The sequence below is a fragment of the Urocitellus parryii genome, chromosome 1, assembly GCF_045843805.1.
Source record: "Urocitellus parryii isolate mUroPar1 chromosome 1, mUroPar1.hap1, whole genome shotgun sequence".
Lineage (NCBI taxonomy): Eukaryota > Metazoa > Chordata > Mammalia > Rodentia > Sciuridae > Urocitellus > Urocitellus parryii.
In genome coordinates this window covers 138,566,861-138,638,251 of record NC_135531.1, presented here as the reverse complement: position 1 = coordinate 138,638,251, position 71,391 = coordinate 138,566,861, and the positions used below count along the sequence as shown (strand labels likewise).

General features: G+C 50.2%; 1 protein-coding gene across 1 annotated transcript; it reads right to left on the bottom strand.

The window, feature by feature from the left end:
* Positions 1-24,193: 24,193 nt before the first annotated feature.
* LOC144255270 (transient receptor potential cation channel subfamily M member 8-like) lies at positions 24,194-57,774 on the bottom strand. The gene is given in 19 exon segments (XM_077799533.1): positions 24,194-24,435; positions 26,100-26,271; positions 27,233-27,374; positions 28,576-28,667; positions 33,172-33,388; positions 33,688-33,800; positions 34,496-34,641; positions 35,972-36,101; positions 37,720-37,815; positions 39,366-39,602; positions 39,604-39,657; positions 43,417-43,535; positions 44,915-45,017; positions 49,430-49,530; positions 49,533-49,623; positions 51,588-51,655; positions 52,624-52,798; positions 57,317-57,489; positions 57,744-57,774. Coding segments are annotated over 19 exon segments (2,502 nt in total).
* Between the last annotated feature and the right edge of the window lie 13,617 nt (positions 57,775-71,391).

Below are 71,391 nucleotides of genomic sequence, written 5' to 3'. Positions count from 1 at the left end.
CTACAGTTGAATCCAAGGCAGTGGATTCCTTCTGTGGCAGTAGCATCCAGAAAGAAGACCTCCATAGGATCTAAGGCTGGCGGCAGAGGTCAGAGGCAGCAATGGAGTTAGCAGTGCAAGTGGCGGTTGACTGACAGGAGACTTCCAGTTCAGCAGCAGCTACCTGGGAGGTAGCAAAGGAATTCACCTCCGAGGTACCTGAGGCCTTGTCCAGGGAAGAGACCTTCGGGAATGTCAGTGACTTCTGCGGTTCTCCAGAAAGAAGTTCTCCAGGTGATCTTAGGCTGGCGGCCGCTGAATCAGAGACAGCAATGGCGGTTGAGGTGCTGGCAGCGGTTGATTGACAGGAGACTTCTGGTTCAGCAGCACCTACCTGAGAGGTAGCAAAAGAATTCACCTCAGAGGTAACTGAGGCCTTGCCCAGAGGAGACAGCCAGTACGGCAGTGACTTCTGCAGCAGCCCAGAAAGAAGTCCTCCAGGTGATGTTAGGCTGGCAGCAGCGAAATCAGAGGCAGCAATGGAGTTAGCAGTGCAAGTGGCGGTTGACTGACAGGAGACTTCCGGTTCAGCAGCAGCTACCTCAGAGGTACAAAAGGAATTCACCTGCGAGGTACCTGAGGCCTTGCCGAGGGAAGAGACCTTCGGGAATGTCAGTGACTTCTGCGGTTCTCCAGAAAGAAGTACTCCAGGTGATCTAAGGCTGGCGGCAACGGAATCAGAGACAGCAATGGCGGTTGCTGTGGTGGTTGCAGTTGATTGACAGGAGACTTCTGGTTCAGCAGCAGCTACCTGGGAGGTAGCAAAGGAATTCACCTCAGAGGTAACTGAGGCCTTGCCCAGAGAGGAGACCTCCAGCAGGGCACTGACTTCTGCAGCAGCCCAGAAAGAATTCCTCCAGGAGATGTTAGGCTGGTACCAGCGGAATTCCAGGCAGCAATGGAGTTAGCAGTGCAAGTGGCGGTTGACTAACAGGAGACTTCCGATTCAGCAGCAGCTACCTCGGAGGTAGCAAAGGAATTCACCCCCGAAGTACCTGAGGCCTTGCACAGGGAAGAGACCTTCGGGAATGTCAGTGACTTCTGCAGTAGTCCAGAAAAAAGTCCTCCAGATGATCTTAGGCTGGAGGCAGCGGAATCAGAGACAGCAATGGCGGTTGCCTTGGCGGTTGATTGACAAGAGACTTCTGGTTCAGCAGCAACTACCTGTGAGGTAGCAAAGGAATTCACCTCCGAGGTACCTGAGGCCTTGCCCAGGGAAGAGACCTTCGGGAATGTCAGTGACTTCTGAGGTAGTCCAGAAAGAAGTCCTGCAGGTGATCTTAGGCTTGCGGCCACCGAATCACAGACAGCAATGGCAGTTGAGGTGCTGACAGCGGTTGATTGACAGGAGACTTCTGGTTCAGCAGCAGCTACCTGGGAGGTAGCAAAGGAATCCACCTCAGAGGTAACTGAGGCCTTGCCCAGAGAGGAGACCTCCAGCACTGCAGTGACTTCTGCAGCAGCCCAAAAAGTATTCCTGCAGGTGATGTTAGGCTGGCGGCAGCGGAATCAGAGGCAGCAATGGAGTTAGCAGTGCAAGTGGTGGTTCACTGACAGGAGACTCCTGGTTCAGCAGCAGCTACCTGGGAGGTAGCAAAGGAATTCACCTCCTAGGTACCTGAGGCCTTCCCAGGGATGAGACCTTACAGAACCTCAGTGACTTCTGTGATAGTCCTGAAAGAAGTCCTCCAGGTGATCTTAGGCTGGAGGCAGCAGAATCAGAGACAGCAGTGGCGGTTGAGGAGGTGGCAATGGTTGATTGACAGGAGACATCCAGTTCAGCAGCAGCTACCTCAGAGGTAGCAAAGGAATTCACCTCTGAGGTACCTGAGGCCTTGCCCAGGGAAGAGACCTTCGGGAATGTCAGTGACTTCTGCAGCAGCCCAAAAAGCAGTCCTGCAGGTGATCTTAGGCTGGCGGCTGCGGAATCTGAGACAGCAATGGCGGTTGTGGTTGATTGACAGGAGACTTCTGGTTCAGCAGCAGATACCTGGGACGTAGCAAAGGAATTCACCTCAGAGGTAACTGAGGCCTTGCCCAGAGACGAGACCTCCAGCAAGGCAGTGACTTCTGCAGCAGCCCAGAAAGAATTCCTCCAGGTGATGTTAGGCTGGGGGCAGCGGAATTCCAGGCAGCAATGGAGTTAGCAGTGCAAGTGGCGGTTGACTGACAGGAGACTTCCGGTTCAGCAGCAGCTACCTCGGAGGTAGCAAAGGAATTCACCCCCGAAGTACCTGAGGCCTTACACAGGGAAGAGACCTTCGGGAATGTCAGTGACTTCTGCAGTAGTCCAGAAAGAAGTCCTGCAGGTGATGTTAGGCTGGGGGCAGCGGAATTCAAGGCAGCAATGGCGGTTGCGGTGGTGGTTGCGGTGGAGGTTGCGGTAGATTGACAGGAGACTTCTGGTTCAGCAGCAGCTAACTGGGAGGTAGCAAAGGAATTCACCTCAGAGGTAACTGAGGCCTTACCCAGAGAGGAGACCTCCAGCATGGCAGTGACTTCTGCAGCAGCCCAAAAAGAATTCCTCCAGGTGATGTTAGGCTGGCGGCAGCGGAATCAGAGGCAGCAATGGAGATAGCAGTGCAAGTGGCGGTTCACTGACAGGAGACTTCCATTTCAGCAGCAGCTACCTCAGAGGTAGCAAAGGAATTCACCTGCGAGGTACCTGAGGCCTTGCCCAGGGAAGAGAACTTCCACAACGTCAGTGACTTCTGCAGTAGTCCAGAAAGAATTCCTGCAGGTGATCTTAGGCTGGCGGCCCCCGAATCAGAGACAGCAACTTCGGTTGAGGTGCTGGCAGCTGATGATTGACAGGAGACTTCTGGTTCAGCAGCAGCTACCTGGGAGGTAGCAAAGGAATTCACCTCAGAGGTAACTGAGGCCTTGCCCAGAGAGGAGACCTCCAGCACGGGAGTGACTTCTGCAGCAGCCCAGAAAGAATTCCTCCAGGTGATGTTAGGCTGGCAGCAGCGGAATCAGAGGCAGCAATGGAGTTAGCAGTGCAAGTGGCGGTTGACTGACAGGAGACTTCCAGTTCAGCAGCAGCTACCTCGGAGGTAGCAAAGGAATTCACCCCCGAAGTACCTGAGGCCTTGCACAGGGAAGAGACCTTCGGGAATGTCAGTGACTTCTGCGGTAGTCCAGAAAGAAGTCCTGCAGGTGATCTTAGGCTTCCGTCCAAGGAATCACAGACAGCAATGGCAGTTGAGGTGCTGGCAGAGGTTGATTGACAGGAGACTTCTGGGTCAGCAGCAGCTACCTGGGAGGTAGCAAAGGAATTCACCTCAGAGGTAACTGAGGCCTTGCCCAGAGAGGAGACCTCCAGCAGGGCAGTGACTTCTGCAGCAGCCCAGAAAGAATTCCTCCAGGTGATGTTAGGCTGGGGGCAGCGGAATTCCAGGCAGCAATGGAGTTAGCAGTGCAAGTGGCGGTTGACTGACAGGAGACTTCCAGTTCAGCAGCAGCTACCTTGGAGGTAGCAAAGGAATTAACCCCCGAAGTACCTGAGGCCTTGCACAGGGAAGAGACCTTCGGGAATGTCAGTGACTTCTGCAGTAGTCCAGAAAGAAGTCCTGCAGGTGATGTTATGCTGGGGGCAGCGGAATTCAAGGCAGCAATGGTGGTGGCGGTGGCTGTTGCGGTTGATTGACAGGAGACTTCTGGTTCAGCAGCAGCTACCTGGGAGGTTGCAAAGGAATTCACCTCAGATGTAACTGAGGCCTTACCGAGAGAGGAGACCTCCAGCATGGCAGTGACTTCTGCAGCAGCCCAAAAAAATTCCTCCAGGTGATGTTAGGCTGGCGGCAGCGGAATCAGAGGCAGCAATGGAGTTAGCAGTGCAAGTGGCGGTTCACTGACAGGAGACTTCCGTTTCAGCAGCAGCTACCTCAGAGGTAGCAAAGGAATTCACCTGCGAGGTACCTGAGGCCTTGCCCAGGGAAGAGACCTTCCGCAATGTCAGTGACTTCTGCGGTAGTCCAGAAAGAAGTCCTGCAGGTGATCTTAGGCTGGCGGCCCCCGAATCAGAGACAGCAATGGCGGTTGAGGTGCTGGCAGCTGATGATTGACAGGAGACTTCTGGTTCAGCAGCAGCTACCTGGGAGGTAGCAAAGGAATTCACCTCAGAGGTAACTGAGGCCTTGCCCAGAGAGGAGACCTCCAGCACGGCAGTGACTTCTGCAGCAGCCCAGAAAGAATTCCTCCAGGTGATGTTAGGCTGGCAGCAGTGGAATCAAAGGCAGCAATGGAGTTAACAGTGCAAGTGGTGGTTGACTGACAGGAGACTTCCGGTTCAGCAGCAACTACCTGGGAGGTAGCAAAGGAATTAACCTCAGAGGTAACTGAGGCCTTGCCCATAGAGGAGACCTCCAGCAGGGCAGTAACTTCTGCAGCAGCCCAGAAATAATTCCTCCAGGTGATGTTAGGCTGGGGGCAGCGGAATTCAAGGCAGCAATGGTGGATGCAGTGGCGGTTGCGGTTGATTGACAGGAGACTTCTCGTTCAGCAGCAGCTAACTGGGAGGTAGCAAAGGAATTCACCTCAGAGGTAACTGAGGCCTTACCCAGAGAGGAGACCTCCAGCATGGCAGTGACTTCTGCAGCAGCCCAAAAAGTATTCCTCCAGGTGATGTTAGGCTGGCGGCAGCGGAATCAGAGGCAGCAATGGAGTTAGCAGTGCAAGTGGCGGTTCACTGACAGGAGACTTCCGTTTCAGCAGCAGCTACCTCAGTGGTAGCAAAGGAATTCACCTGCGAGACACCTGAGGCCTTGCCCAGGGAAGAGACCTTCGGCAACGTCAGTGACTTCTGCAGTAGTCCAGAAAGAAGTCCTGCAGGTGATCTTAGGCTGGCGGCCACCGAATCACAGACAGCAATGGCAGTTGAGGTGCTGGCAGCGGTTGATTGACAGGAGACTTCTGGTTCAGCAGCAGCTACCTGGGACGAAGCAAAGAAATTCACCTCTGAGGTACCTGAGGCCTTGCCCAGGGAAGAAACCTTCGAGAATGTCAGTGACTTCTGCAGCAGCCCAAAAAGAAGTCCTGCAGGTGATCTTAGGCTGGCGGCTGCGGAATCAGAGACAGCAATGGCGGTTGTGGTGGCGGTTGTGGTTGATTGACAGGAGACTTCTGGTTTAGCAGCAGCTACCTGGGAGGTAGCAAAGGAATTCACCTCAGAGGTAACTGAGGCCTTGCCCAGAGAGGAGATCTCCAGCAAGGCAGTGACTTCTGCAGCAGCCCAGAAAGAATTCCTCCAGGTGATGTTAGGCTGGGGGCAGCGGAATTCGAGGCAGCAATGGAGTTGGCAGTGCAAGTGGCGGTTGACTCACAGGAGACTTCCGGTTCAGCAGCAGCTACCTGGGAGGTAGCAAAGGAATTCACCTGCGAGGTACCTGAGGCCTTGACCGGGTAAGACACCTTCGGCAACATCAGTGACTTCTGCGGTAGTCCAGAGAGAAGTCCTGCAGGTGATGTTAGGCTGGGGGCAGCGGAATTCAAGGCAGCAATGGCGGTGGCGGTGGCGGTTGCGGTTGATTGACAGGAGACTTCTGGTTCAGCAGCAGCTAAATGGGAGGTAGCAAAGGAATTCACCTCAGAGGTAACTGAGGCCTTACCCAGAGAGGAGATCTCTAGCAAGGCAGTGACTTCTGCAACAGCCCAGAAAGAATTCCTCCAGGTGATGTTAGGCTGGGGGCAGTGGAATTCCAGGCAGCAATGGAGTTAGCAGTGCAAGTGGCGGTTGACTGACAGGAGACTTCCGGTTCAGCAGCAGCTACCTGGGAGGTAGCAAAGGAATTCACCCCCGAAGTACCTGAGGCCTTGCACAGGGAAGAGACCTTCGGGAATGTCAGTGACTTCTGCAGTAGTCCAGAAAGAAGTCCTGCAGGTGATGTTAGGCTGGGGGCAGCGGAATTCAAGGCAGCAATGGCGGTGGCGGTGGCGGTTGCGGTTGATTGACAGGAGACTTCTGGTTCAGCAGCAGCTAAATGGGAGGTAGCAAAGGAATTCACCTCAGAGGTAACTGAGGCCTTACCCAGAGAGGAGACCTCCAGCATGGCAGTGACTTCTGCAGCAGCCCAAAAAGAATTCCTCCAGGTGATGTTAGGCTGGCGGCAGCGGAATCAGAGGCAGCAATGGAGATAGCAGTGCAAGTGGCGGTTCACTGACAGGAGACTTCCGTTTCAGCAGCAGCTACCTCAGAGGTAGCAAAGGAATTCACCTGCGAGGTACCTGAGGCCTTGACCGGGTAAGACACCTTCGGCAACGTCAGTGACTTCTGCGGTAGTCCAGAAAGAAGTCCTGCAGGTGATCTTAGGCTGGTGGCCCCCGAATCAGAGACAGCAATGGCGGTTGAGGTGCTGGCAGCTGATGTTTGACAGGAGACTTCTGGTTCAGCAGCAGCTACCTGGGAGGTAGCAAAGGAATTCACCTCAGAGGTAACTGAGGCCTTGCCCAGAGAGGAGACCTCCAGCAGGGCAGTGACTTCTGCAGCAGCCCAGAAAGAATTCCTCCAGGTGATGTTAGGCTGGGGGCAGCGGAATTCGAGGCAGCAATGGAGTTAGCAGTGCAAGTGGCAGTTGACTCACAGGAGACTTCCGGTTCAGCAGCAGCTACCTCGGAGGTAGCAAAGGAATTCACCCCGAAGCACCTGAGGCCTTGCACAGGGAAGAGACCTTCGGGAATGTCAGTGACTTCTGCAGCAGCCCAGAAAGAATTCCAACAGGTGATGTTAGGCTGGGGGCAGCGGAATCAGAGGCAGCAATGGAGTTAACAGTGCAAGTGGCAGTTCACTGACAGGAGACTTCCGTTTCAGCAGCAGCTACCTCAGAGTTAGCAAAGGAATTCACCTGCGAGATACCTGAGGCCTTGCCCAGGGAAGAGACCTTCGGGAATGTCAGTGACTTCTGTAGCAGCCCAAAAAGAAGTCCTGCAGGTGATCTTAGGCTGGCAGCTGCGGAATCAGAGACAGCAATAGCGGTTGTGGTGGCGGTTATGGTTGATTGACAGGAGACTTCTGGTTCAGCAGCAGCTAACTGGGAGGTAGCAAAGGAATTCACCTCAGAGGTAACTGAGGCCTTACCCAGAGAGGAGACCTCCAGCATGGCAGTGACTTCTGCAGCAGCCCAAAAAGTATTCCTCCAGGTGATGTTAGGCTGGCTGCAGCGGAATCAGAGGCAGCAATGGAGTTAGCAGTGCAAGTGGCGGTTCACTGACAGGAGACTTCCGTTTCAGCAGCAGCTACCTCAGAGGTAGCAAAGGAATTCACCTGCGAGACACCTGAGGCCTTGCCCAGTGAAGAGACCTTCGGCAACCTCAATGACTTCTGCACTAGTCCAGAAAGAAGTCCTGCAGGTGATCTTAGGCTGGCGGCCACCGAATCAGAGACAGCAATGGCAGTTGAGGTGCTGGCAGCGGTTGATTGACAGGAGACTTCTGGTTCAGCAGCAGCTACCTGGGAGGTAGCAAAGGAATTCACCTCAGAGGTAACTGAGGCCTTGCCCAGAGAGGAGACCTCCAGCATGGCAGTGACTTCTGCAGCAGCCCAAAAGTATTCCTCCAGGTGATGTTAGGCTGGCGGCAGCGGAATCAGAGGCAGCAATGGAGGTAGCAGTGCAAGTGGCGGTTCACTGACAGGAGACTTCCGTTTCAGCAGCAGCTACCTCAGAGGTAACAAAGGAATTCACCTGCAAGATACCTGAGGCCTTGCCCAGGGAAGAGACCTTCGGCAACGTCAGTGACTTCTGCAGTAGTCCAGAAAGAAGTCCTGCAGGTGATCTTAGGCTGGCGGCCACCGAATCACAGACAGCAATGGCAGTTGAGGTGCTGGCAGCGGTTGATTGACAGGAGACTTCTGGTTCAGCAGCAGCTACCTGGGAGGTAGCAAAGGAATTCACCTCCTAGGTACCTGAGGCCTTCCCAGGGATGAGACCTTCCGGAACCTCAGTGACTTCTGTGGTAGTCCTGAAAGAAGTCCTCCAGGTGATCTTAGGCTGGAGGCAGCAGAATCAGAGACAGCAGTGGCGGTTGAGGTGCTGGCAATGGTTGATTGACAGGAGACATCCAGTTCAGCAGCAGCTACCTCAGAGGTAGCAAAGGAATTCACCTCTGAGGTACCTGAGGCCTTGCCCAGGGAAGAGACCTTCCGGAATGTCAGTGACTTCTGCAGCAGCCCAAAAAGAAGTCCTGCAGGTGATCTTAGGCTGGCAGCTGCGGAATCAGAGACAGCAATAGCGGTTGTGGTGGCGGTTGTGGTTGATTGACAGGAGACTTCTGGTTCAGCAGCAGATACCTGGGACGTAGCAAAGGAATTCACCTCAGAGGTAACTGAGGCCTTGCCCATAGAGGAGACCTCCAGCAGGGCAGTAACTTCTGCAGCAGCCCAGAAAGAATTCCTCCAGGTGATGTTAGGCTGGGGGCAGCGGAATTCAAGGCAGCAATGGTGGATGCGGTGGCGGTTGCGGTTGATTGACAGGAGACTTCTCGTTCAGCAGCAGCTAACTGGGAGGTAGCAAAGGAATTCACCTCAGAGGTAACTGAGGCCTTACCCAGAGAGGAGACCTCCAGCATGGCAGTGACTTCTGCAGCAGCCCAAAAAGAATTCCTCCAGGTGATGTTAGGCTGGCGGCAGCGGAATTTGAGGCAGCAATGGAGTTAGCAGTGCAAGTGGCGGTTGACTGACAGGAGACTTCTGGTTCAGCAGCAGCTACCTCGGAGGTAGCAAAGGAATTCACCCCCGAAGTACCTGAGGCCTTGCCCAGGGAAGAGACCTTCGGGAATGTCAGTGACTTCTGCAGTAGTCCAGAAAGAAGTCCTCCAGGTGATGTTAGGCTGGGGGCAGCGGAATTCAAGGCGGCAATGGCGGTTGCGGTGATGGTTGCGGTGGCAGTTGCGGTTGATTGACAGGAGACTTCTGGTTCAGCAGCAGCTAACTGGGAGGTAGCAAAGGAATTCACCTCAGAGGTAACTGAGGCCTTACCCAGACAGGAGACCTCCAGCATGTCAGTGACTTCTGCAGCAGCCCAAAAAGAATTCCTCCAGGTGATGTTAGGCTGGCGGCAGCGGAATTCGAGGCAGCAATGGAGTTAGCAGTGCAAGTGGCGGTTGACTGACAGGAGACTTCCAGTTCAGCAGCAGCTACCTGGGAGGTAGCAAAGGAATTCACCCCGAAGTACCTGAGGCCTTACACAGGGAATAGACCTTCGGGAATGTCAGTGACTTCTGCAGTATTCCAGAAAGAAGTCCTCCAGGTGATCTTAGGCTGGTGGCAGCGAAATCAGAGACAGCAATGGCGGTTGCCGTGGCGGTTGATTGACAGGAGACTTCTGGTTCAGCAGCAGCTACCTGGGAGGTAGCAAAGGAATTCACCTCCAAGGTACCTGAGGCCTGGCCCAGGGAAGAGACCTTCGGGAATGTCAGTGACTTCTGCGGTAGTCCAGAAAGAAGTCCTGCAGGTGATCTTAGGCTTGCGTCCAAGGAATCACAGACAGCAATGGCAGTTGAGGTGCTGGCAGCGGTTGATTGACAGGAGACTTCTGGTTCAGCAGCAGCTACCTGGGAGGTAGCAAAGGAATTCACCTCAGAGGTAACTGAGGCCTTGCCCAGAGAGGAGACCTCCAGCAGGGCAGTGACTTCTGCAGCAGCCCAGAAAGAATTCCTCCAGGTGATGTTAGGCTGGAGGCAACGGAATCAGAGGCAGCAATGGAGTTAGCAGTGCAAGTGGCTGTTGACTGACAGGAGACTTCCGGTTCAGCAGCAGCTACCTGGGAGGTAGCAAAGGAATTTACACCCGAAGTACCTGAGGCCTTGCCCAGGGAAGAGACCTTCGGGAATGTCAGTGACTTCTGCAGTAGTCCAGAAAGAAGTCCTCCAGGTGATGTTAGGCTGGGGGCAGCAGAATTCAAGGCAGCAATGGCGGTTGCGGTGGCGGTTGCGGTTGATTGACAGGAGACTTCTGGTTCAGCAGCAGCTAACTGGGAGGTAGCAAAGGAATTCACCTCAGAGGTAACTGAGGCCTTACCCAGAGAGGAGACCTCCAGCATGGCAGTGACTCCTGCAGCAGCCCAAAAATAATTCCTCCAGGTGATGTTAGGCTGGCAGCAGCAGAATCAGAGGCAGCAATGGAGTTAGCAGTGCAAGTGGCGGTTCACTGACAGGAGACTTCCATTTCAGCAGCAGCTACCTCAGAGGTAGCAAAGGAATTCACCTGCGAGGTACCTGAGGCCTTGCCCAGGGAAGAGATCTTTGGCAACATCAGTGACTTCTCTGGTAGTCCAGAAAGAAGTCCTCCAGGTGATCTTAGGCTGGCAGCCCGCGAATCAGAGACGGCAATGGCGGTTGAGGTGCTGGCAGCTGATGTTTGACAGGAGACTTCTGGTTCAGCAGCAGCTACCTGGGAGGTAGCAAAGGAATTCACCTCAGAGGTAACTGAGGCCTTGCTCAGAGAGGAGACCTCCATCAGGGCAGTGACTTCTGCAGCAGCCCAGAAAGAATTCCTCCAGGTGATGTTAGGCTGGCAGCAGTGGAATCAGAGGCAGCAATGGGGTTAACAGTGCAAGTGGCGGTTGACTGACAGGAGACATCCGGTTCAGCAGCAGCTACCTGGGAGGTAGCAAAGGAATTCACCCCGAAGTACCTGAGGCCTTACACAGGGAAGAGACCTTCGGGAATGTCAGTGACTTCTGCAGTAGTCCAGAAAGAAGTCCTCCAGGTGATCTTAGGCTTGCGGCAGACGAATCAGAGACAGCAATGGCGGTTGCCATGGCGGTTGATTGACAGGAGACTTCTGGTTCAGCAGCAGCTACCTGGGAGGTAGCAAAGGAATTCACCTCCAGGGTACCTGAGGCCTGGCCCAGGGAGGAGACCTTCGGGAATGTCAGTGACTTCTGTGGTAGTCCAGAAAGAAGTCCTGCAGGTGATCTTAGGCTTGCATCCAAGGTATCACAGACAGCAATGGCAGTTGAGGTGCTGGCAGAGGTTGATTGACAGGAGACTTCTGGTTCAGCAGCAGCTACCTGGGAGGTAGCAAAGGAATTCACCTCAGAGGTAACTGAGGCCTTGCCCAGAGAGGAGACCTCCAGCATGGCAGTGACTTCTGCAGCAGCCCAAAAAGAATTCCTCCAGGTGATGTTAGGCTGGCAGCAGCGGAATCAGAGGCAACTATGGAGTTAGCAGTGCAAGTGGTGGTTGACTGACAGGAGACTTCCCTTTCAGCAGCATCTACCTGGGAGGTAGCAAAGGAATTCACCCCCGAAGTACCTGAGGCCTTGCACAGGGAAGAGACCTTCGGGAATGTCAGTGACTTCTGTGGTAGTCCAGAAAAAAGTCCTGCAGTTGATCTTAGGCTTGCGGCCACCGAATCACAGACAGCAATGGCAGTTGAGGTGCTGGCAGCGGTTGATTGACAGGAGACTTCTGGTTCAGCAGCAGCTACCTGGGAGGTAGCAAAGGAATTCACCTCTTAGTTAACTGAGGCCTTGCCCAGAGAGGAGACCTCCAGCACGGCAGTGACTTCTGCAGCAGCCCAGAAAGAATTCCTCCAGGTGATGTTAGGCTGGCAGCAGCGGAATCAGAAGCAGCAATGGAGTTAGCAGTGCAAGTGGTGGTTGACTGACAGGAGACTTCCGGTTCAGCAGCCACTACCTCAGAGATATCAAAGGAATTCACCTGCGAGGTACCTGAGGCCTTGCCCAGGGAAGAGACCTTTGGCAAAGTCAGTGACTTCTGCGGTAGTCCAGAAAGAAGTCCTGCAGGTGATCTTAGGCTGGCGGCCCCCGAATCAGAGACAGCAATGGCGGTTGAGGTGCTGGCAGCTGATGTTTAACAGGAGACTTCTGGTTCAGCAGTAGCTACCTGGGAGGTAGCAAAGGAATTCACCTCAGAGGTACCTAAGGCCTTGCCCAGGGAAGAGACCTTCGGGAATGTCAGTGACTTCTGTGGTAGTCCAGAAAAAAGTCCTGCAGTTGATCTTAGGCTTGCGGCCACCGAATCACAGACAGCAATGGCAGTTGAGGTGCTGGCAGCGGTTGATTGACAGGAGACTTCTGGTTCAGCAGCAGCTACCTGGGAGGTAGCAAAGGAATTCACCTCTTAGTTAACTGAGGCCTTGCCCAGAGAGGAGACCTCCAGCACGGCAGTGACTTCTGCAGCAGCCCAGAAAGAATTCCTCCAGGTGATGTTAGGCTGGCAGCAGCGGAATCAGAAGCAGCAATGGAGTTAGCAGTGCAAGTGGTGGTTGACTGACAGGAGACTTCCGGTTCAGCAGCCACTACCTCAGAGATATCAAAGGAATTCACCTCCGAGGTAACTGAGTCCTTGCCCAGAGAGGAGACCTCCTGCAAGGCAGTGACTTCTGTGGCAGCCCAGAAAGAATTCCTCCAGGTGATGTTAGGCTGGGGGCAGCGGAATCAGAAGCAGCAATGGAGTTAGCAGTGCAAGTGGTGGTTGACTGACAGGAGACTTCCGGTTCAGCAGCCACTGCCTTGGAGGTATCAAAGGAATTCACCTCCGAGGTACCTGAGGCCTTCCCAGGGATGAGACCTTCGGGAACCTCAGTGACTTCTGTGGTAGTCCTGAAAGAAGTCCTCCAGGTGATCTTAGGCTGGAGGCTGCAGAATCAGAGGCAGCAGTGGCGGTTGAGGTGGTGGCAATGGTTGATTGACAGGAGACTTCCAGTTCAGCAGCAGCTACCTCAGAGGTAGCAAAGGAATTCACCTCTGAGGTACCTGAGGCCTTCCCCAGGGAAGAGACCTTCGGGAATGTCAGTGACTTCTGCAGCAACCCAAAAAGCAGTCCTGCAGGTGATCTTATGCTGGCGGCTGGGGAATCAGAGACAGCAATGGCGGTTGTGGTGGTGGTTGTGGTTGATTGACAGGAGACTTCTGGTTCAGCAGCAGCTACCTGGGAGGTAGCAAAGGAATTCACCTCAGAGGTAACTGAGGCCTTGCCCAGAGGGGAGACCTCCAGCAAGGCAGTGACTTCTGCAGCAGCCCAGAAAGAATTCCTCCAGGTGATGTTAGGCTGGGGGCAGCGGAATTCGAGGCAGCAATGGAATTAGCAGTGCAAGTGGTGGTTCACTGACAGGAGACTTCCGGTTCAGCAGCAGCTACCTCGGAGGTAGCAAAGGAATTCACCCCCGAAGTACCTGAGGCCTTGCACAGGGAAGAGACCTTGGGCATTGTCAGTGACTTCTGCAGTAGTCCAGAAAGAAGTCCTGCAGGTGATCTTAGGCTTGTGGCCACCGAATCAGAGACAGCAATGGCAGTTGAGGTGCTGGCAGTGGTTGATTGACAGGAGACTTCTGGTTCAGCAGCAGCTACCTGGGAGGTAGCAAAGGAATTCACCTCAGAGGTAACTGAGGCCTTGCCCAGAGAGGAGACCTCCAGCACTGCAGTGACTTCTGCAGCAGCCCAAAGAGAATTCCTCCAGGTGATGTTAGGCTGGCAGCAGCGGAATCAGAGGCAACTATGGAGTTAGCAGTGCAAGTGGTGGTTGACTGACAGGAGACTTCCCTTTCAGCAGCATCTACCTGGGAGGTAGCAAAGGAATTCACCCCCGAAGTACCTGAGGCCTTGCACAGGGAAGAGACCTTCGGGAATGTCAGTGACTTCTGCAGTAGTCCAGAAAGAAGTCCTCCAGTTGATCTTTGGCTGCGGCCCCCGAATCAGAGACAGCAATGGCGGTTGCGGTGGCGGTTGCGGTTGATTGACAGGAGACTTCTGGTTGAGCAGCAGCTACCTGGGAGGTAGCAAAGGAATTCACCTCAGAGGTAACTGAGGCCTTGCCCAGAGAGGAGACCTCCAGCTTGGCAATGACTTCTGCAGAAGCCCCGAATGAATTCCTCCAGTGATGTTAGGCTGGCAGCAGCGGAATCAGAGGCATCAATGGAGTTCGCAGTGCAAGTTGCGGTTGACTGACAGGAGACTTCCGGTTCAGCAGCTGCTACCTGGGAGGTAGCAAAGGAATTCACCTCAGAGGTAACTGAGGTCTTGCCCAGAGAGGAGACCTCCAGCATGGCAGTGACTTCTGCAGCAGCCCAAAAAGAATTCCTCCAGGTGATGTTAGGCTGGTGGCACCAGAATCAGAGACAGCAATGGCTGTTGTGGTTCGGGCAGCGGTTGATTGACAGGAGACTTCAGTTTCAGCAGCAGTTACCTGGGAGGTAGCAAAGGAATTCACTTCAGAGGTAATTGAGGCCTCGCCCAGAGAGGAGACCTCTGGGAATGTCAGTGACTTCTGTGGTGACCCAGAAAAAAGATGTCCAGGTGGTCTCAGGCTGGCAGCTGCATAATCAGAGGCCACAATGAGGAGCGCAGGGGTTGATAGACAGGAGACTTCAGGTTCAGCGGCTAATTTTTAATTTTTCTTAATTAATTACATTTTCTATACTTTGTGTAGTTTGTTTTTTTATTTAAATATGTCTTAAATGATTTATATAATTTATTGTAGATAGAATACATATTTGCCGTTCTTATAATAAATTTAGATTTTTTTGTTAAATGTACTACTATTTAATTTCAATGATTTTTTAAAAACTACGACAAATTCTAAACCTGTTTTTGTTTTTTAGTGTATTCCAGTGATAAATAATGGTGGGATCATGGTTAACATTTTCATAAATACACGTAGTTTTCTTCATTTCAATACTCAGTACTCCCTCTTTTCATGCTTTCTTCTGTCCCCTTAGTCCCAAGGCACCCTGGAGCCCAACTCCCATCAGCGAGGGAGTGAATGCATGGGTCCATAGCTGCTGGAAGAGGTACCTGGATCTCATTAAACCATTCCAAGCCTAGACCTGCTCTTTTTGTTCCTCTCTGCTCCTCCTCTTTTGCTAGAGTGTAGCTGGCAATGGACTGGAAGCCATAGCTGCAGTTAACTGGAGGATTGATCCTCTGTGAATGGAGGCAATGAGCAGAGCAGCGATGTAGGAATGGTAGAAACTTTAGAATCAGCTTTGGTTCCAAACTTGACTTGGCTGCCCCTCACTGTGTGACCTTGATCCCATTATATTTTTGCTGAATTGAATTCTCTCATCCTAAAAACCTAGCAAAAGCAAACCTCAGGGGTTCTGGTAAGGATTCAATGAGGTAGCACGTAAAATACCTATTATGAGCCTAATAGGTTTCAATAGGATGTGTTTTCTGACTAGGTTTGAGTTAGAAAATGAACATCAAAGAAACTAGGAGATCTCTGCTTTGTCATTGGTATAAATTTGTTCCTAATGAATCATTCTGATGAGTATAAATTCCACCAGCCAGCTATCTGTTCTTCAAATGCTTCCCTGAAGGACTCTGCTGTCAATGTATTCATTGGTAGAGAACATAGTTTTATTCATTCAACACGTATTTTCTGAGCATAGGCTATGTCATAGGACTATACCTACTTGATTTATAACACTATGATGCCCCTGCAAGATAGCTGTGATTATCATTTGACAAATGAGTCAAGTGGGTTCAGTATTCTTCCATGATCACATGGAAGATGGATAGTGATTTGAACTTAGCCTCTCTGATTCCAGGATTTCTTTCTCCCCAGCTGCCTCTGTTTTTAATAATGGCAGTGCTTCAGGCAGGTCAAATTCATCAACACAGTCTCAGTTCCAGATGTCCAGTCTCCTGAGCTTCCATGGAAGTAGAGAGTTTGTGGGGTATGATATTGGTGTCTTATGGCTGAAAAGCCCAGCTAGATCCAGGGCTCCCATGGTGTCACCCTGTCCCTAGTATCCCCACCTGTAGATTTTGTCCTTCTATGGTGAGTAGGCTCTTCACACATGGTGGATAAATGGTCTCCATTCTTTGACTTATATGTTTATAGCTTTCCAATGTATTAGCTTGGGGAAAGGGCCTCGTCTCCAGAGGTTCTACCAATGTCCTGGACATATGTTCATGGCTCTCATTGTCCTAACTTGGGCCTTATGTCCATTTCTCAGATAACTCCTGGGGCTGGAATATGAAATATACTGATTCCAAGTTGAGCTTGGGTGATGTGACCTCAATGACTCAGTGTAGAAAGGGAGGTTTCCTCAGATGAAAATCAGGGTGCACTTGCTAGCACAAGAGGAAGTCGATGTAGGTGAAGGAAACGTATCGCTCTCCACCTTACAGGGCTGGATTGATTACATCTCAAGGTTGGGTCAGATGACGACAGGTGTGCTAAGCTGTCGCAGATTTCAGCAACACAAGCAGAGAGCAGGGATACCCAGGGCCTACAGTTCCCATTGTACAAGGAATGCAGAGTATCCAGGGGAAAGACTCTATAAGCTTTGACGTTCCCCCTATTTATTATTTCTAACTCTCCCTAGGTAATGCTAATATGCCATCAGACAAGTGAATCGAGGGAAGTGATTGTAAATATTGACACCCCTATTTAGCTGCACTTCTCCATACTAGCTGATCAGCTGCCTAAAGTCTCCCCAAAGAGACCCTGGGGTTGTCACATATGTGCCAAGTCCAGTCAACTCTAACCCCTTGTGGGTACCTGTTTCTTGAGAGGTCATTGGAGGAGATGCTGGACCATTGCCCCTGCTGGGTATGCTCTGAGACATGCCACCTTGTTAAGGGTCACCTCTTGGCACTCTTGGTGTCTCCTGGATCTGGTTGCTCTCCTCAGTTCTCACTACCTCAGCCATGCTGGGTTCCAGGCAGAAACAGAAGGTATGCCACTTTCCTGGCACTGTGCAGCAGAACTTTCCAAGGCAATGGAAGTGTTCTTTATCTGTGCTGTCCAGTGTGGAAGCCAGTCATTGTGGCTACTGATCATTTTAAATGTGGACATTACAACCTAATAACTGGATTCTCTAATTTTATTAAATTCCAATGCAAAATTAACCACATGTGGTTACTGGCTGCCATATTGCCATATTGGATAGCATAGCTCTGTAGGACTCAGCCTTCTTCATCTGAGAGCTAGACCTAGGGTCCTGATGCCCGCTGTCCTCTTCAACTCTTGTCTCCCATCCCTATTCCTCCTTCAGATAATGTGCCCCTCATGACTTTCTAGCAAACCATCTTCTTTATCTGTATCCAATTCATACAAATTGGTGCTGAAGGCCAATAAACCAGACAACTCTCTACTCTATTTCAAACTAATCAGATTGGATCACTTAGCTTTTTTCACAACTACAAAGCATTTTACTATCTGTGGCAAGTGCCTCTTAACCATGGTGAGATCTTTAAGGGTAAGGAGTTTGTGTTTATTGAACACCTACTATGTGAAAGCTCCTATACCTGGCCTATAAAATGGTCACTTGACTGATCTTCCCACCAACCTTATGTGGTAGATTTCTTTAGGTGGACGACAGACAGTTCTGTGCTCTGTCATAGCACAGCACACTGAATCCAAGAATCAGCCTTGCACTTCTTCCAAATGTAGGTCAGGCTGCTTGGAAGCTAATACCAAGCTGTGCTACCCACCTTCTCTGGTTCTGATGCCCACAAAGGACACCGTGTACTGCTGCTGCTGCTGCTGCAGTAAGACAGATCCATGGCACCTCCCAAGTTAATGACATCCAGCCTAAGAACTTTCTAGAAATCACAGTTTCAGACTTTGTGCCAAACAACTGGCCCAAGTTATTGTCCCTAAAAACATCTTGAAATTTGACCTATCTTATCCAGAATGGATCATACTGACTGCCCAAATACCAATGCACATGAAAAAGGTCTGCATCTGCTTCGATGGGTCAGATGCTGTCTGCAGAGGTTTTATCTGAAAGAAATTCACGAGTCTGGCTGAAGGGAGGCATGTTTCTGCAGCTTCCAGTAGGGCCCTGGCCTCTCTGGCAGGTGGGCCTCCCTCCCTTTCTTAGGGCTCAGAATAGAGCTGTACCAGGAAGGGCCACACAGGAAGAGACAGTGCTGTGGCTTACCTGGTCACTGGGGGTCGGTTAAAACATCGGGCACCTTCTAGATCTGCAGGAGGAGGGGTTGGAAACTGTAACCAGGTTCCAGTCTAGCCCCTCACTTGTTTTTTTTTTTATCATCCTTGAGTTAAGAATGGCCAAGAGGAGTAGAGGGACCAAATGGGTACAAGTTCACGGGGCACTGCTTCTTTGGGTGCTTGGAATAAAGCAGAGACCCCAGCTGCCCAGACAGAGCAGGTCTGCACCCCTGACCCAGGGCCTGAAAATCATGGCTTTGTGTTTATTTCATTCTCCATTTGAAAGAGCACCTCAGGGGAACGTGTAGATTCCAGGACCAGCACCCTTTCCCCACATAAATGGTAACAACCTGCTTCCCACTGGGCAAGAGTGAGCTAGCAGAGGCCTGGATGTCAATCCCAAGAGCGTCTCTTCTCAAACCTCAGGGGCCCTAGTTGGCCATGCGGAAGCTGGCCTAGACACTGAGGTCCACCTTCCCTGTATGAAGGCAGCTTCCACAGCCCCCAGTCAGTTCCAGCTGGAGCCACATAGAACAGGGTCCCCCTGGGGTGGCTGATAGTTGGGCACTGCTTTGCTAAAGTACTTTATATATTGTTTAGCCATTATGTCATACCTGTAGAGGACAAAGGGTACTCACAGAGAAGGGCTTTCTGGTGCCAGCACGTGCACACCACACCCCAGGGCCACACACGTGTAAGAGTGGCCTAGGGACCAGCCACGCCCAGGGTCTCACCACCCTACGGATGGTTCCCGTCTCCCCTCCAACCGCTGACCCCAGCCTGCCATTTTCCCTTCAATGCCACATGTCCATGGTGCCTGTGACCTTGAGCGTCCTGCCCCTGGTAACCCTTCTGTTGGCTGGAGGTGAGCAGAGATGACCAAAGTCAACCGCTGAGACCAGCTGAGCAGCCCCAGCTGAGCAGGGCAGGAAGAGGAAGCGAAACCCCACAGAAGGCCAAATTTTTAGAAATCCACTGAGCCTGGAAATGTCCCTAACAGATAACAGACATTTAGAATTCAGAGAGCCTTGTGCACAACGAAACCCAGAAGTATGTTAAAAGAATAATATGCAGTGACCACAGGGTGGAAAGATGACTAAATATTCATAACAGTTCTATGATTTATCATTTGTATAATACATCATAATACTAGACCAAAAGGAAAATATGATCCCAATGCTGCTAGAAAGTCTTCTGGCCATGCCTATCCTTTTCTGATTAGGAAAAAGAGAAGAAGAAAGGAGCTTAATAAATAGGGAATAAGAAGAAACTTCCAGAATGTGATAAAAAGAAAAGAAAAAAGAGACAGTTCAGGAAGAAGACTTGTTCTAAAAGAAATAAGCAAAACGTTAATAGCCTTCCTACGCATCAGAAAGTAGCCACTGGAAAAAACATAATAGCAATTCTGTTCACAACCATAAAGGGCTGGAAATAAATTAACAAAACTCTGCCAGACCCACAAGAAATCCAGGTGACTTTACTGAGAACTGTATATAGTTGAATACACAGAGATCAACTATTTTCTCTAGATAGTAAGGCCGACTTCTCCTAAATAATTATAAAAAGTCAGCATCATCACAGTAAAATTCACAAGATTTTTTTTTTTCCTTTTGGAAGGAAAAAGAAAAGATTTGCAAGATGGGCTTTGAGCTTCTCCACACAATTAAATACACAAGAACAGCCAGGAAAGCTTGGAATAGGAATAATGAGAACTTGTACAACAGATGTTAAAATGATTTAAAAAATTAACATTTCAGTAATGAAAGCCATTTGGTAGTAAAACCAAAATAGAAAGTCTGATTACACCAGAATGCAAAGTCTGTGCAAATTTCACAAAGAAAGAGTAGATGCTAATCCCATGGCAGGACCTCAGGATAACCCTAAGCACAAGAAGCGGGTCAGCTGGACGTGGCTTAGTGGACACCCCTCCCAGCTCCCGGCTGATCCCAACCTTCCTGGGCAGCCCAGCCGCCATGTCTATCCAGTACTGCCCCACGCCTGGGGGCCACCTATGTGCCCTCCAGCTGTGTGGGGGGCAGTTGACACATCCGGTTCCCTCTCATTCCCAATAACAGTGTGTTTCAAAATAACCAGAAGAGAGGAATCTGTTTTACCAACATCAAGAAGTGGTAAAAGCCTGAGAAACTGGATATGCTAATTATCCTGATTGATCACTACATACCATGTACACGTAGTGAAACGTCACACTGTGCCCACAAACGTGCACAATTATCACATGGGGATTGGGAAAAAAGAAGACGCCATCTTTTCTGAAACTTAAAGGCAACTGAGCAGCAGTCAGGGAAAATGGTGAAGATGTCCTAGTTTCACCATTTTTGAAATGAAGTGACTTAATACGAGGGATAGGCAAGGGTGTGGGTGGATCTGAAGTGGGTTAGGTAAGATCTGAGAGGATTTGGCTGATAAGAGGAAATAAGTGTGATTATCCCAAGATGAGAGGGGAGGGGCCGGCAGGAAGCCAGCAGCCCCAGCAGGGAGTGGCACCAATAATGTCAACTCACTGGCTTTTAAGTGATAATTCAACTTAGTCCATAGTGTTGCTATCACAACCAAGATGGCGCCACGCACCTGTGTGGAGGCCCAGGAAATCTCCTTCACCTGCAGGAAATGCCTGGGTCTTTAAAAGAACCTTCTGCATCCACTGCCCACCTCTCCACCTCCTCCCAGCCTCACGCATCGCCCCTGCTTCTCCAGCCCCCACGCCTCTCTGGGCTCCGGGTACCAGGACCTCTGAGCACGGCTCCTCCACTTGGTCACTGCTGACACCAGCTCACTGCCAATATTCCGTCTCACGTCACGACTCCCTCCCCTGTAAACAGCTTTTCCATGATGATCAGATTACATCACAACGTATCATAACGATATCTGTGATATCATATTATATAATATCATGTCATAAGGTCACATGTTGTTGAAGTAGCAGCAAGCCTTTAGTCTACACGGGGGATTATTTTCTTCCTCCTGCTTTTCTGCATGTTGATAATAAGCATATATTGTTCCTAAGATTTGTAAGTAATCATTCTCGGAAATAAGTCTAGACCCCATGGTTGATGGGTCCTGGCCAGAGCCGCAGTGGGTGAGTTCCCCTTCAGGACAGTGCTTCAAGGGCCACTCCAAGTTCATTTTGCGCCTCTGAGAAGCCACCACACAGGGCCTGGGACAGAGCATTTTAAAGTAAAATAATCACAGATGTTTGCGACCATTTCCTTTGCCACTGAATACCATCCCGAGAGCCCTGCAGCCTGCCTGTGTGACTCAAAGGTGTGTGTACAGTGCCTTCATAAGGTGGCCTTTGGGCACGATGGAGTTTTTAAAGGAGAGTTTTGATGTGACACCAGTCGGGGGTCATGGTCAGGGACAGCTCATACAGTAAGCCCTGAGCAACATTAAAAGTGACCAGAAACAGTGCTCTGAGGACCTAGCCCAGGGACCACAATGGCCCCTCCAGCTGCTCTCAAGCCAGGGAGTAACACAGGAAAAGGCCCTGGGGTAAGCCAGGCTCATCCGGGCTTCCAGGAAGGGGTCCCGGGCTCTCACTCTGAAGCACCAGAGGGGCGAGAACCACTAGGGCACGGCTGGGGGCTCACAGAAGGAGACGAGTCCAGCCAGACCCCGGGGGTTGGCCCAGATGTGAGCTGCAGATTGACCTCCTTACCCACCCCTGTCAGTTTGGGCTCTCGTCCCTTTGAACTCCAAATCCTACCATCCATGATCATGATGTAGATAATGGATTACAAACACGGCAAGGCCCTCGTAAACGGCTTTTGTGAACAATTTGCAACACAGACTCTGAGACCAACTGAGCTGGTGCAACTCACGGGTCACAGTCTCGTGTTTAATTTCTGCAGATATATTCACTTCCAGTTTTTGCTGCACTTTCCAGGGTAAGCTCAATGGAATCTGTTGTCACTGTAGAACACCAAGCCCCCCTCCACCGCCCTCTTCCTCAGGTTTGGGACCCCCTCTTCTTCCCTTGCTTGTGATACATCTCTATCTGTCACCCGCCACGTCTCTGCCGGCTGGGACGGTGGGCCCCTTGGACACGTAGACATCATTTGGACACTGTGACACTGTCTGGCTGGCTGAGGGAGAAGCTTATGGATTCCTGAGTCCCTCCCTAGTCACGGTGGGAGGGAAAGGGTGGCACAGTCCCTCTGGGAGAACTTGGGACACCAGTGGCCACATGGCCTCCGTATCTCCTGCTCTGCTGCTCACCACGAGGCTCCTCAGCAGTGACACACCAGGAAGCAGCCTCGTGACCACTGGCTGATTAGTGAACAGGACGCGCAAAGGACACTGTCCTCCTCCTTCACCAACCCAGGAGGTCCCAGGGCTGAGATCAAGGCGCAGTCTCCACCCTCGGAGCCTCCTGTGCAGAAGAAACGTGCTTCGTGGTCTAAGGACCCCCTCCACAAAGGAAAGAGGTCGTCAGGGAGGCTGAGCTCACGAAGGGAGAGAAAGGAGAGGACAGAGCCGGGAGTCCAGAAGCAGGACCTGCCTGCACAAAAGCATCGTGCCGAGCAGGTGGCCCTGCTTAGGGAGGAACAGGGGGGCTTCCTGGGGGACAGACCAGACATCAGGGGGACCTGACAGTGTGTTCCAGGGTCAAGTCACACAGCCCTGGGGAAGATGAGGAGACTGGAATTAAAATAAAATCCTTTGAGGGTTCTAAGCAGAGCAAGGGATGCACTAGACCATGGAAGACCAGAAGGCCACTCCGTGTGATGTCCCCAGAGGCACATGTCCCACGTAGATGTGCCTGCCTCTGACAAACAAAGCAGGTGACCCTCCTGTGTAGTCTGTACTTCTCACAGCCTCAGGCTTCTGTGTAGCAACTGACTGTCCTCGTTCTCTTCCTAAATTAAAAGGCAATATGTGGTTGTAACAAGTGAAATGTATAACTGAAGTTTTAAGATATTAGTGTTAGTGATTAGAAAATAAGAGTACACCCTAAAACTAGTCTGCAATTTGTTTTTTATATTAAAAATGCCATCCTTCAATAAACACAGATCTTACTTTATCTTTTTAAGGATTGTATAATATTCTATAGTACAGATAAAAGACGCTTTATTCAATCATTCCTCTACCGACAGGTATTAAAAATGACCCAGGAAACACCTTTGTATGCGCGTCTGTCAGATTCCCAGGTGTGAGAAGGTTTGATTAAAGCCTGTGTGTTTTTCCTTTTAGTAGCTCTGATCAGATTACTTTCCAAAGACTTGGTGGCTGTTTGTGCCCCAGCAGCAATGTCACTTCCCAGCCTCGTCTGTGACACCACAGGCTCCCTTCAACTTCTGCCCATCCGATGGTGCAAGACCAGCATCTGTCTTAATCTGAACTTTCCCTCCCAGCGGGTAGAGCTCCTTTTCACATGTGTTTAGCTACCTGAATCTCCTCCTCTGAACGCACGGTCATTGTCTCTAGCAGTTTTTCTCTGGGATCATCTTTTTATACATTCAGGAGTTCTTCCTTTATTAGGAATTAAAAGCCTTTGTTCACCATATGCATCAAAAACATTTCCCCAGTCTTTACCACTGCATTTCAGCTCTCTTTTATCTTAAAAAAAATTTTTGTTTTATGAAACTAACTGTGTTTACTTAGTTTGTCATTCATAGCTTCTGGATTTCTGGTTTTGACTGAAGGGTTCTGATCCACATCAAGCTGTAATAAATGATTTGTTAGATTTGTGTATCTGTTTGTGAACATCTGAACTGGTGTGGCTGAAATACCGTCTACCCTAAAGGACAAGTCCCCCCACTGGCACCACCACAGGGGACCCTGAAACCCTCTGGGAAGATGAAGTGTGAACGCACAACTGCGTTTTCTCGGTGTATGAAGGAGAACTGCCTAAGCCAATACAGATAAGGTCAGGTCCTGGCAGGTCCCGCTCAGCCTCGTCAGTCATGCGTCCCAGAGAAGACGCTCTCCGGGCTCCACTCCCTGAACTCCCATTTAAACGGAACCGTTTAAAGCAGCAACTGAGCTCCTGGAAACGCTGAAATCTACACCAGCGAGTCCCATAGAGCACAAGCAACCTCCGAGCGGAGCAGAGCTGCCCCAGGGTCACCGTTGTGCCGGCATCCGGGCGCCTGGGGACACTGCTCATGGGTGCTGAAACCCCAGCCTTCATTTGCCACAGGTGGCTGGAGGTGCTCACCACTGGTGTCAACTTAAGGCTCAGCTCCTAACTGTGCTTTAAGTCCCTTTAAGGCCCCAGCCCTGAAGACCCTGCTCTCAGCCCCTCCAGGGAGGCCCTTGGCTGCTGCGCTCACGGCCCTCCCGGCCTGCCCGGCGTGGGGTGGACCCCTGTGAACACATAACGGGGCACATACCCGAACATGGCGACCAGCAGGTTGACGAGCAGGATGTTGGTGGACAGCATGTAGATGCACACCAGGGAGATGGTGACCCACTCAGGGAAGCGGGACAGGCTGTGCTCGTCCAGCTCCACGCACAGCGGCTTGGACTCGGTGCCGGTGAAGGTGCAGTGGGCGAAGTCGTAGGTGGTACCTGAGGGGGTGGAACCAAAGGCCCAGTGATGCCCCTCTAGAGGGCCCAGGGCCCTGGCACACCGGGGAACCAGGTCACGGATATCCAAGCAAGGGACACACCTCAGAGTCACCTGTCCCTCCACTCCGTGCTTCCTGAGCTACCTCCCTGCTCCTTAGGGACTTCACTGAGGTCAAGATCAAGCAAGGGCACATGTCCCATGGCCTCCACGGGTCAGTGGGTACCCAGGCACAGAGCTTAGAGGTCCAGCCTGTGAGACACGCACAAGGGCTCTGAGGCCACAGGCGGGGGCAGTCCACCCAGAGGGAAGGGTCTCTGAGCTGAGAGCAGAAGGCTGGGCAGGAGCTGGCCACGGGGGCGAATGGGAGGAGCAGGTGCCCAGGGCGTCTCTACAGAGCCAAGGCCTACGGCGTGGACATCACTGAAGACATCATCCCTCCCAGAACGAGAGATCTAGATGCCCAGCGACCGGACACACTTTTTTTCTTTTTTAAATTTTTACACTAAAACTGCGGGAAGCCATCAGACTGTTTTAAGCAGGGGACAACACATCAGACTCTCCTCATCTGGCTGCAGTGTGGATGGGGGGAGCCAGAGAGGGAGCTGGGAGGTTGGGAGGAGGGTGCAGGCAGACAGAATGGGATGCTTAGGGTGGGCTGGGGGCGGGGACGCAGCAGGATGTCAAAGTATCTCAGAGACAAAGTCCACACAGCCAGCTGAGGACGTGGATGTTGGGGTGGACTCAGAAGAGGATCAAGAATGACATCGAGGCTCTGGGGTGCACAGCCGAGCTCATGGTGGGGAGACTGAGACAGAAAGATGGAGTCGCCCCCAAAAGGGCACACAGCACACTAAAAGCCGAGATTGCTGCCCCGCTGGCCACCGTGTATGCTCCCAAGTGGGACCAAAACACCAACACGGAGGACCCTCCCGAGGACAAACGCAATGGCTTATGGGAAACAGCAAGAACGGGGAGCAGACGGGATAAAAATGACGAAGAGGAGGAAGGACCCTGTTTCTAACGTCCTGGAAGAGGATCCAGCACAGGGCGCCGGAGAGACTGAAGAAGAGAGAGCCACAGGACACTGAGAGGTGCCACCAATCAGGGCAGGCGCTGGCTCCAGGAGGCCGTCGGCATCATCTATGGCAGGCAGACAGGAAACGACGGCCGGGCTGATGTCAGCACCATAAAGATGCTTTGCACAGTTCCCTGCCAGCACCAGCACACGCCCTGCTCTGCTCGCCTGCGCTGGGTATGGGCGAATTAAGCCACGGGGCCACCACGGCTGCCTCCCCAAACCAGCTGGCACTGGGCTGATGTAAAAGTTTAGATTCCGGTTCAGAGCAAATTTCTCCACGATGCTCTTTTTGAAACAAATAGGTGCCCCATTACCCTGTTGTAGGAAAGCACAGCTCGTGAGCGGGGTGCCTCCAGCCACCACGTTACTCTGAAATCATTCTTCAAAAGGTTTGAAAAGTGAAATGCTGGGGACAAGGGAGAATCCTGCTTAGGAGTAAAGACAAGGTTTGAGAATTGTTTCTTCAGTCCGTGGCTCCGGCCCCCGCTCAGTGAACACATGGAACTGCGGTCAGGGTCAGCCCCGGAGGCTGCCTTCTGCTGGCCCCCTCCCAGCCCCATCTCCACCTGAGCCATGTCGGCTTACCATCCACGTCGCTGGGCACCTGGCAGAACATGGCCAGGTAGGGCTCGTAGATGACGGAGCGGAAGATCCACCTCCAGTGCTGCTCGTTTAGCCTCAGGATCCCTTGCCTGGCCACCCCGAAGGCCACCATCCACATGGCAAAGAGGAACAGGAAGAAGAAGACATCGACCAACTGCCAAGGAAGAACATCAGAACAGAGTTGGGAGCGTGCCCACTGGCAGTGGGGCCCGCAGCCTGGCTGTTCTCAGTTAGCCCTGGTCCCAGGGCCCTGAAACTCTAGGTTACCTGTGCTCACTTGCTAATTTTTAAAAAATGGCCAGCATCACCTTTGGGTCTGGGGACAACGCTTTTCCAGAATTAAACCTGAAGGATGCATGTGCGTCCACCAGTCTCCAAACCAGCTCGGCACCCGCCACTGAGTGACAGCCCAGCTCAAGAACATACAAAGACCTATGGGGAGGACCTCTTTGTGTCTAGACCTCACGTACTTGCATTCTTTAAACCCCTAAATTATTTCTGTAGGTTTCTTTTCCTTGGGAAACAAAATCAGTTCTTATTAGACAAGAATGGACAATTTGATTTTTTTAAAGTTTTTGCACACACAGCATGACTTCATAGTGACTCCCTGCCTCAGATATGCTTTGAACGAAAACCACAAGCTCAGCCTCGGTGTTGGAAAGGAACGTCCAGATGAGCTCATCCAGGCCCATCTCGCTGCAAGACAGACAGTGGAGGTCTGAGCCACATGGAGAATCGGCCTAGGGAGCCACCGCCATGTGTGATTTCCCCTCTGGTGCCATGTGAGCCTGGGGGGTCCTCCCTGCATGTGTCCCAGGGTCCGAGGTCAGGTTCCAATCCTCCCCTCCCTGCCCACACTCTTAGCAAATTGTTCAGACTCCACTGGAAGCACACTGTAAAGTGTGCATCTGAACACGGGTGTTTATTTCCTACTCCCAACCATCTCTCCTGAAAGTTCAACCTGGGGGACGCCCTTCATGAGGACACGTGGAAGAAAGCAACCGTCACTGATTGAGAAATGCAACCATCACATTAGGGGAGAAAGCCTCCTGTCAATCATTAGTGGAACTGAACGGAGCAAGAGAACCATGGCGAGAGGGACTCTTGGTTTTTACCATCCTCTGCAACATTATGATCTTGGGTCCTAAATTTCTGCTGACAGTGAAAATGTGGATCAACCTTAGGGTGAATATAATGTAATCCAGGCAGAAAATGACCCAGCCGGAGTACAGCGAACTTTTATTAGAGGGGTGCAGCCTGTGGAGAGAAGGAGAACAGATGTGTGGGACGTGGACAAAGCATCGCACCGTCGAGTTTTTAAAGTAACCAGAGTCAGGGAGCGGCTGAGAGCCAGGAGCTGAGCGTGTGGAACAGGACAGGAGCACCACCACTGCCCTCTGCCACGTGGGCGCCAAAGAAGGCCCCAAGAGCTCTGGAGGCTCCTGGCTCCCTGTCCCTCATCCTCACGTCCTCCTGCCATCTTTGCTGGATCACAGGGAGGTGTCCAAGATGATGCCAACCCCACCCCAACCCCTGGACTTGGCTCTGCCAACTTCCCTCAAAAACTCACCGCGGTCTCCCTGACACTGATTAGCTAAGCCCTGCTACCAGAGGACACCCCTGTCAATTCTGAGATTCTCAACCCCAGCAGGAAGGATGAGGAAGAAATGGCGTGCTCACCCCTTCGCCGTGGAGGGCAAGCACGCCACCTTCACAGGGGCAAAAGGGAGCAGGTGGGCTCCTCTGCAAAGCGGCGCCCTGTGTGCCTGTCCATGACGCAGCCTCCCCTTTGGCCTGGAGGGACGTGGGCAACGGACCTCGCCTGGGGCTTCCCAACCCTTCCTCAGGGAGGGCGGCTGGTGCTTTGCCCTCAGGGGCAGCGTTGGATTTGTCTGCTGACACACTCTGGCTCCAGGATTGAGGATTGTGCTGGTAGCTGAAGGATAGCTCCGTGGCCGGTTTTCAGGTTAAGGTCACACATGTCTTAGGTTACACACCCCAAATGAACCAGTAGTAGCCTAAGGTATCGGCATCCTCCTCACTCTTTACTCTCCTCGGTGTGGAGTTCCCTCTCCCCAAAGCCTAGAAGGCCAAAAGGAAAGATCACAGACCCCCTGGAGGGAAGAGAGGAAACGCTGACCAGGCTGACCAGGCTGACCAAGCTAACCAAGCTGACCAGGCTGACCAGGCTGACCAGGCTAACCAGGCTGACCAAGCTAACCAAGCTGACCAGGCTGACCAGGCTGACCAGGCTAACCAAGCTAACCAAGCTAACCAAGCTGACCAGGCTGACCAAGCTGCCCAGGCTGACCAGGCTGACCAGGGTGCCCAAGCCGACGTGGGCCTTTCCCAGTCAACTCCAAGCAACAGCCCCCATGGGCTCAGAGGGTCCAAGAGTTTTTCTCCACTTTGGTGCCCACAACATCAAAAATTAGGGAAAGCAATGAGGATAACTCACTGAAACACAATCCCCGCTATGAAGTAGAACAGCCCCAGCGTGTCCATGACATTCCACAGGTCGGTAAAATAATTCACCCAGTTCATGTACCACTGCAGCCCAGGGGAAGAGAGAGGTGTCAGCAGCCTGGGACCACCGTGTGCTTCCCATCCTCCCCAGGTCCGCTCTGTGCCAAGAGAGCCCTAACATGCCCTGCCACCTGGGGGACCCGAGGCTGGGCTGGGCGCCAGCGGCTCTGCTATTCATGTGTTGCTGGTCTGTCAGGAGGAAGGTCTCCTGGTCCTCCTTCAAGATGAAGCCGCAGAGGGCGAGCACCACCTGCCAGGGCACCTGGGAAGCACGGGGCCACCTTGCACGGTGAGTAGCACAGTTACACACCTCACAGTTACAGAGGGGCCATCCCTGCTGGGCTCGTTGTCTGCTTCTGTATCCATGTAAGATTTGTGTGGCACATGACAGTAAAAGGCCTTAACTAAAGGATATCCAGGAGGAGACGCCTCTCTAGCCACTGTAGACTGGAGTTGGGGAGTCCAAGGGGGGTCCTCTAACTTGTCATCTGTCCTCCTACTCCAAGTATGTTTCCTGAGGGCCCACAGGATTGCAAACCCTGGGCCAGCCTCCTGGGACACAGAGAGATCAGTGGGTGCAATACCGATCCTCAAGGAGTCCACTGTTCCATGGAAAGACAGGTGTAAACCATGTTAAAACCAAATGTGAAGAGGATGGGAGAGAAGGCAGAAGTTCACCGAGGAGTAAGCTCAGATAAGGGCCACCATATTCCCTGTGCACACCAAGAAAGCCATGGCAAAGAGGGCCCGGAAGGGCGAGGCCCACTCATCTCTCCTTCTGAGATGGCCAGTACTCGGGTCCTGCTTCCTACCCTGACCCAGACACCGAGGCCTGGAGGCTAAGGTGCCGCCCTGAGCAAGGCCTCCCTGTTCTCAATCTCCAGGCCCCTCAAGCTCCCACCGGGAGGAGTCAAGACGCACAGCCCACTTCCCAGGCACCTCCTTCCCCACGAGTGAGTGGAAAGAGCAGCTGAGTGGGCAACAGAGGAGGCTGCTGGGAACCAGTACCAGTGGGAGGCCACGGCTGGAGCAGCCCTGGATGGACCGCATGCTGGGAACTGACCGCTGGGGAGGTGGCAGGGGTGTCCACCTGGCTGGGCAGCATGATTCCAACTGCCATTTGCTTTTCCTGTGCCTGGTGAGACAAGGGTCTGCCCTGGCACTGGTCTGCCCCTGCCCTCCGGGACCCAGGCAGATACCAGCAGCCTACACAGCCTACACGACCTTGCCCAGGTCACCTTCAGAAGTCACCCTGGCCTTCATGCAGACACCTTAGGTCAGTTCCAGGGCTCCAGGAACCAGTGCTGGGAGAAAGCTCTTTTTATTTCTTCTTCTTCTTCATCATCATCATCATCATCATCAATGAGAGGAGGCCTCTTCTCTGAGTGTAAGGGCAGAGGCAGACTGAATTTGTAAACTATCAGCACCATGTTGCAGGTTCTCTCAGGATCTGGGGACACGGTGGGCCTCGAGATTGAATGGTGCTCTCTGTGAAGGTGCAGGCGACTTGCCCCATCTTAAGCAAACACTCATGGTGCCTGCTTAGCAGAGCCCAGGTGATTTAGCAACTGTGCCGTGCTATTGACTGTCCTGGTTAAAAACCCCAAGTCAGCACATCAGTATCTGCCTCCAGGCCGAGGTCACCTGGAGACGCTACAGAGCAAGGCTCTTTGACTCCCAGACACAATTTAAATCAGGTGGCCTCTATTTCGGGGTTGTTTCCTCTCACAAATGTGAATCAGTTTAATGAAGACCACACCCGGCCAGCAGAGCCACTTCCTGGGGGAAAACTAATCCCTTAGGAGTCCAAAGGCACCGGCTGCAGACAAGAAGGGAAACAGCGACCCCAAGTGGCAGGTTCTTTAACAACAAGCCCCTCACAGCTACAGTCTGAGGACTCCCTGGATCCAAGGCCAAGCAGCCGCCACGGGCAGGACCACTGAGTTAACACAGGTCAGTGTTGGACCAGGAACACTGACTGGACACCCTCGGTACCACCTACCAAGCACCCCCATTCTGGACGCAGAGGGTAGGGGCTCTCCGGCCTTGCAGGCCTCCCTTCCTCCAGCAGCCCCAGGGAAGACTCTAGCCCACTTTCCCTTCTGATGTTCCTACCCACCTGCCCTCTGTCCACTCACACTCCATGTCCCTGCCCTGAGCCCTCCTTGCTCCCAGCCTAACCTTTCCCAGGCCTTCTCCAAGCAGGATAGCTGCCTGGGTCTCCCCACACAGGCCAAACAGGTGACTTAGTGGCTAAATGCGCACATGATGCTTGAATGGAGATGTCTGTGATGGCAGCAGTTCCCCTGGGCCAACCTGTCCTATGGTGCTGGCCCCCACTCAGCTCTCCTCAAGAGCTCCTGGAAGTGACCCACCAGTCACCCTAAGGGGAAAGCTCCACGGGCCAAAGGTATTTGTCTGGTTCATTCTGTATCTTCAGGGTCTCGGGCAGGGCCTGGCACGCAGTAGGTGTTCACTGAATACTTGGTGAAAGACAGAACACATGGAAAGGGACTGGGCTTCCAGAGTTAGGCCCATCTCCCTGCGGTCCCAGCCAGGCCGGGCTCTTCCTTCCATGGCAAACAGAAACACGCCCTTTTCTCAGCTTCATGGTTCCTGTAGATGCCTAAGGACCCGCCTGGCAGCTTCTGTGTCCTAATGGGACGGGAGCAGGGTCAGGGATGAGACTGGTGGGGCAACGTGTGAGAAGATGAGGGTGGCGGAAGCAGGAGAGCATTTCTTACTGTTTACCAACATTCCAAGATGAGGCACCAAGGTCCCCTCCGCTTGGAAGGCTGCCCTGAACACCTTGATGCCAGGGAGCACCTCCGGGTGCCTTGCTCCCTCCCCGTCCTCACGACTCACTTCCCACTTCCCTTTGCTGCTACCACACAGTAAGTCAGAGTAGAACTAGGTACAAGGCTGGCCGCTGCAGAGCGAATGGACCATGTGATGGGCTGAATCATGTACCCCAAATGGAAGTCCCACCCTCTGCACCTCGGAGCAGGACCTCGTCTGGACAGGTCATGGTGATGTGACTGAGTGAGTCAGGAGGGAGTCGAGTGAAGCAGAACGGTCCCCACCCAAAGTGACCGCTGTCCTTCGGAAATGGGGAAATCAGAACACAGACAGGCTCCTAGGGAAGACACCACATGGATGTGACACAGGGTCACAGTGTTGCTTCAACAGGCCCAGGGACATCAATGATGGCCCAAAACTACAGAAGCCGGGAAAAGGAGCCAGCCCCGCCCACACCTGACCTCAGACTCCAGGCTCCAGAACTGTGAGCAATGAGCCCGTGCCACTGAAGCCACCAAGCCATGGTGTTTTGTCACCACAGCCTTACAAACCATCACAAAGCATGACCTGGACAGGGCCGTGGCCTCAGGAGGCAGAGCATGGGGCTCCCATGGGGCTGTCGTGAAATCGGGAAAACGCTCTGCACCCCTGCAGGACCTGGGAGAGCTGCAGGAGACAGCCCGCCCGGCAATCGGCCCCGTCCAGCACTGATGGTCACTCAGCCCTTCCTCTTCACCTCCACCCAAACCTCCCACCTCAGGGAACAGGAAGACAGGAGCAGGGCACTGGCCCAGGACCTCCCACTCCTCCCACCTGGCAGACATAATGGATCAAGATGCTCCCAGCTGAGAAGACACTCTCAGACTCTTCCCACCCCAGGGGTCCTGGAAACCACACACCCACACAGGGAAAGGCTGTCAGGGCCCTGTGACGAACAGGACAGCATCTTCTATCACTGGGCCTACTACTCCCCAAACTGCAAGCACCCCGTACGTTCTAAGGACCCTGCACACACTGCGGAGCCCACACATTTTGAGGCTTGGGCTCAGAAGGGACCACAGCAGTGGCAGCAACAGCAGTTCCTAACAAGCTGTGAGCCCCGATCTGAAGGGTTCCTCAGACAGCTTTTCCTACAGGTTCAGGGACAGCCCCACTCTTCACCATCAAATGATTTCTTTGAGAATTACTAACTAAGCACCTGTGACAGGTGAGGCCAGGGCTCAAGTTTTGGATTCAACAATGGAGAGGGGAAGCCCAAAACAGCAGATGCCCAAAAACCAAGAAAAACCCAATCATCATTTCACACCGACTCCCTGAATCCCACAGGGAACCCCGCTTTTGTTCTGACACAGGGCATCACGATGCCCTTAGCTGCTGGAAAGTCCCCCCAGATGCCCTGCCACCTGCTACACTGACCCTCTCAGGGCGACAGTCACGGTAGGAACACGGATGACTCCTGATAATGGCAGGGGCTGCAGACCAAGGTCTCTGTCCCTTGAACACCACCCACCCCTGACTGACCCATCGTCATCAATTAGCCGCAGGCAGAGGGCAGAACACGGGGCTGGAAGATCCCCCCAGGTTGCCAGCAGTTTGCAAATGCACCCCAGGTTCACGAGCAACCAGCCAGCAGGGACACTGATGTCCTGACTTCGAGCCCCAGCTCCGTAGCGGCTCCCCCTCTGCTGGGCACTAGGAGGACGTGGCCCGAGCCCCCAAGCCCTCCTACCTGCCTCACTTCATCACAGAACAGGACGAAGACCAGCGCGTACAGGACCAGCTCAGGGGTGTGCCGCACCGCGTGGAAGTCCATGAGCAGCACATAGGCAAAGACCAGGAGGAAGGCGATGGAGAAGACCACGTTCCAGGAGAAGACCACGAACGGGGAGGTGAAGAAGGCCACTTAGTGCCACAGGAGCTGCTTGTGCTTGTCCATGGGCTTCTTCCTGAAGGAGAGGCCAGACGTCATGGTCCAGGCACGCGGTGGAGCGGTCAGGTCCAGCCCTCACGACACACACACATCCAGGAAGGGACCACACAGGGCTCCAGGACTGAGCCCGCCAGACAACTCCGCCTAGATAACTGACCCCACCACCCGCCCTCTGAAGCCAGACCCAGGAAAAGCCTCCCTGCAGTGAACCATCCCTTATCCAAGAGCATGCAGGTGTGGACGTGCATACACACTTCACACTTGCACACGTACACACACACACACACACACACACGGGGGTGCCCCAGCTCCTACCTGAACGACACGAAGCCACAGCCCACCAAGGGAATGAGATACAGACACAGAATGATCTTCCAATTCTTGGTGTCCCGGAAGATCTCTCCATACCATTGCTTGGAAAGAAAATTCTACAAGGACACAAGACAACACAGATTTGATTCACGCAGGTGACCTCTCTCCCAGCCCCCATGCCTCCCCAAAACAGATCTAAGTTAGTATTCTTATAAGCTGCCTGGGCTCGTGAGGGCTGTGAGAGAACAACTTAAAATCCTGTTTGATTTTAGGTTTTCTTCTAAGCTGGGTATGTGAGCTTTCAAACAGCCACGTGAGTGCGAGTTCAATACACCGATGGATCTTTGACCAGCTGATTCTCACTATGTAAGTCCACACCAGTATCCTTCTGACTCTCTTCTCTAATGATCACAAATTCGCGGGGCATGGCCAACCCTGTCTGTAGGCCCCAGGGATCCCTTTCCAGACACAGGCAGGTGTCAGTCTTGCAGGAAAACTAAAAGGAAATCAGGAAGGACGAGACCAAGGTCAATGACAATTCAAGCTAAAATGCTCCCAAAACTTTGCCCAGACTGTACCAGCCCCTGGAGGTGGGGCAGGGCTGTTTCTCCAAGGTGGAAATTAGAAAGAGCTGGGGTAGGAGAGAGGGTGAACCTGACCACAGCCAAGGGACCCACAGCTCTCAGAAAAGAGCCCGACAGTGGGAGGAGCTTGTGGGGGATGCGGTTAATTTTCAATATTTTTAAAGCTGCTAATAGCATCTGATGTCAAGGCCTATTTCTGGGCACCTAGTTCTGTGGCTGGTGTTTACCTGCACCCCAGGTTGGGCGATGAAATGCTGGTCTGTGGCCTCCACTGCCAGCTCCAAACAGTTGCTTCCGCCCCAAGCTTCGCAGGAGTAGACCAGCAGCTGCTCTGCCAAGTCCTCATCACTGCTGTAGCACTCCGTGAAGAGCTCTGCACCATCACCAGAGACGGAAGCCAGAGTCAGGGCTGGCACCTCGGGAAGCAGCTGGCCCCCAGCCGACCCCCAATCCAAGGACAGCGTGGGCACGAGAATCTCATAAAAGGCACAGATAAGCCATCACAACACAGTCACTACCCAGCACAGAGCTTTTTAAGACGCACCACACCCTGCAGGGCCAGTGTGATAGTGGGTGTCAGTCAGAGCTCAGGGGATCAGACACAGGAGCCTCCCACGTTGGTGGGCTTTGGTCTCGGTCCAGGCAGAAGGACAGGAGACTCTCTGCCTCCCCTTAGCTAGCACAGACTCTCCATCCCCTGGGCTTCTGTGCTTTCTTGGTAAGATTTCTTCACAGATAAGTCACAGCATATAAACCATAGAAGGTGGAAGAAACACTGACTTGGAGCATTCAGGTGTGCTCAGTGACAGAGACCACTGTACAGAACCTCAGAGGAAATGTTTTAAAGTAAAAATAGAAACCATGGCCACCTGAGGTCACCTGGAAATTAATATATTGAAAGAAATGGCTGCACACCTCTTTTCCAACACCAAGAAGCTGAACACATTGTTACGTTAGATTAGACAGTAGACAAAGGTGTCATGCAGATGTCACCCTGCAAACTTAAAGCTGCAGAGGAACAAGGGAGACACTGAGCAGACCCAGAGCTCTCTGCTGTTGGATAACAGTTGCTCCCAACTCTCCCATTCGCACGTGGTCCTGTCCTCTGCAAAAAGGGCACTGACCAGCTTTAATTAAGGATTGGATAGCAAAGAGCAGCCAGATGACCAGTCCCGAGGCATCCAGGAGAGGACGGCTCAGGAATGCCTGCTATCCCAGGCCGTGGCTGATCTCCCCCAGCTTCTGGAGCTCCAAGGCTCCTACCTTCAGGGACCTACTCGCCAGCCATCACTGGAGTCGCCCTATGGGACACTGAGGCCTAGAAACCCAACTGCTGCCTTTGCCATTAAAACCAACTCTGCATCAGACCCAGGGACCTGAAGTCTTCTGAGAGCAATTATGTATACACGAAATGCAGACTCACTTGTTCACAGTGTCTTAACTATGTCCAAAAAACACCCTGAAACCTCCTGAGGTGTTGAGCTACTTAGGCCTGAGCCAGGTAGCTCTGCAATGACAGTACTCAAGATTTTCACATTCACTCTGGGAAAAGTCCCAAGTGCCTGGAGCAGGAAGCCTGTACACAGCGTGGGGGTCTGCATGGGTCTGCAGCCTTCCGTGAGGCCAGCAGGGGGAGCCCAGACACTCCAGTCTGAGCCTTGGTCCACCTGCAACTCCCCTGGAGTCCCTCTGCTGTGACTTACCCACTGCGTGGGTCTTGTACTCATTTGCCAGGTCCTCTGATTCTCCAGCGGCATTGATGTCATTCTTCACTTTGGCCAGAGTCTTCAGAAGCTTGCTGGCTCCCAGGGCTGCCAGAGTACAGCCCCTGGTCTTTTCAAGGGGTGGAGAAACTTAGGTTAACTCAGAATCCCTTGAAGCGGTTGAGTGGACACTAATGGTGAACAAGGATGAACTCAGAGCATGAGCAGGAAGGGGCAAAGTACCAACTATGTGTAACATTTCAAAGTAGAATTTGTAATGAGCACAAGAGTCTTGGACCTGAATATGTTCAGTCCTAAACAGGGCTACCTCGAACCTGAAGCTACTCACATGAAGAAGCAGCGCAGGAAAAGAAAAACATCAAGATAAATGCCCCAAGAAATTGCCAGTAAGAGGGGATGGAAGCCAGTCCTCTATTACAGCTTTGTCGGCTGCACAAAGAGCTCCCAGATGGGGACAAGTGGGTAAGGACATAAAGGACCTGAACTATGTAACCAGAGGCTATATGTGTGAATTCAGCACTCCACACCCAACCTGATGCTCTCAAAGTGGAGAAGCTAGTGTTACGTGCTAAATCACACATAAAGTTTTCAATAATTTTTCTAAAGCAGACTTTTTACAAGCCCTATTTCCTGTTCATAAGGCAATAAAGCCAAAAATTAACTTTTTAGACTAAATTTCAATTCCTTACCAACTGAGGAAATAATCACACATCCACACATACTGAGAATCAGGTGCCCACTAGGTGCCCCCCAAGGCAAGCCCACTCTCCAGGGACCACCCTCCTGAACACACCTCCATCAACATGCAGCACAGCCATGACACACAGCCATGACCACCTGGCATCTGCAGTGTGGAAGCAGTGACAGAGAATGGGAGAGCAGTGTCTGAGACTGGGGTCTCTGATGACTTAATGACTGTCGCATGCTTGGTGCCTGGGAAAGTTTCTGTGCAAAAGGGCAGCATGTCTAGTTGCTATGGTGACACCCTCCATAAGAAGGCTCTGTGCTAGAGTCTTATCAGCCTCAACCTTGCTCTCAGGCACACAGCTCCTGGGAATAGAGGAACTCTCTTGCTACACAGCCACAATGTGTCACCAAGTTCCTGAACCTGCCTGCCTAACGTAACTTTAAAAATGGACTTTCTTTTTAAAAAATATTTATTTTTTAGTTGTAAATGGACACAATATCTTTATTTTATTTTAAGTGGTGCTGAGGATCGAACCCAGGGCCTCACACGTGCTAGGTGAGCCCTCTACCACTGAGCCACAACCCCAGCCCCTGAACAATGGACTTTCTTGAGAGCTGCACAAAGCTCCTAACATTGCACATTGTAACTGTAGAATATAATAGCAGAATAAGCTTCATAATGTTGCTAACTCTGTACCTTTCATGAATACAGAGAATAATGCTTGTACAGTCTTTAATCTGATAATGAGGCACATATAAATAAAGATGGCTGGTGTAATTCTTAGACCTGCTTCTCCATCAGAGAGTAGAGCTCCACCTGATCCCAGCCATTATCTTCAAAATCTGAGTCCGTAAAGTGAGTTTTTATTTTCCTAATCCCCATCGTCTCTCACCGGAATCTGCTAATTTGGCCTCACTAGTCGCAGAACTGTGGCCATTTTTTTTTTTTTTTGGTGATGTTTTAGAGTACACATGAGATTTGAGGTCAGAATTGTTACAACCAAGCATGCCTTTGGTGTAAACTCAAGCTGGACATTTACCTGTTCCCAAAAGACTTTGGAGAGCTCCTTCTTGTTCCGCAGAATGGCCCAGATGAAGAGAGCTTGCAGGGAGTGCCGGGTAATGAAAGACACATCCTGGGAGGGGGCAGAGCACAGGGTCAGCTGTGCAGAGGCAAATCACTTCAGGTGCCCAGGAAAAGGTGGTCAGGAAGCCCAGGGGAGCGCCCTGTGCTGGAGGCTCTGTGGCTGGGCCATTGGAACAGCAGAGTGACGCGATTTCCATCTCTGCCACCCTCCAGGGGGTGTAATTTGATGTGAAATCTTTCATCTATCATAAAATATAAAGTACAACTAGAAGAAAAGGTATCAAGAGTGAAAAAAAAAGTGCTAAGAGCAATTTAAAAACTAAAAGACCTCTGACAAGCCAGAGAGAAAGCAATTCCTTCTCATCATATAACTCTGTTTCTCATCTAGGGGGAAAAAATTGTTCAGATTAAATTCTAACATTCCTGTGGTTAAAGTTCAACTATCAGAACATAAAATGTGCTTCTTTCTTTGGATTCTTATTCAAAGATTCGACTCCTAATACATCAATTAGAATCCCAGCTGGTCTTCAAGATTCAAGACCTGTCCTGATAGAAAACAGGATATATTCAAGACCTGTCCTGATAGAAAACATGTATATATTCCCTTTCGACTTCTTTTCGTGTTTCACCAAAGTCTTAAATGCATAATGTGTAGTTAGGGGTTGTGTTGCAAAAAAAAAAAAAAAAAAAATCACATAAACAGTGTCCAAAAGAAGCTCTCTGGACACTTCGACTTCCTGAGAACACCTAGCTTCTTCAGATTTTTAACTCACACACACTTAAAAGTCCCAGAATTCCAAAAGGTAATGACCTTGTTTGGGTTTCCCCAGAAGCAATCCCGAGATAAGAATTTGAGGTAAGTAGGTTGTTTGGGAAATGATCCCAAAGAAACCAGTGGGAAAGTGAGGAAATGAGACATGAAAAGAGAGACATCGACAAAAAGTGTGGAATCAAGCATGCTGCCATGGTGGGCACTGGAGATCCGCTCCCCTGGACAGCTCTAGAAGTTCAGGCAGAACACTGCCCCACGCATGACCAGCCCGTCACTGGGCTCTGATCAGCACAAGCATCTAGCCACAGTCACTGGTGCTGGTCAGGGGAACCGGTCTGCCTGCACTTCACATGGAGGACCCAAGCCAGCCCAGGAGCACACCCACACACCCTTTCAAGTGGACACCTGGATTATCCTTTGGGAAATAGTCACTGTCCCATTTATGCCCAGCAGTTCTTCAGTCCTTTACGTGGGCAGCAGGGAGGTACTTTAACCAGCTCATGCCCGGTAGACCAAGAAGTGAGCCAGCAGCCATTCGTTTGCCCCTGCTCCCCACTAACTGCCTTGAATGCTGCACCAAGCTTTATGATTAAGAAAAGCTGCAACCAGTTTAAAGCAGAGCGTGGAGCAAAACATCAGAAAACTCACCAGATAGCATCTAAAATAAAGGCAGTAGAAAAAATCTTATGTCAATCTGTTGGCCACCTTATGGCAATGAGGAGGGAGTAGGAAAGACAAAGATAGAGGTGTTTTTTGTTTGTTTGTTTGTTTGTTTGTTTTTCAAAGAAAACTCAAAAGATGGGGGAATTTAAGCAGACAGTACATACATGGAGTTCCACATCCAAATCGTCCCGGCTATTTCTGTCTTCCTTCCAGAAGCCTCTTCGGAAGTTTGCAACCAGCTTCCAGACGAATGTGAGGAGGGCGTCGTTGTAGGAGTTCTTGGCAATCTGCAGGTTCCGATACACGAGGGTGCTGAAGTGGCTGGAGAAGAGCTCGGTGAGGACGTCATTGGTGAGAAACTTCTGCAGGTTCAAGCCGTTCTCCAGAAAGAGGAGGAAAAAATTTGGGCCGGTCCTTTATGAGAGCCGTGAACATGACCTCCTGAAGGTCCGCCGACTAAGGAGGAAGCAGAAAGCGCACTCACAGCTTCCGTCCCAAAGAGGACACAGGCAACGACCTCCCAAGCCACATCATATTTCCAGCTGCGAAGTAAGAAGAACTCAACTCTCTTTCAACACATCACTGAATTATAGTTTAGACTCCTGGGGGACACGTGTGGTGGGTGGAGTCTGTGACACTGCCTGCTGCGGGCATTGGATGCCACCTGGGCTTGAGCTTGTGTGGAGCAGAGAATTGACCCCACCGTCTGGCACAGCAGGAGCACCCAGTTAGGGGTGGGTGGCAGCAGTGTAGCCGGAACCCTCTCTCTGGAGTCTACAGCAGACACAGATTATCAGCAAACCAGTGCAGCCTGGGACCAACCAGTCCCCTGGGACCTACTGTGCTTCACACATGCCCACAAACCTTCATCTGGCAACCCGATTCTCAAACACACTTGGAAAAATGGGGTCCATGGAACCACACGCCACCAAGCCCGCATCTGCTCGTGTTCCATACCCCAAGTCACTGGAACACATGGCAGTTAGACCTGATTTTTAGTTACCTTTATCTCCACTTTCTGAGCTCCTGATAAAACTAATACCATAGAAACTTACTGAGAATCTTAAGAAAAGTCATCAGTGTCGACTTCAGCCACAAGCCAGTAGGCTGCAGACTAAGCCAGCTCCCAGACACATTCTGTGTCCTCCAGAGGATTTATGGCAGTTTGGTTCCATTGTCAACATTTTAAAAATTCAAAGATTCATCAAAATCTATACTTCCAGCATCAAGATTTAGGAGTGGAAACCAGACGCCCTGACAACAAGGGACCCATCAGCTAGAGTCCGGTGGCAGCTGCTGCTCCCAGGCACCCCCACCCTAACTGAGTGCTTCTGCTGTGCCACAGTCTGGGGACAGTGCTCTCTGTCCCCTCGGTCCCCACAGCTCCCCACTGCTGCCCACCCACCCACTTCATCTGCTTATGTTTCTCGCCTGAGCTCTGATCCGGGTGAATATCTCATGCATGCCGATGGCAGCGTTAATGGCTTTTGTTTCTGTCCAGTGCTGGTCTCAGAGGATCACATGTTGCCTAGAGAGGGAACCCTCAAGGGTCCTTAGAGTTTCTGCCCTGTGCATCCGACTGGGCTGAGGCTGGAAGCAGCTCCCCCAGGGACGAGTCAGCTGTGCTTCCTCTGCCTCAAGGCAAGTGTCCCCTGTGCCCAGCGTCTCACATTTCACTCTAAACATGTTTCCCTTTCCACGAGTCACAGACTGGAGATGTGAGCAGTGGCTCTCAAACCCAGGGGCCTTGCTGAAATACAGACCATGGGGAGTCACCTGGAGATGACTCAGCAAGTCTGAAGTGGAGTCCTGCTAACAAGTTCCCGGGTCATGCCAGTTATGCTGCCACCAGCCTTGGGACACACCACCAGCACACCTGGCACGTGGGAAAGGGAAAGGCTTTGCAGTCAGACATGTCTTTGTTCCAACCCAATTTTAACATTTTCCAGCTGTGTGACCAAGGCTAAGATTTCATCTCTGAACCTCAGTTTGCTCTTCTTTGAAATGGGTGGCTGTGAAGGTGAAGTGAGACATTTGGCAAAATGGGGTCCATCGAACCCCATGCCACCAGACAAGTACCTGCTCATGTTCTATACCCTGAGTCACTAGAACACTGGCAGTTAGGCCAGGTTTTTGGTTACCTTTCCCTGTATGGGTCAAGCTCCTTTCAGAGGTTCAAGTTCAGAGCAGGCCTTGAATAAGTCATCAGAACTTCCCCTCATGCAATGCCCACAGAGCTCTGGTTTGTCAACCAACAAAAGGAGATCATCTTGCCGTGGATCAATGTGAGCAGCAAATCAGCTAACACAAGGAGACTGCTTTGTGCACCGTGAACGCTTAGACAAATACCAGCATTACTCCAAAGATTTTATGTTTAAACAAATATTTATACAGTGCTTAAGTGTCAGTGTTCTAAGTCCTTTAGAAGCATCGTCTGGTTTGATTGTAATGACAGCACAGTGAGCTAGGTAGTGCTGTTATCTCCATCTTCAGACAAGCAAAGGTGTGCCGGTAAAGGTTTAACACCAGCTTTTGGAAAGAATTGTAGGCCCTATTTTGTAGTGTTTGCCAATTCCCATGGTGTAAATACTCCCACCGTGGCAAAGTTTCAGCTACCAGTGTCAAGTCAATGACTGCAGAATCAGTAGCAGACCACATGTAGTATTTCCAGGAGGCAGAAGCAACACACAGAAATAACCTCCAGAGCACAATAGTGGTAAATGCAGCAAAAGAATTAGTGTTGAGTTTTGATTGACTCTTACCTTTGCTTTTCACTAAATTTATTAAAATCTAAGTTCACATAACTTGATTTTCAATAATAACTCTATATAACAACTAACTCACAAAATCCCTAAATATTTAGCAGCCAGCTCTTGCAAGTCAGTGCAAAGTGGCTCAACACACCATTGTACGAAGAAACTGAGACACAGTCCTTGCCCATGTCATGCAGATGAGCTGGCTCCAGAGAACATTCTCAACCACTGTGCCCTTCATGTTTAACAGTCTTTATCTGAGCTGATCAAATTGAGTGTACAATTCAATATGTGACTGAGTTTATGTTTATTTGTACCATCTAAACTTACCAAAATACATTTCACACACAGGGATACATTTAGGACTCAATTAATAAATCTATTTCTAGTTCCTAACTAAAGCCTGCAATGTGTAACAGGGCTTGCTACACTGTACAGAACAAATACAAGATGATGTTTGCTAAAGGAGTGAATAACTTTAAAAATTCATGAGCCATTACTCTGTTTGTGCTGCCATCATTAAAACTGATCACATGGAATACAAATCCAGTCCTAGTCTTTGATTAAACAAAGGTCTGAGAGTGTTTTCTGAACCTGGCTGCTAAAGAGGAAAGATATGAGGTATATATACCTTCAAATCAATGCCTACTTGTAGAAAATTAAATAAATCACTAATGACTTCAATTAATTCAGAAGAACTTAAACTTCAAAGAAGCAGTCTTGCAAGCCTACAGTTGGTAATTATTCCTGTCAAGCTGAACTCCTAAGGCTGATTGAACTTTCGCTGTGTATAACAGGTCCCCACTAGAAAATAGGGGCCTAAAACATGGGTCAGATTTAAAAGCAAGAAAGGCAGTCTGCTGGACAAGATGGTTTTTATTGCATGTGCAAATTCTATATCCAAGATGCTCACTTGGCTCTGGGGATTCTGAGAAGCTGTAAGGCATTCATGGGGTGTTCTCAATCAACTCTTCTGCAGCTCACTGCTGATAAATCTCTTATCAGACTTTGACTAAGTGCAGGGGGGGTGAGTCAACACAGTGATGCTGTCTTGATTTTGAGTCAAGCTACTTTCCAAAATCCTGCACCTGTATTTCCCATACTTTCTGCACCTGCATTGCCCATCCATCATAGCATTGCCCATGGTTATCATAGTATTTCTGGACAGTACAAAATCCTGCACCTGTATTGCCCATCCACTTCCAAGAGCAGATCTGCAGTCCCACATCAGACAGAAGGCCACCTCTCCCACAGAGGCTAAAGGGCTAGAAACCTCAGGTGGCATAGGTGGGTGGATATTCTGATGCCACAGCTTTCAGCTTTACTGTCTCTTCACAACAAACCTATAAGTCATGTTATCATCCCACACCACAGAAGAGAAAAATAACAACCCTTACAAGAACTCACTGCTGAGACCACTGTCCTCCCTGACCCTGGAGACCCCAGGTGGCCCCTCATTTACCTCCCACTGGCGGTCATTGGTAAAGATCTCATCGATGGCCAGCTCCAGCTGGTTCCACTCCAGCAGAAGCTTCAGCTGCCCATTCCAGTTGTCCTTTTCTTGCTCATTGGTGCTGAAGGCTGTAAGAAGGCAACAAAAGAACAGGCAGAACAAAGGCCCACACATAAGAGGGTCAGAGACTCCACATGGCCGACACCAGAGCCATTTGTCAAAGGTGATTCTCAGTCTGCTCTTGGAATCAGAGCCTCCCTCCATTGTCACTCACTCTCACCCACAGCCTCTGCCCTGAAGTATGCATCAAAGACCAACTCAGACCACAGCCTCTCCCACATATTCTCTCATGTTGCCATAGCACACTGACATTTCCACATAGACTCAGATGCAGCCTGAGCTCTGCCTCAAGGGTCACGTCTGATATGTATTAAATCTGACTCTATCAAGTAATGAACCATATCACAACAGTGCTCTTTATGCCTTTGCCACATCTAATGTTTTCTACATCTAGGCATCTATACAGACATAATTTCAATTTAGTAAATACTATGATAACCAAATTTCTGGAAAGTACTAGAATGATTCTAAATGTAGTGAAGGTCTGATTTGCACGTCCCGCATGCCTGACCCTACTGTGTATGCATTCTTCTTATTAACCATGCAGCTCCATTCCAGATGGCCTGGGGCCTATTTACTTGAGGTAGCATCCACTCTGATGGAATTCTAAGACAGCAAAGGCCACACAGGAATTGAATGAAAAGTTATTTATGTGTTTCAAGTCTGTGCACACCTATGTGTAACTCTAGAACAAATGTCCACGGTTTTCATCACATTCTCAGAGGAGTCTGAAACTCAAAAACAATATTTCAAACCACTGCTAGAAATAAATTTTTGAAGAGTATTGTGATCATATTTTGTCAGAATTTTCATGATGCAAAAATTCTTACTCCATCAAATACATACATTCAAGGAAATTCCCCTCCCCATAGCAATAGTATTCTATTTTTCCAACTATGATAATAAAAATCAAGTGCAAGATAATACAGGTTGAGTATCCCTTATCTGAACTCCTCAGAACCAAAAATGGTTTATATTTCATTTTTTTCAGATTTTGGAATATTTGCATATATTTAAAGAGATTTTCCAGGGTCCAAAAGTAAACATAAAATTTACTTAAGTTTTATATGCATGATATACACATAGCCTTAATTTGAAGCATTCATAATAGCTTTGTATATGTATGTGAAATAGCTTCATGGTATTATGGAATTTTCCACTTGTGGCATCATATTAACACTAAAAAGTTTCAGATTTTTTAGCTTTTTTAGATTTTTTTCATTTGGAATTTTGGAGTACAGATTCTCAATAAAATTTCTTTTAAATAATAAAGTGTATAATAAGTTTATAATAATAATAAAGTTTCTTTTAAAAAGAAGTACATGCCACCAAAAGTCACAGAAAACAACACAAAGCTAAAACTGCCCATGGAGCTGTTTTCACTTACCTTTATACAGGGCATAGGAAACAGCATTGCTCACAATCTCATTCCCAGCTTCTTCCATTTTAATAACTGTTAAAAGGTGAGAACTTTCAAGAATTTCTTTGAGCTGGCAACATTTAAAGAACAAAGTTGTCAATCAGCTTATTTCAGACATGAAAAACATAAACTCTCTTTTGGTAAGAGATCTTTTTATTCCATATTTTTTAAATGCCCACTTAAAGGGGGTTCTGTATCTCTCTTACATCCAACATCTGAACCCATAGCTTCTGATTTCTAAATTGTAATAATGAGTCCTTGACTTCAAAGACAATAAAGTACTGGTTATATAAGAATACACATAGAAATTTCTATTAAAAAAGCTTACTAGGGAAGAGAAAGAAAGAGAGAGAATGAATGTATGTGTGACCAATGTGACCAACCCTAGCACATTAAAGATCTCAATTGTTGAATAAGTAACTAAATGAGGAAAGAGCAAAAGAAAACCATAAAAACCATCTGAATGTGGTCATAAAGATGTAAGCATCAGAAAAGGTTTAAATGCAAAAAAGAACCAAGGGGACTTGGTGATTAAGTAAAGAAATGAATAGGTTTCTTTATTCTCCTTTATGATCTTCCTATAATTTTAAAATTTTAGTCATGTTTTATAATGAAAGAGCCTCCTATTTCAAAGTTTGGGAGCACTGGTGAGTTTTGTAGAAGCTCAGTGAGAAAGGACTCCATGCTTCCTGCTCGAAGAGAAAGAAAATCTGACTTCAGTTGGACTGAGTTTGAAGAGATGGTGGATTCTTCTGGCAGAATTTAGAAATGAGAACCTGGAAATGCAGATTTTCAGCTGGGTGGGAGAGAAAAGTTGGAAGATGGCATGATGTGAAATAAGGATTCTTGAATTTAGAAAATAGGAGGTGAGCTTTTAAGGCCTCTTTTTCCTGGGAAAGGTGATGATGGAGGTCTTGGTTCAGAAGATACAATATCCAGATGTGATGAGAAAAATAAATGAACATGGCAGGAAGACACAAAACATAAAGAGTTTGAGAGGGGGGAAGATGAGAGCATGGAGAAGAAAGCCATCTTCACCATTTTTGCAGCCTTTGTTCAGGCTGAAAGAAAGGGCCCCAGCTAGATATGACAGGCAAAAAGAGGGATCCAGGTTCCAAGATTATAGAGAACAATTCAGAGTGGGAATAACCAAGGGGTGAGATATCTTTTCCTTTGAAATTAAAAGGAAGAAAAGAAAATGAATATGGATACAGAGCAAATTGGTGAGAGCCAGAGAGAACTGCAGGAACCTCCTAACTGGTATCTCCCTCCCCATACACTTTTGCTTCTTCCAATCCTGTGCCCCCACTACAGACAATTTGAACTTTCATGAACACAGTTCTGATCATATTGTCTCCCTGATTTCAGGCTTTCAATGGCATCTTTTTATACCTGAATAAAGACTAAAACCTCAAAACAATATACAGAGAGCTGGCTACTCGGGTCCCTCTGAACTCTTCGGCTTCCATTCACACTTCCATCTTTCAGCTCCTTGGGTATGTCAGACCAGCCTCTCACCCCAGGACCTTTGCCTTGCCATTCCCACCAACACAATTTCAACCATCTTCTCACCTACTCTCATCCTTCACAAACTGGCTCCTCTATCACTTCTTCTGCAAGCCTTTCATAAAGCCCCACATCAGGACCACCTCCCTTGGCACATGTCTTTTTTATCATGTTATTTTTCTTCAAAACACTTATTTCAATTTGAAATTATATGCTGCATTTATTGTAATTACTCAACATAATTTTTTTTCAATTTCTTCTTCCTCTATGAATACAGACTGTTCTGTTGTACACACATTTTTTTCTGTAGTGTCTACGCCAAAATATAGCACACAGTATATGCTCAATAAATACCAATTAGATAGTTTTAAATGAATGAATGAATGAATGAATGAACAATATCTAGATTGGCTGATGGATTAGGATACTACAGAAGATTAAGTTCTTGAGAACTTTAGGTGCAGATATGGGAGAATTAGTAGGAGAGGTATTAGGAGAAGAAAGTGTTGTCCCGGTAGAAGAAATATAAGGGATTTTTTTGGAAAGGTCAAGAAACCATGAGTTCAGGCTTTGAGGTTGGTCATCCACACGATCAGTGAGGAAGATCGATCTTACCCAGGAAGATTGCTTCTATGCTTCACGAAATGTAGACATTCATTCATTAATAATACCACTTTTGAGCCTGGTCTTTTAGGAAATCTGTTTCTATGAAACCCTTTAGGAGTGTATAATTAAAATGCAATGATTTTCATTTTTGGTGTATGTCTTCTGATTGACATGATTATAAATGTATTTCATTAGATATGAATGTGAATTAGATATAAATCCCAGAAAGGATAATAAAATCACAGGGATAAAATGTGCCTAACATTTAGTTTAAGATGAATTGTCTGTGCTTTCTTGAAGTAGAAATAAGAATCCCTCAAAAGTGTTGGAGAACCCATTAGATGGCCTCTGTTCTTCAACATGACGTGGTGCAGACCCCACATGTCAACTTGTACAAGGAATAAGAGGAAAGTCACTGGAATGGAGCTGAGCCACCTTTGATAGATAAACTAAGAGTTGCCTATTCCTTCCCCATGAATACCCTTGCACTGACCACTGAATTTCTCCCACTCAACAGAGAACATTGAAACTGGAGATCAATATGCAACACCTTGCTTTGATACAAGACCGTTGGGATCAGTCTATTTATATGTTTATAACTGACTCAACCTATTCAGTTATGAGAATGTAGGGAATCAGTCAACAAGAGGAGGGTGACCCTTCCCTTCCTCTCTGCAGACTGCCACACAGGGAGCACCATCGGAACCGGTCCCCTGGCACTCTTATCCTTCACCTACTCAGGGTGGGGAGTGACACTGGCCTTGCCCAACCAGCCCTTGGCTTCTTATCTTGTTGGGATCTGCTCCTTGCAGAGTGCTAGGGCTCTGGTGTGCATTTACAACCTGCCTTGCCTGGTGGGGAGGCCAGCAGGTCCCTGGTGCTGCCATGCTGGGTGGGTCCACCTCTCCTACCTGGGCCTAGGCATAAGGAGGCCCGTGGTGGAGGCAACTGTACACCTCATCTTTCAACTTTGCCTTCACCACCCATAAAGCTGCAGTTTTCATCTCAATCTGATTCTTGTGTATATCTCTCAACTAGACTTGGATCAGACACAAGAGAATCTAAGTGAAAACTTCGATATAAAACTACCCATTTTAGCTTCTTTAGTAAAGTCTGGAAAATATGATATCTCAAGTAGAAATATCATATAAACAAACATTAGAGAGGCCCGATCAGCATCTATGTCACTTTCCAGCCACGAGAGGAAGGTCCATCTGTGTTTTCTACATTCTGAGTTTTAGACAGTGAGGTCTAATCTAGACAGGACTCGTATCCTGCTCATTTCAATATCCCCTGCACCAGGGTGACCAGCTAGGATCCCTGTTGTGTCAAAGTACAGAAGAACACGAGGGTCCCATTTCCTGGTCCCAAGAAGGCTGGGTTGACTCTTCTCATTGTTTACTAGGATTTCATTTGCCCTGAATTGTCATAAGAATGACAAAGGCCACCATGAGCAAGAGGAAAGGGTCTCCTCTATTCCAGGACACTGATTTGCTGCATTTGATATTTGGAATTAAATACTGTTAAAATACCAATCTAGTGAAAGAATCATCATTATTATGATGCATACTAAATCTAACCTTCAAGTCTCATGATGAAATGGGCTCTGTGATGAAAATAATTCTGTGTCTGAGTCTGTTATTTTCTTTATGGGAAAATTCCCAAGTGGCAGCTCATGATCCTAAAAATATCCAAATACCTAAGGCCATTTTTTAATGGGTTGATGTGAATGCACCTGTTGACATTTATGTGGACCTTCTAATGAGTTGAGCAGTAGGAAAGCAAGTCGTTCCAAATCAACAACAATCATGAATCAAAGAAAAATGAGAAAGTATAGCCTAACATGTTCAAATAGTTTTACAAGCCCAGCCATTAATAGCCTGGTAAGTTTTCCAATAAGTTCAGCTTTCTCACATAATCCAGAAAGAAAGGTGAGAGATTCTGAGCTGAAACTCAGGCAGTTAGTGCAGAATGGCACCTAGTCAGGAGAAAGTTTCTTCAGTAGATGTAGGCTCACTTAGAGTCTGCATTTCGAAAATTTCATTACCAGGGATTTCCCCCCTCGCCATCACCACTACATACAAAACACAGAAGCACATTTGTGGCATCATGGCCTAAGAGACAGATTACAAGCTTTGCAAACTGCCCTGCATTTAAACTCTTTAGAAGGAGTGGACGCTTGGAGAGTCACTTAGCTCATCCGCATTTCAATTTCCAGCAGGACACTTGGTGTGGGCCAAAGCAGAGCCTCAAAGTCTCAGAGGACAGACCAAGCACCTGCAGCAACCAGTGGAGTGGGACGTGTGAGTCCCCTTTCCCATGAGCTCAGCCTCTTCTCCCTCAGCTCTCCACCTCTCCCCCTGAGCTCACCCATTTGATCCAGCTCTCAGTCTCCTCCTTGGGCAGCCGGGACACGGTGCGGGGTAAAAAGCGCACCAGCTTCTCCTTCACCATGGAAGACGTCAGGGTGACTCCTCCACCAGGCTGGCAATCACGTCAGCGATCTGCCCCAAGCCCTCCACCACCACACAAGGGATCTTACTCTTGATGGAGGTATTGATGGCCTGGGAGAGCAGAGAGTTGTGCAGACGTCAGAAACCTGGGTCATCCAGAGCCCAGCTTGGAACTGAGGTTCTAAGGCAGGTCAGTGAACAAAACCCATCGTCCTTGCACTTATTCCTTGGGGACTTCTATTTCAAATCAGAAGCCAATGAAATACCTGTACCTGCTTTAAGAACGGTAAGGAGCCCTATGGCATCCTGTGTCAACATCAACTTCCAAAACAAAGACTCCTGTGACACCACAGGTGCTTCAAAATATCCTTACATACAAACCAAACGTTGATATAGCTTTAAGTGACAACGACTAAGATTCTGTTTATCATTACTGTTGGTATCTTATCTGATAGAAGTTACTAAAACTTATATTTTGAAGGTCTGAAAATACCTTAAAAGCAGTAGCCCAGATTTTGTGTTCTGTTCATTATATATTTCCCTTCTTGAATAATTTAGTTTGCCCTTATTATTAAAAAAAATAACCACGTACCCTACTTTTATTTTCTTTACAATAATTGCAGAGGTCAGCATAGGGGAATGAGAATTCTAATCATGTGACAGCAGAATGAAGCACAGAGATACTGTGAGACCCTTTCCTCCAAGACTAAATGCTTCTCATAGGGAAGATGTGTCCCCTAGAGGAGGGTGTGGAGCCCAGCTATCGGCTGAGCAAGCAGGCTGGGAGCCCTCTGCCTGCACTGGAGGAGGGTGCGGGGCATGTACTCCGCTGCAGAGCTGGAGACAGCCGGCGGTTGCTGTCTCCCCTCCCCGGGTCTCCTGTGCCCCTTCTGTGGGTTGTGAGCTAGCTTAGCAGACCTCTGTGCCTGATGCTATGGAAATGCCACCCTAGACCTGCAGGGGCTCTCTGATCTTCCCCTCCATCCAAAGCCAAGAAATCTTCATTCCAAATCTAAAATGTGAGCAAATCATAATACATGCAGCCACCTTTCAGTAACTCTCTCTCCACCTCTTCCTCTTTGTAGTATTCCTGCTCTTTAGTATTCACATGGTGACCAGTTCACACTGGGAAAAAAGTCCATTTTAATTATTTCCTGAGAAGTCTTTCCCTGAAGGACCTTTGTTCAACAATGGTCTCAAGAGCAGACCTCACAGTGGGTACTTGTTAAATACCTGTTGAACGAAGAAGGAGTGAAAAGACCACTGTTCTAGAAAAGCATAGAGAGAGGAGCTGGACTAGGATTCCTGTAACTCTGCCAGCAAGTTCCTGCAATGGTAGGGATGTTCTCTGGCCAAAGGAGGGGAGCAGGTGAACGACTAGAGTTTTCTTTAATCTAACCCAAGATCAGGGTACAAATTGGATGGAGAAGGGCCATATGCAAATCAACATGGAAATTACTTAATAAGAGGAGTTAAACAGGACTTTCACACAATGTCCTATTTCTAGAAAAATGATCTCTTCAAACACTGACTCAAATACAGTCAGCCTAATGCTCTCTTATAAAGTCCAACTGAAGCCTAGCTGCAGGCAAGAGGAGCTCAGCCATGTGCAGAGCCTATGTGGGGGCGGAGAAGCTGAGATTTGCTCAGGAGCTTAGTGTTATAGGTGCCCTGTCCCTTCATGGGAAGGGCCACAGGTGGTCTGGGGATATCTGACTTGGTGGCCGTGGGGGTGTGATAGCTCCTCTCCACGCAAGTCGGTTTTCCAAAACACACACTAGTTGTGATCCTTCAGTTTTCTGAGTGAGTGGCACCACCCTCTTTGGCAGGCTGACTGTCAAGGCTGATGCTAAACACACAGCCTACTCATGTCACTTCAAATCTTCCTCCCAAGTCTCCTCTGCTGAGGAACAACCTGTGTCTGTCAAGGAGACAGCATATGGTACAAGACACTTCCCTCTTGTAGTCACAGAAGAAACTAGTCAGGAGAGACTGGATAAACCCAAAAGCCCTCAAAATACAAATTTTTAGTAAGCTTGGTAACCAATCTTCTAGAAAACTAAATGAAGACTCACTTTCAAAGTCTCTCTTCCACCTCCTTGGGCAAAACACACAATGGGGATCTTGCCACCATAGTTGGAATGTGCAAAACATAAAAAGTAAACTTTATTTTGGACTCAGTAGAAATGCTCCCTTACCTGAAGAGCAGGTGCACCAGGTGCACTCAGAGCTTCTTCCCTGTGAGCCCAGGGAAGGATGTGGGCAATAGATGCTCAGCCCGTGGACTTGACCTTGGCACTACTTGTTGACCACAATGGGTGAATTTAGGTGTACAAAACTAGGAATAGTATGACTTGGAGCCATTTTGCAATCTGTTACTAATATTTAAAATGCTAAAATCTGTACTTGTTTGCTTTGGTTGATATAATTAGAGTAGGTTCAAGTTTATCTTACAATAATGATTCTCATTTGCCCAGTGGGGTGTTCTCTCAATAGAGTTTAATGTACATGTAAATATATCCCATTATGAAAGGAAAACGAGTGGGAACATCTCCAAGATGTCCCTGTGGTAGGGTCTGTCACTAAGTCACCAGTAATCTGGTTCCATGGCAGGACACATCTCAACACCTTGTCCTCAAGAAGAGAAGGTGGATGTCACTTATGACATCAGATAAAAACTTTCCCTGAATTGTCCCCTCAAGACTGATGTTTAAGTGGTTGCATTCACAGAAAGAGCCAAGATTCAAACCATCCAACTGTTAAATAAGTGGGTCAGTTTTTTATCATTTCTATCCTAACTAAAGGCATTGCTTTTAAAACTGTATTTGCCATCATGGGTTTTATTTGTTCTTAAGTGCTGTCCAGTGGAAAAAAAAGATGGCAGACATTCTATATTGACAAAGAAGAGTGGAGGAGACAGCACTAGTCATGCCTTCAGCATGTCAAAGGGCATAATTCACAGGGGCCAGGGCAGAGCCTCCCCTTGTGAGACCTCATGGTCTTCATAGGCCCCAGGAGGGCTCTTCAGGTTCACTCCACAGCTGGCAGACACGATTGTTGGTGCCGCCCTATTACCATGGACATTGAGACTCACACTTCCTGAGCACTGACCTGGACTCGTGCTCTCAGAGATGTACTTCTCCAGCTGATTCCAGAGCTTGGCTTCAACCGTGGGGTGTCCATGACATCCATTGTCCACAAGCAGCAGGTGGGTGTGATTGTTGTCCAGGATATACAGAGGGTCCCTCGTGAAGTCATCCATGATGTACTGAGCTGAAAAACACCCCTGGGAAGTGCAGGGGACTTGTCTCTGAGATTTTATTCATTGACCGAGACGCATGATGACATCTTATGGTCACAGTAAAGCTAATCTCTTGGCTCAACTACACTGATGCCTCCTCCCAGATCCCTAGGTTCAGAAGAGTCGTGGGTATCTGGTGGTGCAGGCTTCCTTATAAATAGAGGAAAATAAAGGCTCCAAATGGCTGGGCCAACTTACCCACTGTCACATATATGACCAGTGGCACCATAAAGATCAGATTCCCAATCCAGTTCTTCGTCCGTTGCCCCGGGCTCCTTTGTATAAATTCACTAGAGTGAATAGCATTCAAAAATTACATACCCATGTGTGTGTGACTGTGTAAGCATGTGCACATGCACACGTGCACACGTGTCTACGTGTCTGGATACACAAGCAGAGGCAGACACTGTTAAGCGCACATACCTGTCTGTCTGGAATCTACCATATACCGGTACCTGTGCCAGGGTCAAGGGATTAGGAAATGGATAAAAGTCTTTGCATTTGAGAAGCACTCAGTAACAAGACCCTTAAAAGGTAACTAAATAGATACTTTGTCCCAATAGTACCAGAGGAAAAAACAGGAGAAGAATCCTTGCCAAGAGCATTCCTGACTCTCTAGTCCACTCAAGTTGTCAGGGCTGTAGTAAAAGGTGTTACGACCTTGACTCCAAGAATGGACTGTGAGTTGGAAACCCAATGTGGAAAGCAAAGCTATTGATTCTACTAATGATGTGTATGAAATCAGAACAAAATTAGTGGGTCAGTTTTTTATCATTTCTATCCTAGCTAAAACAGAAAGAAAGTAAAATTCCAATGGCATAATCTCTTCTCTAAGTGACCCTTGTCCAGTTAGAAACTCCAAGCAGGAAACTCCTGACCGTGACAGGTGAGATGATATTTTCAAAACGGGCACATCCATGAGTTTGAACAGGAGCCCCACAAACTTTCATGGAACAAATAATTCCCATTTCCTTTACGCTCTTCCAGAATACACCCTGATTCCAAAACCATGACTGGAAAAGAATCAGAAAAAAAAGCCAAAGACCTTATACATACATTTCTCTGATGTATAAGGATACAAACAACCCCCCCCCCAAAAAAATCACTGGCTAATTAAAGGCAGTCAGCCTCTTCAATTATGAGTCCATAACACATAAACACAAAAGATCTTCCAAACTCAGCTCTCATTCTTGATTTAAGAAATTATAAACTAGAAATAAAAGATGATTCTTATGACTGTGTTAAGTAGGTGCATATTGAACCTTAGCCAAATCATGTCGATCAGTAAAATACTAGAACCCTTGCCCCTCGTTATGAGACCAGCATGCTGGATGCCTCTTGTGGTCCCTGATTTCATAACTACCACTACTCTGAAAATTCTAGCCAATGCAAGATGATAAGCAAAAGACATAGGGTAAAATTAAATGAAAGAGTTGTTTTGATTTTTAAGTTACTTACAATAATGTGGTGGTAAACATAGAACAGTCAGAGAATCTGCTGAAAAATTATTAGAAGTAGGAAGAGTCCAGTAAGTCTCTGATTCAAAACAACAATAAGCAAATCAATACTTTCATATGTACCTGCAAAAATTACTTCAAAAATTACACTAAATAACCATAAAAATATAAAATCCCTAGAAATAACATAGAACCTGACAAAGAAATCTGCAGAAGTATTTTCCAAGACTCAGACTTGCAAAAGCTTAAAGACATATATTACTGGAATAAGAAGGGGTATTATAATAATTTCAACTTTTCCAGTATCAATTTAAGGTTTAACATGATCACACTCAGCGAGTGCATTATTATTCTTGTTTTGTCCTATGACTGTATCTGACAAAGTTCTTCCCAAACTTATGTGGAAAAAAGCATGGTAATGAATAGGAAAGAAAAATTTGCAGAACAAGAATAATCAGGAGATTCCTGTGCATATTTTTCATGCATACACACACAGTGTCTCAATGATTTTTAAAGTGCAGCACTGCCTCAGGAAAAGCAGATGCTGGGGATGAGGGGGCGAGTACTGAAAGAGATCCTGTTTGTGAGGCGTGGCATTGTTTAGGTCAGCTAGACGTCGGGTGATGGGTTCTGTCATGGAGCCTTGAGTAGAAACCAGAGGATGAGTGGCCACCAAGCTATTACAACCAGGTGGTCCAAGGACACCAAAGACCAATTACTGCAACCCAGGAGAAGAGGAAAGAAACCAGGAAACCAGCCCCCGGATCCTCCGACGTGCTGTGAATCCACATGACATCACCAAAGAGTGTCATTAACAGAGCTAGCACCTCACGGCTCTAAGAGCAACACATTTATCATAGAAATGAAATAAAGGAAGAAAGAGGGAAATTATAATTATGCTTAATTCCATGACCCAGTGATAGACACATCAATAGCTTAGTATGTTCAGTTCTTTCTAGATATAACACATATTTATAACAGGAATTATTCTAGGTAACCAATGTATATTTATGTTTTATATGTATAATTATATTTCATACTAAAAAATTATACTTCCTATACTATCAGAATACCTTTGGAAATAATATATTTTAATAGTTCCATGATTTTTCCCTCATATTTGCAAAGTACCCACCTAAAGATTTCCCCATCTAATAATAAATGTTATCAGATAATAAAAATATAATAATAGAAATTGAGAAATAAGAATTGCTTGATATTTAGGTTTATGCCAACCCTTGCCTTATAAGAAATGTTTCAGTGAACATCTTTGCCCAAGTATTATATTCTCTAGTGATACATTCACAAGTCTGATTGCTGGACCTATTATATGAAGAGTTTATGCTCTAGATACAGATAGCACAGGTTTGCCCTTTATCCAAAATTTTATGAAGATCCCATGCTTCTGTATGTAATGGAAGGCTCTAAACATTTTCTAAATTAGCAATGGCTAGACTATCGTCATCATTCACTGGCTTAAACCACCCAACTCAGCGTGATATCAGAGGTAAATTTTCCTTGCCCTTTACCTATCACTCAGGGATAATTCCTCTACTTGTATTTTCTCATCCTTCTTAAATCAACTTTGGAAAACTATAGTTTTATAGAAAAAAATATCAATTTTCATGAGATTTTTCAGATTTATTGATATACAACTAGATGTGGCATTCTCAGAATTTTTCTCAATATTAAATATTATGTCTAATTTCTCAGCTCCATTTATTCCTTAAATTATATTCTGGAAAGTAAATTATTGACGCAGTATTTATTTTCCAGATGGCTGCTTGTTTGTCTATTCATTTCTGAGTGATGGACATTTCCATTAAATCCTTACACATCATCTCATGTTTTACTTGTAGACTGAGAAGAACCCCCGACATGGCCTCCAAGGAGAAGGGCCCCCTACACGGCCTCCAGGGAAACCCTGAAGTCTTTTCATTCTAGTGCAAGGGTAAAACCACAAACTTCAGAGATGTTTTGCGATGTTGCAAATTAACATCTGTACTGTATCCACCATGGGGATAATTACCCACTCTAAGGTGGCTCCTTGCGCATGGCAAGTGATGCTGATAGAAGATGGCACTCAGTCCCACCCAGCCTGCTGCCACCTTCAAACCCTGATCCAGGGTCCCTCACCCCTGAGGGTGCCATTTACTTGTAAGGCCATTTTGCCATTGCTTATTGAGCATCTAGTGATAATAGAAACCACCATTCACTGAGACATTTAGATAAATTTACCCTGTGACCATGCAGGCTGTGATTTGAACAAGTCACAGAGGGACCTGGCTCAAGACTGTGTCCTGGGAAAGGAGCGACACCCAGACTCCTCTCCACCCTCCTCCACTCTACCACGCTGCCTCGTGGGACGCTTGGCGCACCACTCTCCTTGGCGCACCACAGTGATCCTGAAACTCCCTCATATTTACTGTGTGAACTTACAGAGCCCTAGGTGGAAGAAGATGGAGAATAAACGAAGGTTTCTAAACATTCTAAACAGCTTCTGGGCAGGGACCACCCATTGCTTAAGGTCCTCAACTCACCAGAAATATTGTCTGCAAAATTCCACACTTGATAAAGACCCCATGCGGCCACCTTGTATTTTGAACCTGAAAGGTGCCTTGATTCCTCCCGGATACATTCACAGGAAACATTAGCCAGGTGGGTCTCACAGCCTTCTCACTGCCAAACTAAGTAGGGAGCACAGTAATTGGCCTGCATGCCTGTGGGTGTAGTCGAGCAATGAAGGTATGACACCAGCATTTGCAGTATTTTGGGGTGGATTCAGGTCCTGGTTATGAAGAATGAAGGAGCCAACCCTAACATGAGGTTGCTGGGAATGAACTGTAACCAATAAAGCACATGTACCGTCAGGCGGTTCTGGGAGTTCCTGAAACATGCCATGCTTGTGCGCAATCCAGAGACCCACAGGCCATCCATGTAAGGCAGGCCTCTGAAGGCTGCCCTGGGCACCCCAGAGCCCTGGTATCCAGGCCACAGCCCCATGTCCTTAGCTCTCTCCCACATCACCTCCCCATCCCACCAGTACCTCTGTATCACAGTTGCGGATGAGGGTGTCCCGGTTGGAGACCATGCCCCACGCTGCTATGCCAATGGCCACAATGTTCTCTTCCGAATTCCTGCTGATGGTGTTGTCTCTCACCACCTCACCGATATACTTCATCAGGCTGTAATGGGTGTCGCCCGTGAGAATCCAAGCACCTGTCAACAAGGAGAAAGCAACTGTTCTGCTGGTAGCAGGGGAGGTTTCCAGGCTGTGCTCCCAGCCCTGGCGAGCACCAGGATGCAGCCCTGGCAGTCAGGCCATGGGATGGGTGAGGGACGTCCCCCAGGCTCCTGAGAAGCATTCCTCAGGAAACAGATTCAGGTCCCACTCTAAATCTGTGTCATCAGCCTCTCTGGGGCGTAGGGTCAGCAAGTCTGCATCTGCAATCAGTGTCCAGGGGAATCTTTACCAGCAGTAAAAGCCTGGCCTGAGCCTTCCATTGAGCTAGGTGGTTCTGCCAAGGATAGCAGTTTTACTCTGCTTGCAGAACCTGCAGGTCAGATTGGAGTGGGATCTTCCAGGAATGGCCCTGGTGTCTGCAATTTTGCTTTGCTTTATAATTATGTAATAATTATAATTTTGCACATGGGTCAGGTCCTTATTTGATAATCACAATGGCAAGGGATTTGCAAAAGGATGCATGTGTGTGTGTTCAAAACTGAAGTACCTAAAACAAAATATTATTTAGCATAATGGAAATGACACTGGTCTAATCTGCGGCTTGAACAGGAATCCACCGAGAGTAGTGACCGGCCTCTGGGGGTTAGCCCTAGCAATGGAAGCCCCAGGAGTTGCAAGGCAGCCTCTCCTCTGGCTGTTAGAAGGTATTTTGTTTACCATTTGCCTCCAGGATCTAATCAGCAAAGAGGGACAAGCTCAGTCCCTTCCCCTTCGGAGTCCTTTCGATATTTTAATATAACTTTGCTGTGGCCCTTACAAGTCTTCTACCCACTTCCTTCAGCTAATTCTCATAGGGCTGACGTTCCCCCTAAATGACCAACATGGAGGACCAGGAGACTATTGGCTACCTCACTAACCTAAAGACTTTGGCCACCTCACTAACCTAAAGAGAAACGGGCCCTCATCCTTGACAGGGATTTTTTTCTGTTTTCTTCTGCTACATTCTCAGCACCTAAAATGATTCTGGCACAGAGTTGGCACTTAATAAATGTTTGTTGAATGAATGAATGTTGTGTGCGTGTGTGTGTATTTTCAGGATTTAGTAGCAAGGAAGCTAAACTGCTTAATTCCTTAACAAAGTGTCTGACACAGTGACCACTCAAATTGGTGAAGAAATTGAGAAGAATAAATGGGGGGATCACAATTTCTTTTCTACATTACAGAAAAATTCACATCTAAATAAGACTCCTTAGTTCTGTCGGTCAAATTATCTTCCTAAAAGAAAATGCAAAATGTTGAACTCAGAGAAACTGAGCCTGCTTATAAGAAAACACTGTCCAAGCCTGAACTGAAGGTCAATCCCCTGAGCTGTTGGCACTTACTCTGCAAAATGCAATGGAGGTCAGAGAAGGGCTGAGGACCTGTGCAAGACGTAGGAAAACTGAAAAGACATTGGTTGAAAGCTCCATGGATCTGGAGTGCAGATGGACGAAAGGCAACTTTTGCTCTAAAGGACACTGTAGGAGTGTGAGGGATGGCTGTTATCCGATAAGAGTACCAGTCAGTGTTGACTGTCCAGGGCTTGAAGGCCACACCGGGGTGAGGGAGGTGCCTGCTCTTGAGAGAGGCATGCTGAAGAACTGGGGGCTAAGGCCACCAGCCTGCAACTTACTTCAGATCGTGCCCCCCAAAAAAACATAACATGTAGATATTTGTGAAATAAGAACAGACACGTGGGGAAATGTTAACAACTGGGGGGTCTAGGAGAAGCTTGTGAGGATGTTCATCGGATCATTTTTGCAGATTCTCTGTAGATTTGAAAATTTTCAAAATAAGGCTAAAAAGAAGGACAATAATATTAAGTTGAATATTTCAAGTAACAAAGTTACCATGGTTTTATCTCAAATGCTTACATGGTACTTAGAATTTGCACTCTCTCTTCTTCCAAAAGTGTATCATTGATCTCAAAAATTAAAGGACAATCAAATTTTCTTTTGGGTGCACCAGAATATTCTGGGTAAAAAATTATATGTGTAAATAATAAAATGAAACCTTTAGATTTAAATAAAATAAAATCATCCTGAGGAAGCCCCTTAAGAGGGATAGAAAGGGTTACCTGGTGAAGCCCCTGTCTGTCCATTTGAGAATGCTGTTAGTACTAAAGGCCCAGGTCCGCATCAGGGTGTCAGGGCTCAGTAGTAGGGCCTACGCTGAGGGAGGCAAAAGTACCCAGGCAAGGGGCAGGGCTATACTTTCCCAATGGTCAAATCTCTGGTGGCCAGGGGCTCAAGTAAGGAGCCGGGCCCAGTAATGGAGAGCCAAATGATAGCACGTGGGCCTGGGTGAATGAAAAGAAACATGGATAGGGAAGGGTGGGAGGGGAGAAAGTGAGTGGCTGGCACAGGGGGAGGAGGGCTCAAGACCCAGGTCCACTGCAGTGTGTCAGGTTTGGGGAGCAGGGCCCAGGCTAAGGGAGCCCAAATGGCCCAGGCAAGGGGCAGGGCTACGGTTTTTCAAAGGGAGCCCCCAGGGCCAAGAGGCCAGGTTAAGTCACCTGGCACTGGTGAGCATCCTAGGACGGGGATCAGGAAAGAGTGGGTTGCAGAGACAGAAGGGACAGGAGGGCTGAAGCAGGACACAGCCTAAACGCCCTCAGGATGGGTGTGGGTGGTGTGGGGGCCAGGACCCCAGCAAGTAGGGACCTAGATGAAGGCCCAGGCCAGGGCAGAGTAGGGAACACCAGCCCGGGAAGGCTGGGCTGTAGTACAGGGAAGCCAAGGGGAGCAGAGAAGCGTCCCCAGCGAGGGTCCATCATACAATGCCCAGAAAAGCACTGAGCAAGAATGGCCACCAGAGGCTCAAGTGAGGAGCCAGGCCTGGCAATGGAATGCTAAGGGCCAAGGCTGGCATAAGGGGTACAGGACATGGACCTGGCTGGGGAGGGAAGGCTGGGATCCAGTCAGTGGGAGCCAGGTTCATGTGCCAGAGCCCCTGCCAGGTGTCATGGTTCCAGGTGTAGGACCAAGGGCCCAGGGAGACCAAGGGGCCCACATGAGGGTAGGGCTTTTTTTCCCACAAGACGCCCTGGCACAGATGAGATTCAAGGTCCAGGGACCAGGCCAAGTGGGTCTGGCAAGGGACAAATCCAGGAGGACAGCAAACACAAGGCATGGCACAGGGTCATGGTTGGTGCAGAGATGGGCAAAAACCAGGACCCAAGCAAGGATTCCATGTAAGGGACCCACCCTCCCAAAAGAGGATTAGGAACCCAAGGAGCAGGAGGCCCGCTCTGCAGGGGAAAGCACTAGGGGATGGAGAGGAAGGAGACAGAGGGCAGCGCAAAGGGCAAGGAGGGGAGCTCACTAGGGGCCCCAAGCCAGGAGCCCCCAAGTCTGTCTTCACAACAAGAGACAGGAAGCCAGGTGACATAAGGAATGCAATCAGAGGCTCAAGTGAGCTGCCTGGTCCTGGAATTGAAGTGCAAAATGTCAGGGTTAGGCTGGGATGGGGTAGGGGCAGCATACAAGGCCAGAGAGCATGGGATTGAAGTGATTGGATCAGGCAATGCAAAGTCGGCACTAGGCCTTGAGGGGGCAGAGGCCAGCCAATTCCACTCCTCTGCCCCAGATGTGTATATTCTCAGAGAGGGACCAGGATCAAAGGAGTGCCAAAGGAGGGCACTGTGAGAGGATACCTTGTGTCCAGAATTGGGGTGGTTGGTGGGGAGCCAGGACCCATTCATGGAGCCTAGCCTAGGGAGAAGCAGTGGGAAGGGAGAGTCTGGGCAATGCCGGTGTAGCACAGTATTGTTGTAGGGTCAAATGAGGCAAGGCACCAAACATAGCAGGAAACAGTTTTATTTGGCTGCAGCCAGGTTCATAGGGCACAGATTTTGCTATAATCAATCAATCCCCTGAACCCCGATTTCAGGCAGTTTCAGAGTTTTATACCCAGCATGTAATAGGAGGTTTCAGACATTCACAGTCTGAAAAATTTCACATAAAAGCAGATTTTTCTTTCGCTGTTTTAAGCAAGTTAACTCTTCAAGAACAACTCCTGAGATGGGGAGAGATTCTTTTCCCCATTTTTCCTCTCCCTGCCAGTTGTTACCATGGAGCCCAGTTGGTAACATATCTTAAAAATGTAGACATCTCTGTGAAGCCCAGCTCAAGGCCAGTGGCCTTGATTGCACATTTGAACAATCTACTATACTGGTTATGTTTGTAAAAAACTAGTAAGGGATGCCCAGCACCTGGAGTGCTGCTATCTTCTCGGCCAGTGGCCAAGTAAAACATGGCAATAGGAAAATAGGAAGTTAATCAACATTGAACTATTTTTCAGAGACTCTTTTGCTGACAGTCCTACAAACAGCCATGGTGAAGAATTCTGGAAAAACCCAGTTAAGGCTTTTCTTTGGAGGAAGGGGTGACATATCAATACAAGGAGAACAGAGGGGATGCACAAGAGGGGGCTCGATAAAGCGGCTTTAAATCAAGGGAAAGGGACAGGGTCATGGAGAAGGGTGCCTTAAGCAAGGAGCCAGGCCCAGGAATGGAGATCCAAGTGTGTTGTCCCAGGCAGGGGTCCCATGCAAACAGGGCCAGAGAGGGGAGGGAGGGGAGAAAGGCACACGGGTAGCACAGGGAGAGAAGAGCTCAAGGCCCAGGTCTGATGGATTTCAGGGTTGGGGAGCAGGGCCCGGGTGAGGGAGGGCAAAGGGTCCAGAAAAAGTGGAAGGGCTACATTTTCCATAAGAGAGCCCGTAGGGCCAAAGGACAGAACTAGTCCCCTGGCCCTGGTGAGCATCCTAGTAAAGGGATCAGGAAAAGGGGTACCACAGGGACAATGACAACAGGAGGTCCCTAGGAGGGCACAGCAGGAAGTGATAGAGGACATCTGTTGATGGGGTGTGGTCCAGTACCCCAGAAGGATACCAGGCAGTGACCTAGAGGAGGGCCCCGTCCTAAAAGAGAAGGGAAGGGCAGGGCTGGGCAGGAAATCAGTACTAGGGTTCTGCCATGCAGGGAAGCCAAGGGGAGAAGGGAAGGAGCCCAAATGACAGGCCCCTAGTACATGCCCAAGGAAACACAGAGCAAGAAGAGCCACCAGAGGAAATCGAGAGACAAGGGCCAGGGCTAGGGCCGGGGGATCAGGACAGTGAACATGGCACAGGAGGGAAGGCAGGGCATAAGGCAGTGGGGAGGCAGGCTCCAGGCCTAGGGCCATTGCCAGGACTCAGGTTTCATGAGTAGGACCAAGGGCTCAGGGAGAACAAGAGGCCTGGCCAAGGGACAGGGCTCTCTTTCCCATGAGGTGCCCTGCCCAGACAGGGGCCTAGCAAGGGATAAGGGCCATAAGGAGGAGGATGGGAGGGCAGGGTGGGGTGTTGCAGTGGGTGTGGAGAGGGGCAAGAGCCAGGAATAAAGCTAGGATCCTCGGCGAGGGACGGATCCCACCAACAGAGCAATAGTGACCCAAGCAGCAGGAGGCCAGCACTTCAGGGATAAGCATGAATGGAAGGAGAGGAAGGGTTGGTGCTAGGATGTAGAAACAGAGGGCAGAGCAAAGGGGCACCCAGTGGAATGCACTTAACGGCACAAGCAAGGGACCCCAGGTAATCCCAAACGCAAAGTGACAACTTGTGATACCATGCATCACGAGGAACAGGGTCCAGGGCTCAGGAGAGTAGCCAGGTCCGGAAACTGGAAGGTGAAATGTCAGGGTTATAAAGGGATGGGTTGGGGTGGGGCATCATGCAAGGCTAAATGGTAGTGGAGCTAAGGGAGATGATCGCGCAGAGCAATGTCAGTGGATGGCCCAAGTCCACTGCCAGGTGTCAAGGTTTGGAAGACGAAGGGGGCCCAGCGAGGGGCAGGGCTGGTTTTCCCATAGGGAGCCTTCAGGGCCCAGAGGCCAGCCAGTTCCACTCTCCTGCCCCAGGTGTGCAGAACCTCACAGAGAGACCAGGACCAAAGGAGGGCCAAACAAGAGCACTTTGAGGGGATACCTTGCATCCGGAATTGGGGGTGGGGTTGGTGGGGAGCCAGGATCCCTTCAAAGATCCCAGGCTAGGGAGAAACAGAAGGATAGGAGGGTCCAAGAAGTGTCAGTATCCCACAGTACAAGGGGAACAGAGGGGATGCCCAGGAGGGGGCCAGAAATATGGGCCTGAAATCACGGGACAGGGACAGGATCCTCAAGAAGGGCACCCAGGGATTCAAGTAAGAGACAAGGTCTAGAAATGGAGAGCCAAGTGGCAGGACCTAGGATGGTGTCTCATGAAAACAGACAGAGCTGGGGAGGGGAGGAAGGATAGAAATGGGATTGGGTGGTGCAGGGAGAAGAGGGCTCAAAGACCAGGTCCACTGCTAGGTGTCAGGATTGGGGAGTAGGGCTCAGGCTGATGGAAGCCAAAGAGCCCAGGAAAGGAGAAGGGCCACATTTTCCCAAAGGAAGCTCGAAGGGCCAAAAGGTCAATCAAGTCCCCGGCCCTGGTGTGCATCCTAGTAAAGGGATCAGGAAAAGGGCCACAGCAGGGACAAGGACAACAGGAGGTTCAATGAAGGGCACAGCAGAATAGGCCAGAGGAAGTGTGTTGTTGGTTGGGGGCCAGGACCCCAGCAAGGAGACCAGGCTAGGGTCCTAGATGTGGTCCTATGCCAAGTCAGAGCAGGGAAGGGTAGGACCGGGCAGGCAGCCAGCACTAGTGTTCTGCAAGGAAGGGAAGCCAAGGGCAGCAGAAAATTTGCCCAAGCGAGGGGCACAAAGTTAAAGTCCAGGGACGAGACGATAGGAGCAAGAAGGGGCACAGGAACCTCCAGGGAGGAGCCAGGCCAGAGAATTCACAGTGGAGAGCCAACGCTGTGGCAGAGAACTCAGGACAGTATACAGGGCCTGGGAGTGAAGGCAAGGAATCTGAGAAGCGACAGGCAGGCTTGAGGCCCAGAGCCACTGCCAGGTGTCCAAGTTCCTTGTTTAGGACGAAGGTTCAAAGGAGAGCAAGGGGCCCAGATGAGGGGCAAGGATCTGTTCCCATAAGGGGCCCTGGCCCAGATGAGAATCCAGGGCCATTGAACAGGCAAAGGGGGCCTGGCAAGGGACGGGCCCAGGAAGAGAGCAACATGAGGACACAGCACAGGGTTGCGGTGGGTGCAGAGAGGGCCCATAGCCAGGACCCAAGCAAGGAGCCCAGGCAAGGGTCTCATCCAACCGAACAAAAACGAGGGACCCAAAGAGCAGGAGGCTTCTGGGTGTGCCCAGTTAAAACATAAAGGGATGGGAAGAAAGGGGTGACACGAGAAGGTGGAGTCAGCTGAAAGCACAGGGCAAACCAGAAGAAGCACACTTGTGGGCGAAAAATGGAATGACACCAGGCAAAGCCACAGGATGCCACGGGACTCAGGCATGCAGTCAGGGCTTCAGTTGGTGGTTCAGGGTCAGGGAGGCTAGGTTGGGTTTATAGCAGCATTGGAATGTCAGAGGGCAGGTGAGGGAAGGGAGGGGATGGTGCAGGGCATGGCTGGTGCAAAGCACACTTCGCCTTCCAGGTTTCAGGTTTCTGGCAGCGAGGGAAATCAGGCAAGGGGCAGGGCTGTTTTTCCATAGGGAGATTTCAGGATGTAGAGGCCAGTAGTCTGCCCTATGTGAGTAGATCCTCTGAGAGGGACCAGCAGAAAAGGAGGGCCAAAGGAGGGGACTGTGAGCAAATGCCTTTCATCCAGACGTCGGGGGGAGTTGGTGGACAGCAAGGACCCAATCAAGGAGCCCAGTCTAGGCAGAAACAGTGGAGGGAACGATCCAGGCAGTGCCAGGATACCACAGCAGAAGGAAAAGAGAGGGGAGGCATATCAGGGCTCCGAGTAAGGGGCCTGAACTCAAGGCCCAGGACCCCGAGTAAGGGTCCTCGAGAAGGGTGGCCAGGGGCTCAAGCAAAGAGCCAGGCCTAGGAACAGAGAGCCAAGTGCAAGGGCCAGGGCCAGAGGTTCATGAAAACAGACAGGGCTGGTGAGGGGAGGGAGGCAAGGGAAGGAGCTGGTGGCGCAAAGGAGGGAGGTTCAAGCCCAGGCCCACTGCAAGATGTCAGCATCCGGGAACAGGGCCTGGGCTGAGGGAGGCCAAATGGCTATGCAAGTGGAAGGCAAATGGCTATGCAAATGAAGCCCACAGGAAAAGGGGCCTGGCAATGACAGGGAGGAGAGAAGGGCCAAAGGAGGGTACAGCCTAAATAGCCAGAGGACTGGTGTGGGTGGATTGTGGGCCAGAATACAAGAAAGGATCCCAGGTTAGGGACCTAGAGGAGGGCCCAGGTCAGGGGAGAGCAGGGAAGGGCGGGGAAGGTAAGGTGGGGATTCACTAGGGTACTGCAGTACAGGGAATCCAAGGGGAGCAGGAAAGCAGCCCTAGAAAGCGGCCCACACACCAAGCCCAGGGAACAACTGAACAAGAAGGGCCACCAGAGACTTAAGTGAGGAGCCAGGGCAGGGAATGAAGAGCCAAGGGCTGGGGCAGGGGTCTCAAGTAAGTAGAAAATGGTGGGGAGAGAAGGCAGGCGATACATCAGGGTGGAGGCAGGCTCCAAGCACAGGGCCACTGCCAGGTTTCAGGGTTCTGGGGGCAGGACCAAGGGCCCAGGGGAGCAAAGGCCCCAGGCCAGGGACAGGGCTCTGTTTCCTATAAGGCACACTGGTACAGATGAGAATCCAGGGCCAGGGACTGGGCAAATTTGGCTGGCAAGGGAAGAGGGCCTGGAGGAAGGTGAGGGGGGTGGGCTCAACATGAGGTCACAGTGGGTGTGGAGAGGGGCGAGAGCCAGGAACCAAGTAAGCAGTTCAGTCAATTTACCAACCTGACCCAAGATGATGAGAGACCCAAGAAGCAAGTGACCGCACAAGGGGAAAGCAGGGAAGGGGAAGAAGGGGCAATGCGAGGATGAGGAGACAGCTGATGAGTGGGCAGCACAAGGGGCACCAAGGGGAGTGAGGCAGGTGGCCGACACCACACAAGGAGATGCCACATAAAGCCACGTGACACTACGCCACACGAGGATCAAGCACAGTCAGGGGCCCAGGCAAGGAACCAAGCCTAAAGACTGAAGCACAAAGGGTCAGGGTTTTGGAGGTCTGGGTTGGGGTAGGAGCAGCATGCAAGGGGAGAGGACAGGTGGAGGGAAGGGAGGGGATCAAGCAGAGCAAGGTCTGCACAAGGGCCACATCCACTGCCAGTGGTCAGGGTTCGGGCATTCAAAGGGGCCCATGTGAGGGACTGGGCTCTGTTTCCCATAGGAACCTTCAGGGCACAGAGGCCAGCCATTTCCACTCCTCTGTCCCAGGTAAGTAGATCCTCAGGGAGGTACCTGGACCAGAGCAGGGCTGGGGAGTGTAGGGAGAGGAGATAGGAGAGCTGGTGCACACAGGGAGGAAGGCTGAAGGCCCAGGTCCACAGATAGGTGTTAGGGTTGGGGAGCAGGACCCGGGCTGAAGGAGGCCAAAGGGCTCCAGCAAGGGGCAGGGCTACTTTTTCCCTTAGGGAGCCAAGAGAGCCAATATGCCAGGTCCACTCCCCTGGTGTGGGTGTGAATCCTGGGAAAGGGATAGGAAAGGGGGCTTGGCAGGGACAGGAATGAAAGAAGGGCACAGCGGGAAGGGCCAGAGGACAGGTGCTGGTGGGGTAGGGCCTGGACTCCAGCAAGGAGCCCAGTTTAGGACCTAGAGGAGGGACCAAGCCAGGGGAGAACAAGGAGAAAAGCAGGGCTGGGCAGTCAGGCGGCACTCATGGACTGCAGTGAAGGAACACCAAGGAGAGCAGGGAAGCAGCTCAAGCAAGGGGCCCACAGTCATCACCCAGGCATGCTCTGGGCAACAAGGGCCATCAGAGGCTCAAACAAGGAGCCACGACAGGGAATGGAGAGCCAAGGGCTGGGGCTGGGACAGTGGGCTCAGGACAGTGGACAAGACTTGGGTGGGAAGGAAGGGGATCCAACAGGGGCAGGTAGGTACAGGCCCAGGGCCACTGCAAGGTGTCAAGATTCTGGGTGCAGGATCAAGCACCGAAAGAGCATTGGGCCCAGGCAAGGGGCAGGGCTCTGTTTCCCATAAGGTGTCCTGGCCCAGATTAGAATCCAGGGCCAGGGACCTGGCAAAGGAGGCCTGGCTAGGAAGGGGGACAGGAGGAGGGTGAAGAGAGGGCATGGCGGGGGGTTCTGATGGGTGTTCAAAGGGGTGAAATACAGGACCCAAGGCAGCAGCCCAGGAAAGGGACCCACCCCACCATTCTTGGATGAGAGACCCAAAGAGAAAGAGACCCACAAGCGCCAGAGGAATTCACTTGGGGAAGGAGATGAAGGGGTTGCACGAGGACCAGAAGACAGAGAAAAGTGTAAGGGGCACCTAGGGGAGCCTGCTGGCGGGCACAAGCAAGAGGCCCCCAGGTCAGACGCAACACAAAGAGACTCCATGCTACTCTAAAGGACATGAGAAAAGCGGTCAGGGGCTCAGGCGAACAGCCAGGCCCTGGGACTGGAGCGCAACAGACCAAGGTTAGGGAAGGCTGGGTTGGGGAAGGGGCAGCATGCAAGGCGAGAGGGAACTGGAGAGAAGGTTTAGGCATCAATGGGGACGCAGGTGAGTGGCGGGGCTGTGTTTCCCACTGGGAGCATTCAGGGTGTAGAGGCCAGCCAATTCTGCCCCTCTGCCCCAGGTGAGTAGATCCTCAGAGAGGGACCTGGACCAAAGGAGGGGCAAAAGAGGGTACTTTGAGGTGATACCTGAGGTGCAGAATTTTTTGTGGGGTCAGTGGGCAGCCAGGACCCATGTGAAGAGCCCAGGCTAGAAAGAAGCAGGGGAAGCAGAGGGTATGGGCAGTGTCAGGATACCTCAGCTTAAGGGGAATAGAGGGGAGTCACAGGAGGGGTCTGGTAAAAGGGGCCTGAAACCAAGGGTCAGGGACAGGGTCCTGGAGAAGGGCGGCCAGGAGCTCAAGCAAGGAGCTGGGCCCAGTAATGTAGAGTCAAGCGCTAGCACCTGGGCCTGGGTGAATGAAAAGGGACATGGTTGTTTGTGGAAGCTCTTATACCTCTGTAGCCTCTGTAGAGTAGACTGGCTCCTCCAGGTGAGAGATCCCTCCCACCTTGGTGTCCAGGCTAGCTTGTATTCTACCTCAGCCAGTGTAGAGGGGACTTGGCCCTCCAGGCAAGAGACTCCTCTCACCTGGGTTTGTAGGGAGTGCTCCTATACAGCCGCAGCCAGGGTAACAGGAACTCAACCCTCCAGGCAGGAAACCCCTTTCACCTGGATGTCTGAGGGTATTCATATACCTCTACATGCAGGGTGGAGGGGACTCACCCCTCCAGGTGGGATACCCCTCACTCCTGGTTGTCTGGTTGAACTCCTTTACATCCGCTGACAGGGTAGAGGGGACTCACCCCTCCAGGCAGGAGATGCCTCCCAACTGGGCGTCAGAGGTGCTAGTACACCGTCCCAACCAGGGTAGATGGTATTTGTGCCACCAGGCCGGAGATCTCTCCCACCTGGGTGTCTTGGGGATCTTGTAAAACACCCCAGCCAGGTTAGAGGGACTTGCCCCTCCAGGTGAAGACCCCTCCTACCTGGGGTGGAGGGGAGCTCATATAGCACCACAGCCAGGATAGAGGGGACTTGCCCTGCCAGGCTGGAGACTCCTCCCACCCGGGTGTTGTGGTGGGGCTCCTATACTACTGCAGCCAGGGGTCTCGCCCCCTCCAGGCAAGAGACCCCTCCCACCTGGATGTTATGGGAGCCCCTATACCACTCGCCCCTCCAGTCGGGAAACCCCTCCCACCTGAGTGTCTGGGGGAGTTCTTATACCTTCCAGCCAGGGTAGAGGGGACTCGCCCCTCCAGTTGGGAGACGTCTCCCACAAGGGTGTCCTGGGAGCTCTTATATGGCACCAGCTAAAGTAGAGGGGACTCTCCTCTCCAGGTGGGTTCTGGGGTGAACTTGTATACCACCAGAGTCAAGGTAGAGGGGACTCACCCCTCCAGTCGGGAATACCCTCCCATTTGGGTGTCTGAGGAAGCTTGTATACCTCCTCAGCTAGAGTAGAGGGGATTCACTGCTCTAGGCAAGGGACCCTTCCTACCTGAGTGTCAGGGGAAGCTCTTATACTGCCACAGCGAGGGTAGAGGGGATTCGCCCCTCCAGGCAAGATACGCCTCCCACCGGGGTGTCACGGGAACCTCTTATAATGCCTTACCCGGGGTAGAGGGGACCACCCCTCCAGGGGAGAGACCCCTTCCACCTGGGTGTCCAGAGGAGCTCCTATACCACCACCAGAAGGGTAGGGGAAACTCGAAACTCCAGGCAGGAGACTCTTCCCGCCTGGGTGTCAGGGGGAGCTAGTATACTGTCCCAGCCAGTGAAGAGGGGACTTGCCCCTTCAGGCGGGAGACCCCGCCCACCTAGGTCTGGGTGGGGGAGTTCATATACCACTGTAGCCAGGGTAGTGGGGACTCTCCCCTCCAGGGAGAAGACCCTTCCCAACTTGGTGTCAAGGGGCGCTTGTATAACACCTTAGCCAGGGTAGAGGGGACTCGCCACTCCTTGCCGCAGAACCCCTCCCAACTGGTTGTCGGGGGAGCTCCTACACCACTGCCGCCAGGGTAGAGGGACTGGCACCTCTAGGCAGGAGACCACTCCCACCTGGGTATCTCAGGGAGTTCCTATACCGCAGCAGCCAGGGGAAAGCCAACTCGCCCCTCCAGGGGAGAGACCCCTCCTGTCTTGGTGCCAGGGCGAGCTTGAATTCCGCCTTAGCCAGGGTAGAGGGGACTACCCCCTCCAGGCGGGAGACCCCTCCCACCTGGGTGTCAGGAGGAGCTCACATAGTGCAGTAGCTAGGGTAGAAGGGACTTGACCTCCATATTAGAGACCCCTCCCACGTAAGTATGGTGGGGGAGAGCTGGAATACCGACCTAGCCAGGGTAGAGGGGACTGGCCCCTCCTTGCTGGAGTCCCCTCCCACCTGGGTGTCTTGGGGAGCTCCTATACAGCAGCAACCAGGGGAGAGCCTACTCGCCTCTCCAGGTGGAAGACCCTCCCACCTGGGTATCAGAGGAAGCTCTTATACTGCAGAAGCCAGGAAGAATGGACACACTCTCCAGGCAAGAGACCCCTCCCATCTTGGTTCCACAGTGAGCTTGTATTCTGCCTTAGCCAGGGTAGCAGGGACTCGCCCTTCCAGCAGGAGACCCCTTTCACCTGGTTGTCAGGGGGAGCTCTTATCCTGCTGCAACCATTGTAGAGGGGACTCTTCCCTCAAGGCAAGAAACCCCTCCCCCCTGAGTGTGGGGGGAGAGCTCCTATATCTCCAGAGCCAGAGTGGAGGGGACTTGCCCCTCTAGGCCAGTGACCCCTCCCACTTGGGTGTCAGGGGGAGCTCTTTTACCTGTGGCAGACAGGATAGAGGGGACTTGCCATTCCAGTAGGATGACCCCTCCCACCTGGGTGTCAAGGGAGCTCATAATGCTGCCACAGGCAGGATAGACGGAACTCGCCCCTCTAGGCGGGGGACCCGTCTCACCTGGGTGTCTGTGGGAGCTCATACACCACGAAGCCACGGTAGATGGGACTCTCCCCTCCAGGTAGGAGACCCCTTCCACCTGGATGTCCTGGTGAGCTCCTATACTGTTGCAAGAAGGGTATAAGGCACTCTCCCCTCCAGGAAGGAGACTCCTCCCACCTCAGTGTCAGGGGAGCTCCTATACCACAGCATCCAGGATAGAGGGGACTTGCCCTTTATGTGGGAGACCCCTCCCTCATGCGCGTTTGGGGGAACTGTATATGCTACAGCCAGGTTAGAGGTGACTCGCCCCTCTGGGCATAAGACCCCTTCCACCTGGGTGTCAAGTGGAGCTTATATACCCCAGCAGCCAAGGTAGAGGCGACTCATGCCTGGTATACTGC